This window comes from Chenopodium quinoa, unplaced genomic scaffold (assembly GCF_001683475.1).
Source record: "Chenopodium quinoa cultivar QQ74 unplaced genomic scaffold, ASM168347v1, whole genome shotgun sequence".
In the NCBI taxonomy this organism is placed as follows: Eukaryota; Viridiplantae; Streptophyta; class Magnoliopsida; order Caryophyllales; family Amaranthaceae; genus Chenopodium; species Chenopodium quinoa.
The window spans coordinates 853,656-925,744 of record NW_018745174.1 but is presented as its reverse complement, the minus strand read 5'-3'; the positions used below and the strand labels follow the sequence as shown (position 1 = coordinate 925,744).

Sequence of the window (72,089 nt, the reverse complement as noted above, 5' to 3'; positions counted from 1 at the left end):
AGTTTTAATTAGCTTTCAACAACAAACATTAATTCTTTAGCATTCTTTCTTTCTTGCTTTTTCATACAAAATTCCGCATTCACAAGATCTAGATACACCTAGCCATATTCGAAGTTGCCTTCGCCCTAGACGTGAAAAGTTTTAATTTCTGAGGGTTTGGTCCCAAATCTCTCTCTCGATTATTTAATTTAATTGCTTTGATTATTATTTTCCTTGAAGTTACTAACGTGTGTATTTTGTTATTAGAAAGAGGTACGAGGCATCCAAGTAAGTACTTTAATGGTTTAATTGATATTATGATGTAGAAATCATGCTTAGATTGTTATTTTGATTCCTAGTATCATGTCTAGGGTAACTTTAATATTAAGTATGATTAAAAGTACGATGCTTCCTATATTCTTCCTAATATTTATGATTGCTAGTATCATGTTAGGGTTAAAGATTTGATTTTTATTGCTTAGTGACATGCTAGGGTTTGTTATTAATCTTGTTAGTATCATGCCTAGGATCTTACTTTTATGCTTTAACATGAATATTATAATTATGATTATTATGATTATTATTAATTATGATTGCTATGATTATGATATTCGTTATTGTTCATCATTATTTTAATTATAATTGATTATAATTATTATTCATGATAATGATTATTTATTATGTTGCTTGATATTTATTTTTATTGCTTGATCACCTTTATTGCATGTTTAAAGGGAATTTGTACTTGTAATCACGCTTAATAAGATAATTAATAATCTTGTCAGGTTAATTATGATTATAATTCAAGTGATCGCCAATAATAGTTTATGTGTGCATTAATATTCAACCAACATAGATTAAACAGGTTTAGGGTTAATCCTATTGATTGTATGTTAGTCAGAAAGCGCACATGAATACGATCAGAATAAAGTAGAGGCCTATTATTAGGGCAGGTTCAATCTCTTTTAGGTTGGATTTGTACCTTCATCCCCGAACCCTTATTTGGTTCATGACCTTATGGAGTTGACGATCTCTTGGATCGTTAAGGGGTGTAACCTTCATCCTATGAACGGTTTACAAGTTCCTTAAAAACTTGTTGGCGACTCTTTTGCTCTATCTTCTTCCCTTTTGGACGCCACCGTACTTTAGTGTATGATTACAGTGGGGTTCAAGCTAGTGGGATTTAAAGGCTTGAAATTATTCCCTACAGTAATTAGCTAAAAGTTGGTTGATATAGGCTTATATATAGCGGATTATATTAACTGGTTTGACCAGCTAATAACATTAGATAATTTGATTAGCGGGTTATAATTTAAAAATAGCTAATTCTTTAAAAGTATTTGGTAAATACGGAGTAATTGTTTATTGTTAGTTGTTTCAGTATATTTAATACTCAAAAAACTAATTGTACCGTTCATTAAGCGAATCAATTTCAAAATGCTCTTATACTCCTTCTCCCTCGATTTAGTTAACAAACTTTCTTAAAAATTCGTATTTATTTCGTGGAAACAATTTCTTTTCATCCATAAATAGCATGGATCCACATTTTTTTTCCTTATTTATATGGCTTTCCTTTTCACCCAATTGGGCCCTAATCTTTTGCAATTGTTTTTGTTAGGGGTGAGCATGGGATCGGGTACCCGTACCGTTAGTACTAATTGTTCGGGTACCCAATAATCAAAATCACTAAAAGTGATACCTATAACCGGAACCGATAAGTTCGGATACCCGAATTTTAGGTACCCAGATTTTCGGATCGGTTATCAAGTACCCAGCAATAAGATATCCAATAATGATAATTAAACTTAATTATATAGTTATTATGATATAATTTACAACTAATTAAAAACAATACCATATGATCTTGACCAAATTATTAATAATATTACTAATCATTGATATTATAAAGTGATTATGAAGTAAAGTAAAAGTTTATATTTATATTAATATATTTAAGTAGGGAAAAAAGCAAAAAAAATGCTTATCGAATCGGATCGGGCAACTGTTAATTTTAAAACGATACCCATAATCATACCCGATAACAAATTATCAGAACGAGTACCCGAACCGTTATGGTTATCGGATCGGGCACCCTAATTTTCGGAACGGTTATGGATCGGTTTTTTGGATTTTCGGTTTTTTGGGTTTTCGGTTTTTCAGGTAGTTTGCTCAGCCCTAGTTTTTGTTAATTATTACTCCTTAGTTATTAATTATTATCTAATTACGATTAATTAATTATTATCTAATTACTATTATTTTTACTAATTATTACGTATTTATTAATTATTAATTTTATTATTTATTTATTATTATTATTAATATTATTATTATTATTACCAAGTACTTTTTTTTATCGGAATACGAATATTATCATTAATAAATAACCATACGACAACTACAATAATAATAAAAATTTGTAAACCACATCGAGATAAAATAAAATAACTTTTACAATCAAAATCATAACTAATTTGCATATTTGGCATATCTCACACTCCACCGCTTCAAACTTGACGGGAGCAGTGATTTTCGATGTTTTGATCGTGGAGTTGATGACGAACCCTAAACCCATATGAATCCAAATCACCTTCTCAATTATTATCAAAACCATAAAAATAAAATTCTTATCTATAATGGAGAGAACAAAACAAAGAAAAACAAATCAAATAATAATACAAAAAGGCTGAAAATAGTCTAATTTTCGAAGAAATTAGATTATTTTCAGCCTTAAATGACCAAGAAAATCAAAACCCTAAAGAGAGACAGAGGATAGAGAAGAGGGAGGCAGAGCAAATCTCAGCAGCAAAAAACAAGGCCTTACTAGTTACTGCTAACAATTAAAAATGGTACTCCATATTTTTCTTTAACCAATATACACAATGATAACATTGCATTTTCATTTTAAAAAAAAAAAATTAATACTGAAGACCAATTTTTTTTTTTTTTTTTTTTTTTTTTTTTTTTTGAAGAAAAGCTCCCAAGGAGCAACTAGCTTTCATTCATAGAAATATCATTGTGCACCAACGATACAATATTACTCGGAAATTCCGACTGCCAAACCCGACTTCCTACCTTCCATGGCAAGCTATGAGCAAGCTCATGAGCCACCTTATTTCCTTCCCTACGAATGAAACTAAAATGCACACAATCAAGTAAACTACTCACATGTGAATATCATCTAAAATAAGATGTAAATTACTCCCACCCCTCTCTTGTGACTTAATGGCATTAACCAAACCAAGGCAATCACTTTCGACCACCACTCTCCTAAACCCATGATTCACAGCAGCTTGAATCCCAAGAAATAAGCTTTTTGCTACAGCAAAATCTGGTGGCCATCGGTCATCCACCATCCAAGTAGCAGCCAACAACAAGGAACCAGTCTCATCACGCACAGCAGCCCCTGCACTTGACCCGAGCCCAGCCAAGGTCCCTCCATCAACATTGAGCTTAACAAAACCTTGTCTAGGCGGGCTCCATTTTTGCTTCACTTTCCCCCCAACCTTGACAAGCTCGCCTTTCTCCCCCTCCAACTCAGTCATTAGCTTAGATGCATAATCTAAATACTTCTGCGGGTTGCACACCTCGCCTTCAAAAATCCACTTATTGCGAGCCGACCAAATTAACCAACAGATTGTCATAAATAGCCCATGCTCTGATCTTAGTAAGCTTTCGAAACAAGCAGCAGCCAAGTCTCCAAAGGTTCGAAAGTACCCTCCCACATCCTTCAATAGACCACACGCATCCCACATTAATCTAGCTATCACACATTCCTTCAAACAGTGCAGCTCGGACTCAACCGCAGCTTCACACAGCGAGCAGATTGTACTCTTTCCTGGCAAGCGTTTTCCCAACCCCACCAATGTAGGTAAGGCACCTCTGCAAGCTCTCCAAAAAAAGATCTTTATTCTCGGTAAAGCAGTCGTATGCCATAGCTTGCTCCAGAAATTAGTAGAGAAAGATGAGGCAGCAGTATCATTCGCATCAAGCTCCCCAAAAATCGCCCTATATGCAGATCGAACTGAATAATCACCCCCTTTTTCAAGATCCCAACAAAGAGAATCTTCTGGCAGCCTGGAGCTAATAGGAATACTTAAAATGCGCTGACATTCAAACGGAAGAAAGAGCTCTTTTATCACCTCCACATTCCACATAGCAGTTGGAAGGTGAATAAGGTCGCATACCCTTAAGTCCGCCCCAGAAGCTCCCCTAGGAAAAATGATTTTCCTAGTTTGAGTACCCGGTGTTTCGGGTGAAAACAATGGGACTTTGCCGAAGGTCCGCTGAAACGGAGAAGACTGGATTCGGTCCAAGTTATGTTGGGCCGAAGGTTTCCTGCACAGTAAACACACGTAAACTAGCCTCGGGGGTGTTGCCGAGGAAGGCCCCTCCGATGCTAAAGTCAGTACAATGTGTAGAAAGAGAACACTATGCAAGAGAATTAGTTGCTTGAGGCTTTGCTTGAATATATGAGAATGTATGAGAATGTGTGAATCTATGATAATATGTAAATTTTTAATGAATGTATGAATATTGATGGCTTTTATACCTCTTCATACATGGAGAAGTTGGGCCTTAGCCCAATTGGCTTGCTTTGAGGGCTGACCTTTGACTTTAGCACAAGTGGAGAGTTGAACCTTGACCTTGGGCTTTTAATTGGATCATTTAATGCCTAGGCCCAATTGGACTAAATTGGACCCAAACAACTTGCCCCCCAGACCCGATTTGGAAGGATGACGGGTCGGGTTTGAATTAATTCAGAAAAGGAGGGAAGTAAATGATTTAATTAATCCAAAAATTTGAATTTAAACCGTAATTAATGAGATAACAACGGTTAAGGCGGATGATTGTGGAAGTTGGACGGATAATGGGCAGTTTAGTCACAAGATCATGTGTTTAACGGTTACTTAAGTGGGGTATTTAAGAGAAATTGAAACACGGACTCCTCGTATCCCATTCCTGGAGATATAAACAGAGGCGCGTCATCTCTCCTCACTTATTCACCAACACAAACCCCGAATTCTCGAGAGAAACCAAGAACCCGCATCAAAACTTCGCAAATTCCCCGAGCATTAAGCTTAGAAACTGAGACTTGCCACTACGAACTCGTAAATCGGCAACTTTCGCTTCAGATTAAGGTAAATTCCTTTGATTTCAGTTTATTTTTCTTCGAATTCGAACTCCTTCCCTTTTTTTTCGACTTTTTTCTTCGAAATATCAATGGCAAGAGGAGTTAGAGGTAGAGCCCGTGCTCCAAGAAGAGCAAGGCCGATTCTCGATCCTAGGAACAAGATTGGGACCTGGAATGGACAAAGGCCAGAGTCTGACCCTGCTGAAGGGATTAGGGCGACTCCCATTTCCTCGGCTCCTCCTCAGAGAACGGAGGGGCCGAGCGCTTCTGGACGGGACGATGAAGTTCCCGCTGTCCTTTGGGATATCCTCCCCGGGTTTTCAGAGTGGGAGAATGCCGAAGTAGCTTCGGCCATGATAAAGAACCGCCCTTACTCATGGTGGGTGGAGAATGCCGAACAATATCGGTTTGCCGAGCAAATTGAGTTGCATTACGGCATTTTTGAAGCTGATGGGTATTGGTGCCGAATGCCCGCGGCATCCGATAGAATCCATCGTCCACCCCCGGGGTATGTGGGGGTGTATACAAGACAGCTTCAGTACGGGCTGAGGTTCCCTTTGGACGTATTCGTCCGAGACTTGCTGATCCATTACAATATCTCCCTATGCCAGTTAACGCCCACCAGCATCCGAAGGGTGATGACATACTTATGGGTCTGCAAGTTCTTCAAGTATGTGCCGAACCTGCACTGCTTCAAAAAGCTTCATCGGCTAGTGCCAAATATTCAAAGTGGGCACGGAAGCCATGGTTCTGGGTGGTACCGGATTGAGTCCCGGCCCCAGTACCTAACCATGTGGCCGAACGACTCTTCAGACAAGGACTGGAGAGGTCAATGGATTTGGGTTAGGGCACCCACAGATCCGGGCCACCCTTGCGTCTTCAGCGCTCCCCGGTACCTTGCTGAGCCTGATCCTGAAATGGGAAGTCTAGGTCCCCCCGCAGATAACGGGGCGGATCCGAACCTTGATCAACAACATATCTTTGGCAAGCTGCCGAACCGGGGGGGCAGTGGCCGAATGCAGCATATCCCGGAGACTTGGCTCCCCGATACGCATTATGTTTTCCAAGAGAACATGCTAGCAGCTGTTGGCCTCAGCCGAAAGTTTAAGGATGGTAAGCTTCTTCAGCTGGGGCCGAGGCTTTTTAATTATCTCTTTTTCTTCTCTTACTTCGCTTTTTTATGCTGTGCCACCCTATCTGAACTGACCTTTCCCCTTTTCTTTTTCAGAGCGGGACGAGACCAACGTTGGCATTAACTACGCTCGTCTTGGTGTCAACCGAGAGCGAGTTGTAACTGAACGGGCCCCGTCTATCACTGAACCGAGGCATAGGGAAGTTCATCTAGACTCTTCCCACTTCCAAATTGAGGTTGTTGCTCTGTATCAGAGGCAAAAGCCTTGGTGGAAGAAGAGAGACCCCTGGTTTCAGCTGCTGGACGAAGAAGCTGAAGCTGCCCGTACAGCCGAAGAGGTTGCACGGGTTCTCGAAGCTTGCGAAGGAGGAGAAGGGTCCTCCAGAGCTGCTGAAGAAGAAGCTGTAGCTAGGGCAGCTGAAGAAGACGAGGCTTTGCTGAAGACCTCGGTGAGCTTTCAGACTTAACTGTCTTTCTTCTTTTCTTTTTTTTTTTTTTTTTTTTTTTTTTTTTTTTTTTTTTTACTCACATTCTTCCTCCCCCCTGTCTGTTACAGTCTGAAGAGAGTAACAGACACAGAGAAGGGAAAGCCCCTGTTCGTCCCGAAGACCAAATACAAGAAGAGTCTTCAGACTCAGATATGGACGAGCAGCCCCTTCAGAAAAGGCGCCGAAGGATGGCCATCATCGGGCCGCATGACTTTCAGCGGAGGCCGATGACCATCGGCGTTGCAATAAGGGAACCCGAGGAAGGCAATGGATCTCCGAGGGTTCCCCGGCCACCACCCCAATCACCTCCAAAGACCCCTCCGCCACCTCTTGAGATGGAGGTGGATCAGAGAACTCCCGAATCTAAGGGAGGGGTCCAAGAAGCAATTAAGGAGAGTGCTGCTGAGCACAAAAATAAGGATGTCGTGATGCCCAGCGCTGAGGGTTTCACGGCAGACATCGCAAGAGAGGTTGAGGCTTTCGTCCTCACCCCTGAAGAAGAGGAGGTCATAGTAACTGACTCCTCTGAGAAGGATGATGCTGAGCCATCCAAAGCTAAACAAGCTCCATCGTCATCCTTTCCCTCCTTCCAGACTCTGCAATCTGGAGAAATGGGTTTCTCGGCCCCCCGAATTCCAATCCCAGACCACATCTGGGACCTCATATGGGGTCAGAACCGAGAAGGAGCTGCAGCCTACTTCGGCGATTTTGCTGGCATGTCCGAAGTAAATAGGGCAAGAATCTGGTCGCTGAAGGCCACTGCTGGGATGGGCGAATCCAGCAGATCAGTTCCTGACCCAGCCAGGTCTAACCAACTGCTGATGATGCAGGTAATTTTCCTTGCCTTTATTTCCTCTAAAATTCAACTCTCATTTTATTTACCTTTATTTTTTTTTTAATTTGTGCTCCTGTTTTCAGTTCGTGCACAAGCAGACTCTCACTGTAGAGCTGATAGATACCCTACAAGATAGGGTAGATGCTGCTGAGCACGACAAGAAGGTAGCTGAGGAGGAATTAAAGCTTGCTAAGCTGAAGCAAGCAGCAGCTGAAGAGAAGCAGCAGAAGGGTGAGGAGTACGAGAAAAGAGCTGCTGAAGCCCTCAAAACCTTCTGCGACGCTATGGAGAAGGAAGTTTTTCCCCCACTGATGGAAGGGGAAAAATTCCTCCAGGAGCATATGGGAGTGGACGTCTCCAAATTCAAGGCTGCCGTTGAGAGCCGTATTCAGGAAGGAGCTGCTGCACAAGCTGAAGTGCAGCAACGACTAGAAGCTCTTGAAGCCGGCCGAATGGCTGCTGAAGAGCTGCTCCAGGCCAGAGATGTCCAACTCTCAGAGGCTGCTGCTGCTGCTGAAGCTCAGAGAGCTAAAGTCCTTGAGGCTGAGGATCAACTGATGGCCAAAAAGGTTAAAGTGGCCCAGGCTCAGACAAAGGCTTCCCAAGTTCAGCAGGAGCTGAATGAGCTGAAAGGTTCCTCCTCCAAGCTCGCAGATGAGCTGAAGAAATCCAAGGAAGACTTGGAGGAGACCCAGAAGAAGCTGGCTGATGCTGAGGCTCTACTCAAAGTCCGTGCCTATACCCAGGAAGAATATGAAATGGGTTTCAGAAACGGGTTCAGAGTATGCCGAAGAGTCTGCCTTCATGCTGAGCCGAAGCTGGACTGGTCCAAATGTGCTGAATGGGTCCAGAATCCCGAAGACCCTCATATGAAGTATGCAACTCCAGTCGAAGCTGAAATTCTTAAGGCTGAGGAAGCCGAAGAGGAAGCTGAGAGAATGGAGTTGGAGGCTGAACAGAGGGATAGGAAGGCTCGGCAGAGTGCAAAGCCTGCTTCTTCTGCTGCTGGGGCTGAGGCCACCATGGGGCTCAACGCTGATCAGTCTGATCCTCAGGCTGAAGCATAGGAACTCGGGCAGTCGTCTTCAGAATCTTGCGGTTCATCATGCGCTTAACTTTATACTTGCCGCTTTCTGAATTTTTTGCCTTGTTTTTTGTTCAGCTTGCCTTGTCGTACAACAGTTTATTTTTTTGCTTATGTACGTATTTCGGCAGCTGTTATTTTCCGCTTGTGGGCGGCTGCCGATACAGTTTAATTGAACTTGTACCTCGATTTCTGAGCATAAATTATTAATTTGATGCTCTTTTCTTCAGTTGCTTTGTTTTTGAATGCTTTACTGTTTCTTCAATTCTGCCGAACATACTTGCACTGATACACAGGGCCAACTGAAGGCAATGCTTCTGGGATACAAGTCTCACTGAAGATTGACTTCAGCTGAAAGACTAGAGTTATTTAAAAAATGGATATCCGAAACACAGGGCCAACTGAATGCAATGCTTCGGATAATAGCTTTCTGGGATACAAGGCTCAGTTAAGGCAATATCTCAGAATTGTCCATGGACTCATGTCTTTGGAGAACAAATCTTACTGGAGTTGGACTTCAGCTGAAAGACCAGTGTTCTTTAAAAGACGCATATCCGAAACACAGGGCCAACTGAAGGCAATGTTTCGGATAATGGCTTTCTGGGATACAAGGCTCAGTTAAGGCAATATCCTAGAATTGTCCATGGACTTATGTCTTTGGAGCACAAGTCTTACTGAAGTTTGACTTCAGCTGAAAGACCAATGTTCTTTAAAAAGACGAGTTTTGTCAGCAATCTGAAACCCAGTTACCCGAAGGCGAAGGTTTCAGACGAGGCTGACTAAACAATTTTCAACTGTTGCTGTTATCCTTGATTTTCTGTCTATCTTTGAAAAATGGATACCCGAAACACAGGGCCAACTTAAGGCAATGCTTCGGATAATGGCTCTCTGGGATACAAGGCTCAGTTAAGGCAATATCCCAGAATTGTCCATGGACTCATGTCTTTGGAGAACAAGTCTTACTGAAGTTTGACTTCAGCTGAAAGACCAGTGTTCTTTAAAAAGACGAGTTTTGTCAGCAATCTGAAACCCAGTTACCCGAAGGCGAAGGTTTCAGACGAGGCTGAATAAAAAACCCTTAAAGAGTAGATAGAACAAAGAAAATTTTGAAAGGATAAAAAGTTGTAAACATTTATATAAATGGCGGCTCCAAGGCCTTTCATTAATTCAAAATGTACTTACAAAGATTGTTCTACCCCGAAGGGTTTACACATGGTATTTTTTCAGTACATCAGCGTTCCAGTGATTTTTCAACTCAGTTCCATCCAACTGCCGAAGTCAGTATGTCCCTGGCTGAAGCTCATCATAGATTTCATAAGGTCCTTCCCATGCAGCTGAGAGTTTCCCATGGATTCTGCCTTTCTGAACTGCAGCAGCATTCCGAAGGACAAGGTCTCCAATTTTGAGAGGCCTTGCATGGACCCTTCGGTTATAAAATTTGCTGATTCTCTGCTTATAGGCGGCCATTCTGTCTCGGGCTGAGTCTCTTACTTCGTCGAGGAAATCGAGAGATTCCCTCATCAGTCGCTCATTCTCAGCCGAGAAGTGGTGCACTCGAAGGCTCTCAGAGCCAATTTCCACTGGAAGGACGGCTTCGGCACCATACACCAGTTCAAAAGGTGAGTGGCATGTTGCCTCTTTTTCAGTTGTCCGAAGGGACCAAAGGGTTCCAGGGAGCTCCTCTAGACATTTGGACTTTTGATCTTCCACCCTCTTCTTGAGGGCATTTAAGATCTGTTTATTTGCAGCTTCGGCTTGTCCGTTACTTTGCGGGTGGCATACCGCTGAATATGCCAGTTTGATGCCGAACTGATCTGTATACCGCTTCAGCGGTAAGTTATCAAATTGCCTCCCATGATCGAAGACAAATACTCTGGGGATGCCAAAGCGAGTGATGATATTCTGCCAGATAAATTTTCTAACAGTTTGCTCTGTAATGTTCGAGGCTGATTCGGCCTCGATCCATTTACTGAAGTAGTCGACACCAACTATCAGCCATTTTTTCTGGTACACAGCCTCTGGAAATGGTCCCAGTATATCCAGTCCCCATTGGGCAAACGGGAGCGGATTAAGGATCGGCTGAAGATCCCTTGCTGGCTGATGGATAACTGGAGCGTATTTTTGACATTTTTCGCATTTCCGAACCAGCTCCTTAGCATCTGCGATCATGGTGGGCCAGTAATATCCAGCCCTCAGTGCCTTGTGGGCTAAGGTTCTTCCCCCAACGTGGTTCCCACAGATGCCGAGGTGAATCTCCCGTAGGACATAATCTGCATCTGTTGGTCCCACGCATTTCAGCAATGGGGCTGAGAAGGACTTTTTCAGAAGTTCCCCCCTGAAGACGATGAACCTAGAGCTGGTTCTCTTCATCTTGGACGCCAAAGCTTTATCTTCGGGAGTTTCTCCCCGAAGCTTGAAAGCTAAGATAGGGTCCATCCAGCTAGGCTCTGGGTCAGCGCAGCACACTTCAGGTGCTTAGTCGACACTTCTCTCTCGACGCACTTCTACATATACAGATCTGTTCAGCTCGGTAAGAGATGAACTGGCAAGTTTGGAGAGTGCATCGGCTTGAGTATTCTGACCCCTTGGGATCAGCTGAACCTCAAAAGTTTTCAGCTCTGCAATGACTGATTTGATCTTGGCAAGATAAGCTATCATGGAGGGCTCTTTGGCCTCGTAGCTGCCACTGATCTGATATGCAACTAGCTGAGAGTCTGTTTTTAGGCAGACATGATCGGCTTCCAGGGAGATGCACAATTCTAGGCCGGCGATTGCTGCCTCATACTCGGCTTCATTGTTCGAGGCCTTAAAAGAAAACTTTAGTGCATACTCAAAGGATTTGCCTTCGGGAGAAGTTATCACTACTCCTGCCCCCGAACCGTTTTCGGTGGAAGATCCATCCGTAAACACGGTCCAGACTTTCTTTTCACTGTCTAGCGCTTCTTGGTATGAGCATTCGGCCAAGAAATCCGCTAGAGCTTGAGCCTTAGTGGCAGCCCTCGGACGGTAGCTGATGCTGAATTCGGTGAGCTCAAAAGCCCACTTGGCTAGCCTACCAGATTTTTCAACCTTGCCGAGAACTTTTTCCAACGGCTGATCAGTTAAGACCACTATCTGATGGCAATCAAAATAGGGCCTCAGCTTCCGAGCAGCTACTACTACCGCGAAAGCGACCTTCTCGAGTAGAGGATAGCGAGTCTCGGCATCCGTCAGTGTATGACTGACGAAGTAGATCGGTTGCTGACTTTTACTTTCTTCCTTCAGCAATACTGCGCTGATGGTGGCTGGGCTAACGGCCACATATAGGTACAAAGTTTCTCCTTCAGCTGGGCTAGCCAGCGTTGGGAGTTGAGCCAGATGCTCCCGAAGCTGTTTAAAGGCGTCTTTTTGCTCGTCCTCCCAAACGAGCTCTTTTGTTTTCGGGAGTTTCAGGGCTTTGAAGAAAGGTAACCCCTTATCCGAAGCTCTGGAAATGAACCTCGAGAGGGCTGCCATTCTTCCGGTGAGCCGCTGAACATCCCGCTTCGTTTTCGGCTCAGGAAGGTCGAGCGCCGCTTTGACTTTAGAGGGATTGGCATCAATCCCCCTTTTGCCGACTATGAACCCAAGGAATTTCCCTGACTTCACGCCGAAGACACACTTCTTCGGATTCAGCTTCATTTGATGCTTTCTCAAGGTGGCGAAAGTTTCAGCCAGGTCCTTTACATGGTCCTCTGGTTTTTTGCTTTTGACGATCGAATCGTCAACATAGACTTCCATGTTTCGGCCCTTTTGATCGGCGAAAACTTGATCCACCAGCCTTTGATAGGTTGCCCCCGCATTTTTCAATCCGAAGGGCATCATTTTGTAATTGTACACCCCAGCGTTCGTGACGAATGCTGTCTTTGCTCGATCGTCGGGGTGCATAAAGATCTGATGATACCCCGAGAATGCGTCCATGAAACTAAGCAAGGCATGGCCACTTGTCGAATCGACTAGCTGATCGATCCTCGGCAAGGGATAGAAATCCTTTGGACAAGCCTTATTTAGGTCCGTGAAGTCAACGCACATCCTCCAGGTACCATTGGGCTTCTGAACCATCACCACATTTGCCAGCCATTCTGGATATTGGCAAGGTTCGATGAATCCTGCCTCCAACAATTTTTTGACCTCGGCTGCGATGTCTCGGTTCTTATTGGCGGAGTAATTCCGCTTCTTTTGCTTAACTGGTCGACACGTTGGGTCAACATTAAGCTTATGGGAGATGAGGTCTGAGCTTATCCCGGGCATATCAGCTGCCGAGAAAGCAAACACATCTCTGTTGTCCCGAAGGAGCTGAATAAGTTCACAACGGGTGTTCGGATCAAGGTCCATCCCGATTGTTACACATTTCTCAACGTCTCCTTCGGTCAACTCAACTGTTTCAGTATGTTGGTCCATGTCCATTGCTGATGGACTGGACTCTTCATAATCTGGCCTGCTGCCAATGTCAGCAGGTGTCCCAGTCTTTTTGTTCTTCGGCTGGCTCTCTGAGTCTTGCGGCTCAGCTGAAGAGCTAGCCTTTTCCCTTTCGGGCCCATTACCTCTGGGTACAGATCCTTGGGCCGAAGCACTTAGGCCTTTCGGCTTTTTTGTGCTCGGCTCTCTTTCTTTTTCTTTCTCCTCCTCATCCTTGTCATCTGGGCGACTACTGGATGGTTTGAGGTAGTTGCACCTTCGGGCGTCCTTTTGGTTGCCCTGTATCCTTTCGGGGAAGCCGGCGTCTGAGACGTAAATCATCAGCTGATGATAAGTTGAGACGACCCCTTGGATCTCATGAATTATGGGTCTCCCCAAAATCACGTTGTATACTGAAGGAGCGTCGATGACCAAAAATTCAATCATGACGTTCCTGGCTGCCTCATCGCAACCGATGGTGACAGGAAGTGTCACCTTCCCATCTGGATAAGTTGAAGCCCCATTGAACCCGGATACCGGGTAGGGTACCGGCGTAAGGTGCTTGGGCTTCAGCTTGATTTGATTGTAGGCCTTTCGGAACAGAATGTTTGCTCCACTGCCACCGTCAACAAGGACCTTACTAACGTCGTGGTTGGCCACCGTGGCGATGATCACCAATGGATCCTCGTGAGGGAACGTAATCCCCCGGCAGTCGGCGGCTGAGAACGTCATGTTCGGCACCGGCGACTGGGGAGATTGAATGTCAGCGTTGTTCACCTGGTGAGTCAAAGCTCTAAGGTGTCGCTTGTGCTCCCTCCGAGAGTATATTCCTCCCGAGATAACATTGATCGGAGGGAATTTCCCCTCCGGCTTTTTACTGTTTTTCCGGGGGAAGTCGAGGTCTTTCCGAAAGTCCTTTGCTGACTTCTCGGATTCTTTTTTCTTGCGGTGATCCGCGATGTATTTTTTCAAGTATCCCTTCCGGACCATGTCCTCTATCTGGTCCTTCAGTTGGATACACTCCTCAGTGTTGTGTCCCGAAGACTCGTGGAACTCGCACCACTGATTTTTATTTTTTCGCTGATACCACTCTGGGAGTGGTCTCGGATTTCGGTAACTCTGCTCCTCCTTCGTCACGCTGTAAATTTTGGCGCGTGGAAGAGAGAGCGGAGTGTAGGACTCGTATCTGCCTGTGTATGAGGCAGATCTTTCCTTCTTTGGGTCGCTGGCCAAAGATTGCTCCGAGGCCTTTGACTTTCCCTTTGCCTTATGGCCTTGGCCTTCAGACAAGGGTATTTGCCTTTGTTTCCCTCCCCCAAATTGAGGTTGGGTTTTCGCTTTGTTCCATTCTTCGGCTCGGATGAACTTATCCGAGGCATTCAGAGCTTCCTCCAAGGTCTGCGGGGTATGCATGACCATGAAGTCTAGGAACTTTCCGGGCTGAAGGCCATTCTGCATTGCAAAAACGGCTAGCCCCTGGTCCAGCTGAGAGACGCTGGATGACTCGTTACTGAAACGGGTCAGATAGTCTCGGAGGCTTTCGGTTTCCCCCTGTTGTAGACTCATGAGCTCTGCAGTAGTCTTCTCTCGGCGGTTTGCCGTGGAAAACTTGCTCCTGAACTTGGAGGACAGATCATCCCACCCTGTTATGGAGCCTTGCCTTACTCCCTTGGAGATCCACGCTTGCGCGACCCCCTTGAGAGTGGTTGGGAAATATTTGCACCAAGTCGCTTCGGATCTGGGGCAAAGATGCATATGAGTCTCATACGAGGCCACGTGATCCTTCGGATCCGAGGTCCCGTCATATGTGATGTGCGACGGTATTTTAACCGTGGGTATGCGCTCTTCCAGTATCCATTGCTCGAATGGTGAACTGGCGGGTAACATAACGGCCTTGCCCTTGTTCCTGGCCGAAGGGACCGCGCTCCGCCCTCTTAGAGAGGTAGGAGTGGTTTTCGTCCCTGGCTGGGAAGTCTGGGCCTCGGCTGCAGGGAACGAGAGGCGACTGCGCACGCTCGGTTCCTTGCCGCCGAGTCGGTGAAGGACGCTTCGGCGAACAGTCTCAGGTTCTCGGTGAGTAGATTCTGGCCGAGAAGCTGAGCTGCTGCTCTTATGCGCTTCTGGTCTTGAGGATGAGGATCCTTTTAAAAATTGAGGGTTCTTTTTCCTCTCTTTTTCATTTTTCCAGGAATCCTCTTCCCACTCTTCCAGTTCCCGGAAGGAAGGAAGCTTCCCACCATCATGGTCTAACTTCCTCCGCTGATGCCGGGTATGCGGAGGAGTTCGATCACGAGGTGGTGGCATATTTTGTGCCCTCATCGCCTCCATGAGCACTGCCAGCGCTCTTGCCACCTCTTCCGAGCTGGGCCCCGTCAAAGGGGTCCTCGGCCGAGTATGGGAATGAGGGCGCGCAGCCGATGGTTGGCTTTGAGGCACTGAATGTGTCCTATGATCGGACTCACCCCTGCTAGACCGAGAGTGACTCGGCCTATAATGAGAGTCATGAATTACGGGAGAAAGGGAATCCTCCTTGTATGATCCTCCCCCCGGGCTGGCACCCTTGGGAGAGTCCCGGTCCGGCGAGGGTGATGGTGTAGGGGTTTTAGGCTTTTCGCCCGCTCCTTGACGGAGGCTTTTGCTCTTGCGGTTCTTAGCCATTGCTACTAAGATAATTGCAAGATGATCTTGGCTAGAAATTTGGCTTAAAGATTTTTGAAAGTCTTCCCCACAGACGGCGCCAAATTGTTTCGGGTGAAAACAATGGGACTTTGCCGAAGGTCCGCTGAAACGGAGAAGACTGGATTCGGTCCAAGTTATGTTGGGCCGAAGGTTTCCTGCACAGTAAACACACGTAAACTAGCCTCGGGGGTGTTGCCGAGGAAGGCCCCTCCGATGCTAAAGTCAGTACAATGTGTAGAAAGAGAACACTATGCAAGAGAATTAGTTGCTTGAGGCTTTGCTTGAATATATGAGAATGTATGAGAATGTGTGAATCTATGATAATATGTAAATTTTTAATGAATGTATGAATATTGATGGCTTTTATACCTCTTCATACATGGAGAAGTTGGGCCTTAGCCCAATTGGCTTGCTTTGAGGACTGACCTTTGACTTTAGCACAAGTGGAGAGTTGAACCTTGACCTTGGGCTTTTAATTGAATCATTTAATGCTTAGGCCCAATTGGACTAAATTGGACCCAAACACCCGGAATCCAAGTATCATCCCAAACCGAAATATTCAGACCATCCCCAACTCTCCACCGCATACCTCGTTGTACCACCCATTTCACGCCCCACAACCCACGCCATATATAACTTGGGCTACTCCCTAACTCCGAAGACAAGTAGTCACTCGAGGGGAAATATCGAGCTTTCAAGATTTGCGCCAACAGACTAATCGGGTCCTTGATCAACCTCCAGGCTTGTTTCCCTAGCAGAGCCGAGTTGAAAGATTTAAAATCACGAAATCCCAAACCCCCTTTTGCCTTCGGCTCACATAATTTCTTCCAAGCAACCCAGTGAATCTTTCTCTCACCCTTCTTCTGCCCCCACCAAAAATTTGCCACTAACGATCGCATTTCGTCACAAAAAGAAGACGGGAATCTAAACACACTCATCGCGTAGGTCGGAATAGATTGGGCCACAGCCTTAATCAGAACCTCCTGACCCGCCTTAGATAAGAAACCCCCCTTCCACCCTTGGAGTCGACTCCACAATTTATCTCTAATACCCTTGGTGAGCACCCTCTTCAATCTCCCTACAACCGTAGGTAAACCGAGGTACCTATCATGAACGTCCACAACCTCCACACCAAGGAGCCCTGCCAATTCCACCCTCCTATCATTTGTAACCCCCTTACTAAACGAGACTGTAGTCTTCCCAAAATTCACCATTTGTCCGGACACAACTTCATATGTATGCAAAATATCACGAATAGTATTGACTTCATCAACATTAGCCTTTAAAAAGATTACACTATCATCTGCAAAAAACAGATGGGAAATAGGAGGGGCCGAATGAGCCACTCTAGCACCATGTAACTGTCCATCATTCACCACCCTAACCAACAATCCAGACAGAGCCTCAGCACATAAAATAAAAAGATACAGGGAAAGAGGATCACCTTGCCGTAAGCCCCTAGCAGGAACAAACTCCCCCGAAGGTGCCCCATTTATCAAAACTGAGAAAGAAACCGACGACACAAAATGAATAACCCGATCAATCCACCGCTCTACAAACCCCATTTTCTTCATAACTGCTTCCAGAAATCCCCATTCCACCCTATCATAGGCTTTCGCCATATCCAATTTCAAAGCCATCAAACCACCCTCACCTCCTGCAGTCTTCATGCAGTGGCGGACCTGGGCTTGTGCCTGGTGGGTCAAGTGACTCACCAGGGCCCAAAATTTTTTTTAAGTTATTTAAAAAAAAAAAAAAAAACTTTCTTTAGCTTCCCGAGTTACTGTCTTCCTCTGTTCCTCAAAGTTCAACCCCTAGCCTTCTTCTCTAGTTCTCTTCGCCTCTTCGCTTCATCTCCAGTTCTCCACCCAGCCACCGTTCTCTTCGCCTGCTCCGTCTCCGTGGAGTCGTGGACGGTGGACAATAACAGGAAAAGGGTAGTGAAGGGCTGAGATTTTTATTGCTCGAAAGAAAAAGGAAAGAAAAACAGGAGGCCTGATATTAGAAAAAAGATTAAAACCAAAACCGACTCCAAATACTTGCAGGTTATAAAATTGCAGTTTAGATTACTGAATTGCAAACCTCTTTCCTCTCAAATTTTCCAGAAAACCCTAATCGAAGAGAAGCAATAGAAATTGAGAAAAAAACTTTAAAGAAAAATGGATGACTCTATCCCTGTTCGTCTTTTTTGTTCTATTCCTCCTCTAACTGAGTTTCGGGATGCAGATCCATGGGATAGCACTAACCTCGATAAGTTTACGGACGATCTTCTAGCGAAGTGGGACGATTAAGATTATAATTTTCCAGATTTTATCAAACTTAAGCTTTTCTTTGTCTCTGCTATTATTTAGTTTTCACAATTATGATTATTATTATTTTAAATCTATATTGTTTGAATTCTAAGTTTTTGTTTTAGGGGTAATAATGATAATAATGATAATGCTGAAGTGCTGACTTGCTGAGTGCCTGAGTGCCTGAGTGATTATTTTAAATCAAATGTTGAATGATTGTTTAATTACTTATTTGGAGAATGATTTGTTTTTTAATGTTAGCATGGAAGATATCATAAATCGATATCAAAACATGAAAACTCGTCGAGAACTATTGTAATAAGTTTGCATTACTATTTAATTATCTTTTGTAGTATTATATGAACATTTGGTTGTATTTTGTACTGTTTGAATATTTAGATGTATTTTTTAGTACTATTATTTGGTTGTTTGGTAAAAAAAAAATTTTACATATTTGATTATCGATTGTGACTCACCAGTCGGAAATTCCTGGGTCCGCCACTGTCTTCATGTGGTGAAAAATACTGAAGACCAAATTTAATAAATAGCACAACTGTTTTTTCAAAAAAAAAAAAAAAAAAAAAAAAAAAAAAAAAAAAAAAAATCTAACCCTCAACATCTTTAAACAAAACCTTTCTTAGAACTCCAAAAGTAGGTACTGACTTTTAAGACTCAATACAAAAATACTACTCAGTAGTCAGTACTACATATCTGCTGAACAAAACTACGATAAAAACATTAGCTGAAACATGGACACAGATTAGCATATATATGCATTCATTAGCGTACGCACTATGATTTGTCCAACCACCGTATCACTCCTGAAGCGAACAACCACATTGGACACAGGACACATCCCTAAATGCAATCATCTGAGAGCAATTAATCACCTTAACTTGATCTTTGTATCATAATCCTGCTAAAAAAAACAATGAAATTCAGTACAAAATTTGCACATTGTTGTTTCCAGGCCAGGAGCATGGACTTACCCCATGTAGATTTCACAAAAGAGAACCCAGTGAAACAATTTAACATGATGCATGTTAGATATAATGCCACACAAATATGCTTATATAAACAATATGCTCAGGTTTGTATAAAGCAACTGCAGATCATGGAGCAACAAATCAAATTATGTTTCAGTTTATGCAAAGTAGAAACCATAGCATATACGGAGTAGTAACATCTTTAAAGACAGCTCGTAGTATTCCTTTATATCTCCCCTTGAGAATAATCTGATCGAGAAAGCTCAAGCTACCTTAGCCCATAAAGAAGCAAGCAAATAAAGTAACTCAATCCCATAGCATATGGTAACATCCTTAAAGAGTCTTTTCCAAAGATAGCTAGCCAATTCACAATCAAGTTAAACATTTGAACAAGCAACTCAAAAGAGCTTCAATAGTCGAGAGCAGGACGACATCTGAACTAAATGGTTTTCTGAAGCCACCCAAAAGACAATGCCATTTCAACCTTACCTTTTGAAGAAACCAACCAGGCCAGAGAAGGAACAAAAGAAGAAAAGGAAATAACCAGGACTTATATACTCCGTAGTTAATACTAGTATTTAGGGTCCGAGACTTGTACATTTACATACTAATCGCTAATCAAATTAAAATTGAGCCCAACTAACTCAAATGTCATAAACAAAACCCAAAGTTGAGCCCAAACACCAAGCCCATCTTCTCAAGCTTTATTTACATAGTATTTTATTTTAAGGTAAGAACTAAGAAGAGGGTACCCTATTAACTTTTTATTGTAACTTTTACTTGTAGGCTCTAAGAAATGAATCTAGTCATTTCGACTTCCAAAGCGATTCCTTGATCTGATTCGGATTAGTCGGCAGGCTCCTTGGACTTTGGGAGTGTAGAGGAGGAGGGGAAAACTCCTAGTGCATAGGCCTTATTTGCTTTAAAAATTAAAACCCATCAGATGTCAAAGTTGTGAATATACTTGAAGTTGTAGATAAAAGTCATAAGGTAAATGGCAAATTAGATGTATTATGTGTAGTTGAAGGGAAAAAGATGTAGATAGAATTTGATCTTAGGTCTTGAGGACCACCCCTCAAAATTAGCTTACTCAATACATCTATATAATAATTTAAGAGTCACTTTTAAACCGGATTACTCAAAACTTAAATCCTCAAATTCTATCAAACCTAATTTTTTATGTTATAAAAACTTATTGTAATTGAATCTGGAAACCCTTATTAAAATTTATTTTCCTAAAGTGAATTTATTAGATCCGAAATATGTAAAAAATAAAATGAACAAAAAATCCTATAGAGCTTTTTTGGTGCAGCAGGCCACACCGTGTGGCCTGCTGCCAAATCAGTGAAAATAACGGATTATACAGGGTTACTTGTAATTTTTTTTTTTTCAGATGTTACTTGTATTTTTTTTCAGAGGTTACTTGTATGGATTACTTATTCAAGGGTTACTTGTATTTTTTTTTCAGGGGTTACTCGTATTTTTTTTCAAGGGTTACTTGTATGGATTACTTATTCAGGGGTTACTTGTATTTTTTTTTTCAAGAGTTACTTGTATTTTTTTTTTCAGGGGTTACTTGTATTTTTTTTCAAGATTTAATTGTATTTTTTTTTCAGGGGTTACTTGTATTTTTTTCAGGGGTTACTTGTATGAGTTAATTCAAGGGTTACTTGTATGAGTTATTTATTCAAAGGTTACTTGAATGAGTTACTTATTCAGGGGTTACTTATATGAGTTACTTCAAAGGTTACTTGTATGAATCACTTATTCAAGGGTTACTTGTTACTTATTCAATGGTTACTTGTAAAGCCCATACCAAACCAGTACACCCTACAAGTAACCCTTGAGCAAAACTAGTAACACTCTACAAGCAATCTCTAACCAAACCAGTAACACCCTACAAGTAACTCTTGAACAAAACTAGTAACACCCTACAAGTAACTCCTAACCAAACCAGTAACACCCTACAATTAACCCCGGACCAAAACTAGTAACACTCTACAAGCAATCCCTAACCAAACCAGTAACACCCTACAAGTAACTCTTGAACAAAATTAGTAACACCCTACAAGTAACCCCTAACCAAACCAGTAACACCCTATAAGTAACCCCGGACCAAAACCAGTAACACCCTACAAGTAACCTGACCAAACCAGTAACACCCTCACCAAACCAGTAACACCCTACAAGTAACCCCTGACCAAACCAGTAACATCCTACATGTAACCCCTGACCAAACCAGTAACACCATCACCAAACCAGTAACACCCTACAAGTAACCCCTGACCAAACCAGTAACACCCTACAAGTAACCCCTGACCAAACCAGTAACACCCTACAAGTAACCTGACCAAACCAGTAACACCCTACAAGTAACCCCTGACCAAACCAGCAACATCCTACATGTAACCCCTGACCAAACCAGTAACACCCTCACCAAACCAGTAACACCTGACCAAACCGGTAACATCCTACATGTAACCCCTGACCAAACCAGTAACACCCTCACCAAACCAGTAACACCTGACCAAACCGGTAACATCCTACATGTAACCCCTGACCAAACCAGTAACACCATTACCATACCAGTAACCCCTGACCAAACAAGTAACGCCCTACATGTAACCCCTGACTAAACCAGTAACACCTACAAGTACCCATAACCAAACTAGTAACACCCTACAATTTTTGACGTAGAATGTTTGATTTAAGATTCCACGAAGAAAACGAGCTCACATTTCTTTGGTTCTCATCAATTTCACTACTTCAAATGTTGTTGATGATTTTAAGGATAATTAATCACAATTTTTCACAGCAATTTAACGCCCAATTTCTACAATTTCCGGCTTTAATTGCGGCAATTTAACAAAGTGGAGAGGAAAAATGGGTGGAGTAGATATATGGTTGTTGGTGATGTGTGGTTTGACTTGAATGAGAAGCTAAAAAAAGAGGAGAGAGAAAATGGGTATAGTAGAGATATGGTTGTTGATGATGTATGGTTTGGAGAAGAAGATAAGAAAAGAAGAGAGAGAAGAGTTATGATATTTTTTTAAAAATAATAATAATAATAATTATTATTATTGTGGCTGGCCACACCGTGTGGCCAGCCACATACAAAAATTTGTCAAAATCCTAACTTATCCATCAACTATCAAGTACAAAGTGCTACGATTTTGATTTTTTTTTTTTTTTTCAAAGTCAGTACTTTGTATGTAAATAATGTTAGAATCAAGTTTGTTTTGTCTCAAATTACCATTATATATTTTGTGAGCAACTTGTCGCAATTATTTCGTTTCAGAATAATATTTTAAATTAAGTTATTACTTTGAAGGAATATTTCTAATTAAGGTTGGATTTTAGTATAATGGAGTTAGTTAAGAGTGTTTTATTTTATTAAAATAAATCGTAAATTGAATGCTAGTTATGCACTTATGCTACTAAGTACAATGAAGAATTAAAAATTGGCAACTTTGAAAAATGGGAAAAATTAATCAGAAAGAAAAGGACGTTTTTTAGGAGAAGGATCTCTCTCTTTCTCTTTCATCATTATTCATTTATTTTCTCTCTAATTCTTTAAGAAGGTCCAAAATTCGAGGTGGATCTTGTTGAATTTCACACGAAGTCTAAACTCCCACCCCGAAAATAAAAAAAAAAATAAATTACAAAACAAAAACAACAACAACAATAAAAAGATACTCACCAAGTCAAAGTGATCAAAATTTTGGATCTTTTGAAAAAAAAAATTGTGTGTTTTTTTATACTATTATTAATTCAGGGTCCTTTTTATTTAAATTTCTGTCAAAGTTAGCTTCTGGGTAATCTCCATATTCTTTTTTGAGGTCTCAAATATATAACTGCTGTTGACTTTTTTTTTTTTGTCAAATTTGATGGGTTCTGGGAATTCAATTTTTGCATAAAGGTTGCTTGTTGTATAATCAGGGTTTTATAGGGTTTTAGATACATACCCAGTTTATTGTTATCATTTGTAATATTGTAAGATTAATTTAATTTATTTTTTCTCTTGTTGTATCATTAAAAAATTTCTCTTCTACAATTTTTCTGGGGTTTCTGGAATATTTTTTTTGTGAAGCTTTTAGTTTGTTGTAATATATTTGGGTTTTCAATCTGGGTTTTGAAGGTTTTGAGTTGTTGTCAATATTTGGTTATTGAAAGATTTTTTTTTTTTGGGTTTTCGGAATCTAAAAGGGTGTTTCTTTTTATTTAAAGTGAATTAAAATTGAGTTGGGATTTTCAAGGATTTATAATTTTCCAGCTCTTGGTTGGGAGAAATTGAGGTGATTATGAAAGTTATATGGGTAGCAGAAAAGTGAATTTTGGAGCAAAAAATGGTGCAAGCTTAACATCAGGGATGCCTAGCTTTATTCCTACTATCCCTATCTCTAATTCCATGTAAGCTTTCTCCTTTTTCCTTTACCAATTTTGTCACTTTTCCAGCTTTTCTTAATTCTCCATAGCAATACTTGTAGTATGTACTATGTAGCAGACCTGTGTAAATTGTTCTGTTTGTTGTTGAAAAGTTATAATTGTGTACTATTGTAATGCATTCAACATGTTAGGCTCTTATGTTACTCAAAGTCGAGAACTCGTGTTAGATAGGGTATGTGTTCAAGTCTCCAACTCGGCTATTAAAGTGTTGAAGTGTCCATACACATGTTGGATTGTCGCGTGGTTGTTTAAGTAAAATATAGAGTTGGAGTAACATCATTTAGATTATAATTTTATGTGTTGAGTTTGTGTTGGTTCCCATAGAAACAAGTAATCTCAGTATAGTGTTGAGTTACATGTTTTGAGGAAAGTTCGTTGAATAATATTCTTAGCAATTATCATAGAGGGTGGTGGGTAGGGAATCTGCTGCTTTTGAAGAATGGTGGTACTATATGGTTTTGGATTAAGTATGATTGTAATGACTTGTTGCTCAGCTGAGTCTTTTTTTGTAAAAAATCTAAAGATAGCTGAGTACTGATTAAGAGATATGTGGCTGTTTCTTGAGTAGAGATTCTTATCAATCCAGATTTTGCTGTACCTCATAGCCCTGGGAACTTTATTTGAATAAGAGCCAAGAAGCATTCTCTGCCACTACTTAAGTTTCTGTTTCTCTGAGCTCTCAAATGAGCAAGAACATGGCTACTAGTTCTTGGGGGAAATAGCTTGGCCTATCCCTATCTGAAGTATCATGTTATTATGATTTATGAGTGGATGATGTGCAATATAGAAGTGAATATTTTCGTAGAGATGGTGGAATCATTGGCTTAAATTCCTTTTATAGCCATATTGGCCACAAGAAAAAAGGGTTCACTTCCAGCCATGTATAAGACTATGAATAAACATGGCTCAAATTTTTTGAGAATATCCACATGTTGCTGTATCAATTTCGGGACCATAGCTGGGTATGCATCCTAGATTTTCCTCTGACTTCCCTCCTAAGCATAATGAGTAGCGAAGATGCTGTTCTAGCAATTCTTGGTTTAGGCAGGACACATTCTGTTTACGCCTCTTAACATGATTACAACTTAGTAAGTTTCTTAAATTTGATGATATGTTTTTTGGGAGTTACATGGATGGTTGGGGGGGGGGGGTGGGGGGGGGGGAAGAGATACTCATGTCTCTAGTTTACAACGAGTACCCATGTAAGATAGATTACACTCCGACATGAGTATGAACCCTTGCCACTTTTAAGAAACATCAGAGGCATTCCCTAATTCAACTTTTTATAGCTGAGCTCAGTTTTATGAGAGGGAATGCCCCAATTGTTGGGGGCATGTTATACATTGTCAGATCCTGTTCTGTGGACAATAGACAACATATCAATATTATTGCTCGGAATGTGGAAGTTTCTGGTACTTGGAAACTATACAAGCATACGTCAGAAAATATAGCTTATCTTAACTCCTAAATATTATAAACCTGGTTTGGAAAAGAGTTGTTAAAGCTGGAGCTGAATGTGAGAGCTGACTTGAACATCTGGTTGTATTGGCTTGTTTGACTAGCTGATTCCTTGTTAAGTGTTTGGTAGAATTAGGCGATTGCCTTTTGGAAAAGCAGATATGTAAGATATTGCTATAGGTACATTAAGCTTCAAATGTGAGTTTGCAATACACTTCAAATGTGAGTTTATTAGACCCAATAAGTTCTTTAATATACTAATTAAATATATGTACTATTGAATTCTTTGGATTGCCGATATTAATTATTTTGTTTGAGTTGCATGTACGATGATCATATGTGGAAATGTTATCCCAATATCACTTTATATGACATTGTGAACATGGTCCGCAGGCTTAAATTGTCTAAAGTCACTCCTAATACCAATTTGTATAAGTGAGATCCGCAATGTGGATCATATTGTGGATCGATGAATCCCAGTTTGGATTAGATCACTCGCAAGCGAATAATAGCAAATTTGCTTTATGACCAGAATCTTTATATCCCGATATTTTTCTGAAGTTGCACTATCAATACATCCTATTTATATGTTAGAGGAAAATGTCTAATCCACATACACTTCAACCTAAGAACCCCTATTTTGTCCTATCCACATAAACTTCATCCGAAAAGCTCATTTGGGCTACTTATCCATGCCTCTTCCTGCTTTGAGGACATCAAAACTTTCTTATAAATCATGATAGATATTGTTTGATACATGCAAGCAGTCATCTTCTTGTGTTTTCAATAATTGGTGAATTTTGTGGTTGATGCCAAAATTCATTAGTTTTGTTCTTCCTGAATTTTTTCATACCTTTGTATGAGGCCTTCTAATGCTGATATTTGATTTTCTCAGTGTAACAGAGGATAACAACACAAGTTCATCTCGGATTTCTGAACTTGGTGCTTTTGAGCAATCACTTGATTTTCGTATTGAAGATGCTGTTGATCTCAGGAGTGAGTCTTACTAGATTATAACTGTTATTAACGTGTTATAATTCTTCTACTTTAAGTATTGTTCATTGTTTCATAGGTCTTTGACTGTAGTAAGCTTTATGGGATGCCAATGAGAACTATACACTCTACAAAATGTGAGACATAAAGTTTGAAGGTTTGGGGCCGCCTTTAAAAATATTGTTGAGGAGCTTAGTCCCAAGTATTTCTCGAGAGGACTGAGATCATTAACAGCTATATTGTCATCATATATTGCTGATTTCCTAGATTCTTTTGCAGCAAAAAAGACTGGCTGTTTGGGAATTATAATAATTCTTGAGATGACAATTATATTTGGAAAGCCTGATTACTCACAAACTAATTCTCAATTCTTGTATTATGAAGCTGCACTTTTTAGTAGCATACTAAGAATTTTCAAGATATATTTTAGGAATGTAGGATAAGCTTTAATCCTATAAAGAAATAGCAGAATTACTGTTTTCATTTAGATATACTGAATGCATAGAGAAGCACAATCTTAATAGGTCAAAAAGTTTGGTTTTCATGCCTGTATTGGAGGGTTATCTTTTAGAGCTGATTTAGATCTTGTGTATGAGACTATGGGTGTTTAACACATTAAAAAACAGGATGTTGACGAGAATTTACTTAAATTAAAAACTCAAATAAATGTATTGTTCTGCTGTCTGTGTCCTTTCTTTTCAATTTTTATCTGTTGTTCTAGAAGAAAATTCCTATTCTTACCTAGTGGGTTCAGGCTTGGTCTTGTGATTTTCTGTGGTTCACTTGAACATGCTGGAGAAAGTTTAGCTTGACTTGTTATTGATCTTGTGTTATAGATCCTCTATTCAGTTCGTTGAAGTCTTCTAGTCTGGCTGTAGGCCCTGATCCACCATTTGGATCTTTCAATAAGGTAATTCTACATCATTGACTATGAATGTTAAGCTTGTGAATATTTCCTGCCCATTATAAAGTCTGACATGTGCTTAAAAATACATCTCAGCTATTGTCGTTGGAAAGAGAATCACAACCTAACTTGGCTTCTGTAAGCGGGGGTTATCGTGAAAATTGGGCAGAGTCCATTATGGCTGATGCTAGTCCTAGATCTGATTCTTCATCAGATGATACTGAGGATAAGAATCTACAGGTAGTTTTTTCAAAGAATTATTTTCTGTGATCAACTAATGTGTGCACTTCTTTTAGGAAGGGTGCAGATTGTGTAATTTTGGTCTCTCATTAATAGTTTCTCCCCCCCCCCCCCCCCCCCCCCCCCCCCCCCCCCCCCCCTCTTTCTTGGACTGTGCTGTTTCTCTGATGCTTTCAATAGTTTAATAACCTAAACATGTTTGCACTTTGAACCAGGTCAAACAAACAATAAGACTGCTTCTGACTCCAGTGAGAGATCCAAAGAAAAAGCTCTTGATCAAAAGGTAATTCAGCATTACTTAGATCCTGTTGCACTCTTGCTGTGTAGCTTGGAATATTTTACAACCTGCTTGTCAAACACTTACTCTCTGTAATTTTTCAGTCACTGCGACGGCTAGCTCAAAATCGTGAAGCAGCTAGAAAAAGCCGCTTGCGGAAAAAGGTTAGTCATCGTCATTTATTATGCAATGTATCTTATGGTGATCCTTTGGGCAGTGCAATTTTATTCATAGTGATTACATACTATATAAAAATGCTAGAACTTGTGTTTGATTAACAGACTTTTCTATCTATACTTTTTTTTTTTTTTTTGATGCGAAAGAGGGGCAAGCCCCAAAGAGAAGAACAAACACACTAAAATAAACGTGGTACATATATATGCATGATCCAGAAGTGTTTGTTTTGCGGTGATAATGATCTTCCAATTTTTTCAGGCGTACGTACAACAGCTGGAAAATAGCCGACTGAAGTTGACCCAGCTTGAGCAAGAGCTCCAACGAGCCCGCCAGCAGGTGTTCTTCCTGCTGCTGCTGCTGTTATTCTGATCTATTCGTTAGATGCTATTATTAATGAAGAAATTAATGCTTGCTGCTCTTCATCTTTTTCATTGTAGGGAATTTTCATCTCAAGTGCTAGTGATCAATCACATACAATAGGTGGAAATGGTATTTTCCTTTGTTTCTCGGTTGTCTATCTGTGGTGCATGTTTACTCTTCCTTGTTTACTGTTACCAAGAATCCAAGATTAATATTACTCGTCAAGTAAACGTTGATCTTTCAATAGTCACTGGTTATAATTTCTTGTTTGGTGACCTTGTAGGTGCCTTGGCTTTCGATGCGGAGTACTCTCGATGGCTGGAAGAACAAAACAAAATGATAAATGAACTGAGGACTGCAGTCAATTCACATGCTAGTGATACTGAACTGCATACAGTTGTTGACAATGTAGCTACACACTTCAATGATATTTTCAGGCTTAAAGGTGTTGCTGCAAAGGCTGATGTCTTTCACATCTTGTCTGGAATGTGGAAAACTCCTGCAGAGCGTTGCTTTATGTGGATTGGTGGTTTTCGCCCATCAGAACTCTTGAAGGTGAGGCCCATCCTTTCCTTTGTATCTGTTGCATTTTTAAATTTGAGCAGAAACATGAAAACGTACTCAAACTCTACATTGAGCCTTAAAGCATTGACCAAATAAAAGCCCGCCTTTGGCTATTTGTGATCTTTTATCTAACTACTAAGTCTCTAGCTGGCCTCTGGTGACCTTCTAAGGACCCTTCACCAAATCATAATATACAGCTTACAGCATTGTCCTGTGCTTTTGTCTAGGAATTGCTGTGGTGTGGACCTGGAAAATCGAAAACACAAGTAATTTTCAAGAGATTTCTTGTGTTTGGGTTACCTTAAAGCTGTGATGAAAATCTGAAAAACCTAGTTGGCTACATCCTTCAGGCCTTTTTACGTGTTAGATCTACCTTTTGAAGACCTAGTAGCCGATATTGGGTCCAGATCAGGATAATTTTGATATAACTCTGTGTTGCCCTGCTTTTTTGGATTTGTTTTGTTAATATTTTTGGGCCATATAAAGTTTTCTGGTTATGCATGAAACCATTGGCAGTCAAATTAACAGTCCAAATAAGTAAATAACTGGTGTTTCCTATTGCATATTTTGCTTCAACATATGATTGTTGGTTTGTTGTTGTACCTTCTGCATATCCAATTTTATTTGCATTCAAATGCAGCTTCTGGTGAATCAATTGGAGCCCTTGACAGAGCAGCAGCTAGTGGGCATCTACAACTTGCAGCAGTCATCTCAACAAGCCGAAGAAGCCTTGTCGCAAGGAATGGAGGCGCTGCAGCAGTCTCTATCTGAGACATTAGCCAATGGTACACCAGGCTCTTCTGGTTCATCTGGCAATGTGGCAAACTATATGGGTCAGATGGCCATGGCCATGGGGAAATTAGGAACTCTTGAAGGATTCCTGCGCCAGGTATTTTCTTGACAAATTTGTTTGAGATGTTTCTTAGTTGATGTATGTGGCATATTAACTCACAAGTTTCTAATACTTCGGGATTTATAATATAATAGCAATGTCCCGCTTGCAGTTTGTTTGCTGGAGAATTGACAGTATCATGTTTTCAGACAGACCTAGTTTGTAACTACGGGCAGTTTGGTCCTATATAGATGTTATTGGGAAATTTTTTTTAAATGGAAAAGATCCTTGAGGGGATAATATAATCATATATGGGCTGTCTTGGAAATGCCAGATTTTTTTTTGAGGTGTGATTTTTTGGGGGTGACCTCATGAATAGGAGTTTCTACTGTTTTCATTTAATTTGAAGTGCTCAAATTCAATTCATGTCCTCCTGTTTGAAGGTTAAGACATTTTGGACTGAATGAGGTGCTTGCTAAATTTACATTCTGGGATTTCTCACTTGCTGGCTTAGCTGCATTTTAGCTGCATTTAATTGTAAAAATTTGTTTTTTCATATCACGACACTTCTTTGAAGTATACAACACTTGCTGATCTGTCTCAATTATTGTCTCATAATATATTGATCTGTTCATGGACAATGATTGCTTCATGCAGGCTGATAATCTCCGTCAACAAACGCTGCAACAGATGCACCACATATTAACAACTCGACAATCTGCACGTGCCCTTCTATCTATACATGACTATTTCTCAAGGCTTAGGGCTCTCAGTTCGTTGTGGCTTGCTAGACCGCGTGATTGAGCAGCTTTATGTATTGTATCAATTGAAGTAATCGGGTCTTCTGACTTACCTTGTTCCCTTGGCAGTTTTTAAGGCAGCAGCGTAATTTGATCCTGGCCCCTGACAATGAAAACATATTTTCATGTTTTCTTTCTGTGTTGTATTATTACTGTTGTTCTGGCTGATGTTATTTAAGGTATTGTTAGGTTGATGTTATAGTATTTAGGGAAGTTTCTTTTGTTGTATATAGACAGTGGTGCCATTGAAAGTAACCACATTACAGTGTAGAATTTCTCTTAGTATTACTAGCATTTAGGATGTCATTTTTTTTTCCTTCTATTACTATAAATCCCTTATGTAAGAAATTAACTTCTCAATAAAAAAAAAGGGCAAGTCTTCTTGGTGTTATGGTTAATAATTGTACTCAGCAAGTAAGCAGCTATCTGAACAATGTTACTGTGTTTATATTAAAAGCATCAAATAATAAGTATTCACTCACACTAAAGCACTCATTTTTATCTCAGTGATGCTATTAAACTCAATTTTCATGATAACTTGATTGCGTAGGGACTGTTGGCTGCCATAGGAAGAAAGATCATCAGGCTCATATGACTCGAGCACGTCTTGTGCATTCAATGTTAAATCTTACCAAATGCAGCTATGTCGGAAAGTCTACCCTTAAGTAATGTGTTTTTAATAAAAGCAACACGTTGAGGGCCGAAAGGGCACATTAGCCATGGCTTTGATTAACCATCATCTCCACCATCACCGTCTAAGTCTATAAATACCACTTCAAAATCAGGAGGAGCTTCCGTTGTCTTGAATCGGACGTATGAGTTAAGTAGTGGAAAATAAAGATGGGGTTCCAATGCTCCCAAGCGATTAGCATACAGAAGAACAGTCTTTCTAGAGACAGCATCAGCCACAGACATTTCATCAAATTTTATAAAAGGATCCTCTAAGTTTCTTGAGGAAAGGAGATGATCATACGCCATCAGTGACTCTCTAGTGTGAGTGCCCTTAGCTAGAGCCTATAAGGACTTGCATAGAAAGTCAGCCATGCAATGTGTCCGAAAACGGTACTACAATCGCATATGACGGAAGGCCTGACAATAAATGATTCAGTTATCGTTTTAGTTCTATTCAATTCAGTTAAGCAAATGTCATTCCAAAAGAACGACACTGATGACCATTAAGATTTTTTTTTTTTTCAAACATTGATAAGATACGTATAGTTGTGTACGGAATAACTAATTCAGAACGGAGGAAGTGTGAAGATTGGTGTTCTTTATATCTGACACGTGTCATTAATTTTCCTCCCACGTAATTTTTTCTTTTCCAAACGGAGATTTCCAATTTTACTCTGCGCCACCCTCTCCATCCTCCATTGAAGCAGCTTCTCAGCTTTCTCTCTCCTCCATTGAAGCAGCTTCTCAGGTAACATTTTGTTTCATCTTTTCAATCATTGAATATCAATTTCACAATCTAGGGTTTAGTTTTTCACTATCGTTTTTATTCAATTTAGGGTTCTTCTTCAACTATTGGTTATAGTTACGAATTTATAAAATGTTATTTATTGCTAGAATTTTTCCGTGTGCAATTTACATTTACATTGATATTCTTAATCAAGAAGAAATTTTTGTGATTTTTCAAGCTTAATTTGATGATTGAGTCGATTTTGGTTGCTAATGTATTGCACTGTTTAGTTTATAACCTTTAATGTTATGATTTAGGACGGAACTATGTAATTGGACCCTTTTCTGCGAGCTTGGTTAGCTACGAGTGTATTTATGTGCTCAGAGTATGTAATGATTTCAAATTCAATCGCAAATTGATGAATGATGAACCTTAGTGCAGGAAACCAAAGCCAAATGTGCAACATCTTGATCGTTGTGTTTTTATTACATACGAAGAACATAATTACAATTAGAATGATTGAGTTTATGTTGGTCTGTTATGGGAGCAAATAAGAAAGAGAAAGGATAATGTTAAAAGTTAGTCTGAGACCATTATTAGCGGTTTGGTTCTAGCAAGGAAAAGGATTACCTTGTATTTTATTGGGGATTGAGAATAATGGTTATGTTACCGTAGGGTTAGGAACTTAGGAAGGGTGATATATGGGCGGTAATGGTTACTATTAGGAAATAGAGTGTGGTGTCCTACCTCCCATACCAAACAATAGGTGATGCAAAACAGCTAACTGATTCCATTTCAATTCTTAAAAACCCTATACCAAACACGCTCATGGTTTTCTTTTAACCCTAAAACCGTCCTCGCAATTTTACCAATGCCTTAACTGTCTATCTCACCCTGGCAACATATTGTTATTAACATGTAGTTTTAGGTTATTATCAGAGTGATAATGCATAGAAGTCATCTTGTCTATCCTCCTTGGATGGAATGTGGTCGTTTTTGTGTATGTTTGGTTATTTTGCTTGGACATAGGATATTCTTGGTTTGTTTTGTGCATTTCTTTGGTTGACATAATATTTTGAGTAGAGCAATTATTATGTGATTCGTCATCAATGAAACTAATTTTAAAATTTATAGAATTAAAGGGGCTTGTTGTCAATTATGATACCAGATTTTGGTTATGTTCTGGTTCTAGATTTCATTGTCTGTCAAAGCTCTGGATTTTCTATTCATTACACTATTAGTGCCGAGCATTTCAAATTTGTTCTAATCCTTCTAGGTTTAAAGGTGCATATAACTTATAACTTATCTTTATATGATCTCGAGGCTTTTTTTGCCTTGTATTTTCACTTTTTTGTAGACTGTAACATTCTTTGGATTATGGTAGCCTATATAACTTACCAGTTACCACAGTGGCACAACACTTGTATATTGTTTTAAAATATGTGGTATATATTTTTCTATAGTGCTTTTGGGTTTCCACTGCCATCTCATTATTAGCAATTGTTACAGCTTTCATTATAAACTCCTGATGGTGATTATATCTATCCTGGCAGCATAGAAGTTTAAACTTGACCAATGCCTCACAGGACACGGCCTATGGCAGCGCTTCTTTTGTTTACTGGCCTGAATGTGGTTTTGGTGTCATCAATCTCACCTGTCTACGATTATGTGTGCTTTCATCCTTATTGGGAAAGAAGGGTATGATCTTGCATCATAAGATGTTTTTACCTCTTTTGTTGATATAAGTGCAGCATGTGAAACTTTTTTCTTCGTATAACAATCCTATCAACTGCTTTATTAGTTTATTTAAATGGACTCGTTTTTGCAGAACTCATAACAGTATGTGTAAATTTCTTCTTTTATCATATTGATTGCTCTATTGTTATGGGAAACTTTGTTTATGAAACACCTTTTTGTTGTTGTAATGGTGGCTCTATGCCTCTATGTACATGTCTGGCCTTTTCTTTCCTTGACCTGTGTTTTCCTTTAATGCTTTCTAGGCCTTTCTTTAAGTTTTCTAGACCTTGGAAGAAATTACTACATTACTTTCAATCCAATGGGAAAAAATGTGATTCCAAAACAAAGCTCTCTAGGGATCAGAGATTAATAAGAGATCCAAGCTGCCAACCTAAACCCAAATCTGCCTTGATTTGATACTTGTGTTGTTGTTAGACCTTTATTGATGTTGCTGTCTCTCATATATTTTAGCACCCAAATTCTTTGACACCCTAAAACTCAGTGATTCGGTCCTGTTTGTGCCCTTTCTTAACCCACTCGGGCGTTACAAAAACACCCATGCTCGTGTCGCTAATAGACAAGAGTTCCCTTCGGTAATCAGACACCCACCTGTGCTGCTATGTGCTCATAGGCGCTTTCTGCACTAGGCTAGTACCACTACTGCCATATAGGCAAGAGCGTCGCACGGCCCGCTGTCATATTACTCGGGTGTGGAAGCAAACATATTCCTGTCAACTTACCAGACAAGGCATTATTAATATCTTTATCAAATCCCAACCTGCAATTTCCTATACATTTCCCATCCCTCCCAAGATCTCATTCTTACACACCAAACGCCGCGCAAAGAGATTAGGAATAGAGTTGAAGTATCATCTTGGTGAAATTAGAAAGAAAATCTTATAATCTTATCACCTTTGCCTTTCGTTTTCTTCCTTTGTCATTTCTTTGCTTTGGGGCTGCTGGGCAGATAAGTGATAAATCAATGAAATTTAGAGAAACTATGGTAGTCTAAAACTTGAAGTGAAATGTTGAGTATCAGGACATTTTGGGTACTTTACAGACCTTACAAAGGAAGGCAAGTTCCTTAGTAAAGTTGATTTCTTTTGATATTTTTTATATTTTTATTTTTATATCAAATTTGCATCATAAACTTGGTGCAAAATAGTGTTTATATAAGTGTGCTTGAGGCCACCTTGTCTACTAGGCGTTGCTGCCCAAGTATTTATCTAGGCCTGGACATTGGACAAAGCACTTTCGATGAAGTAAACTTGCTGCTCTAATCTCTTCTCTGCAAAAAGTTTTTACACTGATCATCTTTCATCTTTAATGTTAAGAAACGCACCTCACTCGTGCGTTGTAAACCTAGGCTTCGGGCCCATTATTACTTTACTTAGCCTTGAGCTTTTAAAGTACTTGTGCAATTATAGAATGCAAAGTTCTCTTATTTATCTTCATCAATTCCTCTATTGTTATAGTAATCTTTATAAAGCTTCTCTCTTTCTGTAGGGATATTGAATCCCCTAAATCCTAAGAGCGACAGGTAATGTAAAGCAAGAATTAAAAATGAACATCAGTATTAGAATTTAAGATAACCTAATAAGGGGGTAAAAAGGACTTGTGAAATGTAAGGTGTGTTGGGGGTGATCATCATGACTTACCTCAAAGGAACCTTAAAGAAATCAACAATCTCTACCTGTTTAATTCTTGAATCTGCACATAAAAATAACATAATAATTAGCCTGTAGCATATCTAGCTTCTACTCTCATATTTCAACTTCTGGTGATGTATTGAGTTTCATATATTCGCGACATTGGTTTTAGATGGATAGTTTGGCTTAAGGAGATAATACCAAATTTTGAACAACTTAGAAAGTGAACTGCATAACAAAAGGAATGGGGCATCATATATATGGCCCTAAAGCATAGGATATGTCTCATATGAATCAAAGGCATGGGCTGCTTGTGTCGAAACAAAGTAACAGCTATAGAATGCAAGATCAAGCATGTGATACTTACTAGCTAGCAATGCAATAATGATTTTCCTGACTTAACTCAATATGTCAACACCTACTGGAACAACCTAAATCTCCTGAGCCCTGATAGCACACACAACAGTTGCAGCTTGCAGGGGTAAGGTTTCATGATATGGTCATATGGGAACATTAAATGTGAATTACCTTTTGGATTACATCTGCAGTTTGGGATAATTATATGTTGACCTGGTCTGTTAGTAAGGAGTTGTTTAATTGATTATCCTTCTCAAGATCCTAGTTCACTGCAGCAAGTTTGAGCAGGCTGCTAGCACTCATGGAGACATAACTCTGCCTAGCTTCCTTGAAGTTCTAGCCTCCTTTTGGGGATTTGACATGCATAGTTTACCCTATCAAAGTTGCGTATAATTCAGGAAGTTTCCTAAAGATAAAATTCTACCTAAGCTGAAACGTCTGGGTTACTTTCTAGAATTTTTTCTTTATCTAGGCATGTAATTTTCAGACAATATTGATTAAAAATAATTTAATTTTTACTTTTGCTTTCCTACTTAGTTTGAACTATTCTCTAAGTTTAGCCCTTTATATATTGAGGCCTATGCAACGTATAATTGGTGTTTGTTTTGAGTTTATGATTTTAGATTAATTCCCTTTGTGGGTTCTATTTAATCTCTACAATTCTCTTTTTAAGTTCAATTTTAGACCAACTTTGGTTCATGACTTTCAGCTATTTATAATTTTTACTTGGCTTTAAATCTTGTAAACTTGGATTAGTGTTTGTGCTTTGTGTGTGAGAGAATTAGTCTTATTTTGGACATTTTTTTTTCCCTTTTTTTTTTAAGCATTTTTTAAGGTGGATTTATCTCCTTGTCCTTTCAAAATATTTCATTTTTTAACTTTCTTTGTGTACAGATGCAGATCTTGCCCATCTCTTAGACCTTGACTCTGAATTGCATCACTATGAACATTTAACACCTCACAATCTAGTGAAGAATTATCTCTCATTGTTTAATTGTTGATGTTGAATATCTCTCATTTACTTTGTAATCCAAATGAAGGTAGGATGTGACTCAATCGCTACATAAGATAGTAATGAGTTGTCTTTCATGGCTTCCAGGGTGATAAATCCTTTCTAAAATAAATTGCCTCTTGTTCCGTTAAGAAAATTAATTCTCTTAATCTTTCTGTGTTTTGTCTATTTTTGGCACCCATAACAGAAAAGCTCTGTAATTGAAGAAATGACTAGAGAATCTGTTTTAAACAAATATCTGTAATTTAGTGTGAGTATCAAGGTCAGGACTAGGTTATTGCTTTTGGTGCTTTCCATTTTCCATTATGTTTTATTGCAATCAATTTTCACCATAGCAAGACAAGTTTCTCACTTGAGCAAAAAAGCTGGTGCTCCTTGCAATGTGATAGATTTTGCACTAGCATTTTTATAGACCATTTTAGGAGATGTGCCTATAAGTTTGAGGACTGTAGAAATGATCTTTTATGCCCTTTTCTAGAGTCACAAAGAAATTTAATATAAGTTATTGTTAACCTTGAATATACGGAGTAATGGAGTATTGCATAACATTGAACATGGTATCAACTTGTCTTTTCCTTGTACTTTGGTTGTTGATTTTGGATTGATTGCAGAGAGAAAGGCGTCGTATGGAACGTGAAGCTTCCATGGAAAGAGGCTCTATGTCGGCTTAATTTCAGCTTCAACGTTAAGCTATTTCTTATTGCAGAAGAATTGTCTTCAGAGGACCATGTGTCAGGGGGGATGTGCTGCATTTCTAGGTACAAATGAGATTACATCCGCGCAAACAAAGGAGCATGAAACAAAGTTTTCCTTTCTTCATAACTGTTTACGTTCACAAAAATTATTGCTTGTTGGCTTTCTGGTGAGTACCAAACTGCCCTTATAATCCCAGATTCCTAAATTTGAGTCCTTAATTTCCTATGGTCTGTCTTTCAACTGACGTTGGCTTTCTTATTACTCTTGTAAATACTTTTGATGATTGTATAGATTAATTTCTTTTGATCCTCATTCTTGAAGCAATCCACTTTTTTTAATTAATTAATTCACTTTTTTCGAGTAATATTTCAGATTATATTCTTGTGTCTTAGAAATAAATCTATCTGCTATAAAGTGTTCCAATTATTGGATGACATGTGATAATTGAAGTGGAAGCTAATGTATTGATACTGACATGTATGCAAAAAACTTTGAGTAGAAGCTCAGTCAGTATAAAAAAAAGTGCAGATTGTTTTTATGCAGGCAAATGTAAAATCTTTGTAATAGAACTGGAAAATTCCAAACTGAATGAGGTGAGAGACAATTTGGTTGTTTTTGGAACTTTTATTATTTTTATCCTGAAATTGATTAAAAACAAAGAAAACTTCAGGGCTTTTGTTTTCGAGTGAGTTAAGGAAATAGTTGACGGTGAAATGGATTTGTAGTATGCACAAAATGTATATAACGTAGTTTCAATAATTGAGCATGTGAATTTTGAAAATCCGAACAATAATCGCCTGGGTTGGGGACATGAGCATTTGTGAGCTGATAATTGAGCTAGGTTCACAATGATTGTGATTTGTAGAGATTTTAAGTCAATATGAGCTTCGTGGAAGCTTTGAGCTTAGCTATGTCTACTTGTCTAGCGCGAGCAAAATAACTCTTGTTTGGAATCAATCGTTATGTGCATTGTTTCAGTTTTTGTTATTAGTTGTACTCCCTCGGTTCCTAAACCTAAATACCGTTACTAATTTTATTTGGTCTAACACCTCTTCCACCTATATGCAAATTAGGAAGTACTTTGTACTACTCGTATATCTTAGGGGGGCTGAATGTCCCGTGACATAACGAGCTGTAAGCCTTAATTTTAATTATTCGCTTTTTTATTCGTTTAATTTAGAAAAACAGATAACATGTAGTACTTGGTATATTTCATTATTTTGAGAAACATACTTTTTGTTTATGATGGATGGAATTGGCATCTATGCTTCTATATTGCTGCTGCAATTTACATCACTTATCATCATTCCTTCTTTTTTCATACTACCCCGTTTCCAAAGAAAATTACACTTTTCTTTTTTTAGCCATTTCACAAAGAAAAAAAATTGTTATAATTGTCAGCCTACATTATTTCACTTTTTTCTACTCCACTCTTTTCCCACTTATCTTTTAATTGTTATATACTACTGTATTTTTTTTATTATTAATTATTATTACTTTACAGTATAACATTCTAAAACTTGCATTAATTTGATCTTTTGGAGTATAATAATCCACTACTTCCAATCATTTTCTTGGTTTTTGTGAATTACATAAGGAGGGAGATCACATAATCTGAGTAGTTTAGAGTTTTTAGAACAAAAAAGGGTAGTTTAGACTATATATTATTATGTTTTATGTTAAATGATGAACTTTTCGTCATAGGAAAACAATATTTTTGGGAGGGACTAAAAGAGACTTTTGTCATTTCCAAATAAAGTTCTACTCCATATGTGTTTGTTTATTGTTTTGAACCCCAATACTCCATAACAATACTCTAACCCAATTCATTTTACAAGTAACACTAATTTATTACGCCTTAAAAATTTTATTTATTTATATGAGTAATCCTTATTTAATAATCTCCGTAATCCTTAATACTCAATTACCAGTATATCTATACTCTCATTCCTTAATGGTTCCCTTTTTTTTTTTTTTTTTTTTACTTTCCTTAAAACCTCTAGTGCTTTTTATTTCCTCATTTTGATTCAACAAGTAAGAAAACATATACTTCGTACTTCATTCGTTTTACATTTTTTGCAACTTTAGGGTATTATTTGTGAAATATAAAATATTTTAAAATTACAAAAAAAAAATATATATATATAAAAATAAAATGGAGGTAGTATATAAAATAAGCAAAATATGTAGTTTTAGCAAACCCCAACCAGCTAGCTCTATATAGTATATACATTCAAGTGCACAATCAATTCTAAATACTCAAATAATAAAATAAGATACAGAGTAATCATACAAGTAAAAAAAAAAACCAAACTAAACTTGGGGCATGTTCTCATAGGTTGAGCTAAGGAAATTAGGAACTGAACTGAAAATAAACGTATGAGAACAGACTCTTGGTCTATTGGAAGGATTGCACTTTTTAAACCAGGCTACTATCTTCATTAGAAACACTTTGAGAGTGGGAATCTATTATCCTTCTCTTTCACTTTTAAAGTGTTTGACCTGTAAATGTTGAATTTTAAAAAAAATATATAAGGATTCAAATTTGGTTAGGGATTTGAAATTTATTAAAAATACTCATAGAATATTGAGTCATACAAATTACAGAGTTCTTTTGAGCTGCTTTGCTGAAATCTGTTGAAATATGTTAATACCTATTCTGCTCTCTACTAAAATATGTTATGTTCTGCTTGTCCAAAAGTTTAAAAGAACATAATTTAATTGTGCTTGGTTATGTTTTTTAAAAAAAAAAAAAAAAGGAATTATGCTTGGTTATGTAGAAAACTGTATGAAGAAAAAAAATGGGACCAAAGGGAGCCAAGAAGAGTGTGCGCACGCTTTGTCTCTCTCAATACGCAACCCCATGTGCTTAACCTTTGCCTTCCCTCTCACACTGACATGTGCACTTGTCCCGTGTTATTGTTATCGTTTCTCTCCACCTTTTCTTCTTTCTTTTCTTTTTTTAATTAATCAAACATATCTTTTTACAACTTTTTAGTTTTCTTACTTTCTCATCACAAATTTTGATTTGTTGTATTGTTTTATTTGTCTCCTTGATTTAGGTCATTGTTACTTGTTACTTACTTGAAGATTCCCGTTTTTTTTTGTATTTTTGATTGTGATTGTTTTATACAACTAGTCAATATTAAGTACTACCTTTGATTTTTTTTAGTTGTAATTTTGAAATATTTTATATCTCTTAAATAATACCCCAAAGTTGCAACTAAAAAAAATCGGAGGTAGTAGTTTTTTCCCTGTAATTTGGTGTATTATAGTTGGCTTTTTAGTCAAAAAATGTGTTTGATAATTGACTTTTTAGTCAGCGAAAAAGCTGGCTTTTAAGCCAAAATGAAAAAGCTGTTTTGAGTAGCTTTTTTGTTGGCTTGTTGGCCCACAAATTATCTAATTAACAACCAGCAACTAACAATTAATTTATCAAACACTTTTATAAACAGCTAGCTTAAGCAGCCAATTTCAAAAGCCATTATAAACAGCCAAACATTCCAACTGGTCAAACAAGCTAAGTGAACCAGCCAACCGCCAACAGCCATTTGCCAAACAAGGCCAGAATCTTCTAAATTTCTCTTAATCTATAGGAATAAATATAGTCATGTGGAATTTAGTTTGATTCGTCTTGGTGAGTAGATTATTAATGTCTAACTTTTATAATTTTTGTTAGTGTAAGATTAAAGATATTTGCGGTCAAAGTTGGGTAAAAATGTGCATCGATTTACGAAACAGGAACATCAATCTGGAAAGGAGAGAGTACACTATTCACATATTTAACTTTGAATAGCTTTGATGATGTATATATCGTTAAGGAAAAATATAGTTGTGTATGATATTAAGATACTATTAAATTTGTCTCAATGTGAATCAATTTTTTAAAATATATCATGTGATTGTAATATTGCGTTGGCAAATGTAAAAAAAGAAGTGTTGTAAGTAAAATGAAACGGAGGAAATACATGAGATTAAATACAATTGTATGTACTTGTTAAACTTGTCTAGGCCTTGTTTGGAAAAAGCTTTTAGTTGTTAGCATTTGACTAGATGCTAGCTATTAGTAGTTTGCATTAACAATTTTGACTTATTGGTTGTAGTAAGCTATTTGTGTAAAATTATTTGCTAAATAATTGTTGGCTATTAGTTGTTTTAGTGTATTAACAACCAATAAGCTAAAGTTCTTTCAAAAAGCTCCTCATATGAGCTTATTTCACTTTTGGTTCATGTAGCGAACTCCATTTATTTGATTAAAGCTTTGATTGATCTTTTAAAAAGCTACTAGCCAAACATTCCAAATAGCTTTTTGAAATAGTCAAACAACTCTTTTTACTCCAAGTAGCTCATAACGAAAAACCTCTTAAATGCATAGTACTTCGTATTTATAATTACTACGAAGTACTTTAATAGTTATAGGTGTTATTGATCAAAGTTGAAAGTTAGCAAATAGTTTCTTGCTAACATAAAGATAGTTTCTTCCGTAAAAAAATAAAAAATAAAAAAAAATAAAAAAAAATAAAAGATAGTTTCTTGCTATTGCTAACAATTTACATTCTCTCTTCTACCCTTTTTAGTTATGCATGAATGGTTAATAATAACTACTCGTAGTTCGTAATGTACAATGTATATGTAGGCGGCCAATCATTTGTATTGAAAATAAAGGGAATATAATGAGTATTTTACCGAATTTTAAATGATTAATATTTCGAGTGTTCAAATTACAAGTGTAGCTTATTTTAAAATTGAAAAAAATGAATTATTATTATAAGATTAAATTAGCTCTTTGATTGATTGCTAATAAGCCAAGTGATTAGTGAGGGTGATTAACGAATTTGATGTTTTGTCTTATCCAGAAATAAGCTAATACAAATTCATAATTACATTTGTTAGGTAACCTGTTTGAAGATTGACATTTTGGTTCATGATAGATATAGACTAAATGACTAATTACGTTAACAACCAATTATGAACCAATTTCGTAAAAGTTGCTTTTCAATTTCCGCAATTTACCAAAGTGAATTATGCGTGATGTAAGGTTTTATTTCCCTAACAAGTTACTCCGTACCATACTGCCACCCTATGTAATAATGTATTAATGTTAATAGCCTCAACTAATTTTCTAATTTCATTTATCTTGTCTTTCCAATCAAGCTATGACACTGGTCACGATTAAAATTACGAAAATCTGATTTTGTATCGTGTTACCTCATATAATTTGATTTTGTATCGTGTTACCTCATATCTTACGAGTACAATATTCTGTTGAATTTGTGTCAATTTTATATGATTAGAGTTGCCATTGAATTTGTATCAGCTTTCTATCATTTTAAAGATGTTTAGAATTGTGTATTTACTTAAGTAGAAGTCATAACGTCACTTAAGTGCATATCATAACTTGTTATGGGTTCGAAATGTATCACAATTATGTATTTACAATATTATCTAGTTTCAATCATTTTTTTTTTTTTTGCTTAAGACAACATTGTATAAGATATTTTGTGACGAACAAGTGGAAATCCCACATCAATATCACAATATATATGCTCATATTAATTACATGGTCACATATGCAAATGCCAAAAGTGGACAAGAATTGGGGTTGCTATCTTTGCTGTTTTTGCGGCCCTAAGAAGTGATCTAATCTATCAACAAACCCAAAAGTTAAAGTATAGTCTTTCTCTCTGTTTTTTTTCTCGCATAAATTTCTTTTTTCCTTTTTTTATTTAAGATTCCGTTTGATGAGTTTGACAAAATATGATAGATTGATCATGGACACTTTTAGGTTGAGTATGAGCTAAATCGAGCTGAGTAGATTTCACGTTTATTGATAATTATTGTAGACTCAATTCAATTTAGGTCATCTTCTATTTGATTTTAGCTCGAGTTTGAGTCATTTTCAGACCATCTAATTTCGAGTATCTTATAAGTTTGGATATGGTCCTTATAAGAGTAATTAAGGTGACCACCTAGGGAGATTAATGGCGGTTGAGATACCTTAACAGAATTGGTAGTAGACTAGTAGCCGTTGGATCATGGACACCAAAAAAGTGGCCCACAAAATATGCTAAGGCCTTAGGTAGACCTCCACCATCAAATTATGGCCCACAAACTAATTCATTAATATTTTTTTCAAAAAAAAAAAAAAAAAAAAAAAAAAACCTTTTTTTTATTTTTAGATTTTAATTTATAAGGATTTCATGAGAAGGTGATTGCACTTGGAAGACAAGGTAATGTGATAAACAGAGTGGATAAACCATGCATTAATAACAACTTAAAGATAAATTCTTAGCATTGATTATTCTTGGTTCAAGGAAAGTACAAATCTCAATTAAAGTTGTCAAATTTGTACTTAAATTAGTGGGACGTTTTGTAGCACTAACCACCTTATATCCACATGATATCTTAGCTTGTACCTTCCACCTTACCACAAAGCATTAATGTGTGTGTGTCTTTCAATTTTCTTTCTGACATGAAAATGGGATTTATTCCTTGAACTTTACATATCATGGGAGCTGTATTTGTGTAACCAAACAACTTGACAATACTAACAAAGCTAACATTGTGATAAGGGGCAAAGTTCTATGGATATTTTAGACTCTATATGATTAAAAAAAAGAAGAAGTGTGGATCGTCTTGATTGGTTTGTTTATCCTCTGTAAAGTCGAAGTCAATATTATTTTTAATTGTAGTTGTGTTGTACACTTGTAAACTTAAGAATATATAACGTTATCCCTAAAACTTAACATCATCAGAATTATGGTTGATCTATCTCATACCATTATGATTGATTTATTGTATATTAAACCAAGTACAACTCAAACTCATTATCTAGATCCAGCCTTTGAATTTAGCTAATAGTTTGAGTAGAGCTCAAGTCCAAGCTTAAGCATTGCATGTAAATGATGTACTACAAAATTAGTGATCATAAAACACTGGCTGATTTCTTTCATTCATCACATAAACTTCCACAATACAAGTTCATAAAAGGTGTACTTAAATTGCCGAAGAAAATTTGCATTTTCAAATGTGTTGCACAAGTCTCTACCTCCTTTACACTTTTGATTCAGATAATTTTCCCCTTTACTACTCCCATACATACAAAGAAATGAATAGATCATTAGAAAAACCGGTTTCATATCACTTGTATGCCGAAATGATACTATATCTTATACATTTGGGGTATTAACTACTCAGATCCTGTTCTCTTCGGCTTAATTTCAGTCCAGTTCAGTTCATAATTTCCTTTTCATATAAATAAATCACTTCAACTCAGTTCAGTAAATCAAATTAGACCTTTAATTGTTCAAGTAATCCACCATATAATCGTCATGTTAATACATAACACTTCATATAAATTAAAACAAGTCAATTTAAAATAAAACAAAAATACCATAATTATTTTGTCAAACATTTTTTAAAAGTTACAACCTCTCTTCCTCCAAGTACTCTAAGATCGAAGGTAAATGTCTTTTGTCTTACTAAGGGCTTGTTTTCATACATTTATTTTCAGTTCAGTTCAGTTCAGCTCCTAATTTCCTTCTCATATAAAATATTCATTTCAGTTCAGGCCTTAAATGAGTCAAAACTAATTTTGCCGAACATATCCTTAGCGAGCAACGGGTCGTTAAAAATGAACAGTGAATCTGATCCAAAGGACCCTGGCAAACACCTGGAATACAAGGGAAGGAAGAAAGCAGGGGCATGAGAACAGAACATCCATCACGTGTTCACAATCACATAAATCAGATCCTGCTATTCATTCTTTCAAACGTGGACCAACTTTATACAAATACCCTTCAAATTATTAACCAATCAATTAATTATTCCATTTAATTAATCAATAATTAATCCCCTTAATTTAATCATCCTTGTTAAATCCCCGCCTAAATCCTGTATATACCTTTCAAAATCAAAATCCACCAAATTAAAAAAAAAATTCAAAAAAATAAATAAAATTCCAGCCAAAAAGGCAAAAAGCACATTCCATAAAATCATAAATTAATTTTTTAAAAAATCATTCCCCATATTCACTCTTCCCTCCCCTTCATTTTCTCTCTTCACACTTACTTTCTCTCTCCTCTGTTTTTTTGAAATTCATTCAATCAATTTTTTTTTGAGCTACTTGTTATTATTATTACTAGTACTAAGTAGTAAATTTGAAGAAAGATTTGATTTTTTACTTTTTTTTTTTTAATCTTTGTTGGTTGAATTTGGGAGTGTAAATCGGAATCTGAGCAGATCTCGCCGGAAAAATCAATGGCGAACGGTGAAGCAACGGCGGCGCCGGCGAAGTTAACGACGTCGGCTTCGTTTAAGTACCGGAAAAAGAGCGGCGGACATTCGAGAGTAAATTCGGGTGTTGAAGATGTTGTTCATTTGTTGCACGGTTCTGATCCTGTTCGCGTTGAGCTCACTCGCCTTGAGAATGAAGTTCGAGGTTTTTTTCCTTTAATTTTTTTTTAATTATTGTTGGATGAATTAATTATTTTATTGTTGGCATTTTTGAAAATTTGAATTTTTTTTGGTATTCGTATAGAATATATATCGTGGTCCCGAAATATATAATTCAAAGATCACAAATACTTAGTTCAAAGATTACAAATATATTGTTTAAAGATCATGAATATAGTTGATTTGCTATTGTGTTAACATGGAAATTTGTAAAGTGATTTAAGGGTGTTTTTGATTGTTATGTGGTTTAATGTTTTGGAATTTAAACTTTTGATCGATATTTTGAGAGGCAATTTTTTATTTTGTTTTTAAAAAATCTATATTGATTGGCATTTTCAATTTGTTGCTGAAAATATAAGGAATGATTTTTTTTTTTTCTTTTGATTGATTTACGCGATTTGTCTTTAAAAAAAAAAAAAAATTTGAAATGGGTTTGTAAATTTAGGTAGAGGATGTTCCGTTTTGAGTTGTGACTGCTGAGTTCTGTCACTTTTTTTGATCAATTCTTAATTAAGTAAAAGATTGTTTTTTTTTTTTTTTTTTTTTTTTTTTTTTTTTTTTTTTTTTGCTTTATTAATCGATTTTGTATTTTAGGTAGTTGAATGACTTTTAGTGTTACAATTTTTTTAATTGAATAATTAAGTGTTAATTAATACGAAGTATGGAATTGTTTGTCTCCTTGCTATAATTAAATTAAGAGTGAATATGGATTATTAATTTTGGATCTTAGGTAGATTATGTTGTATTTTATGAGAAATTTAAGGTTAATTTCCTTAGATGGAAATGATTAATTTTATTGGGTTATTGTCATTGAATTGCAAAAATGTATATTTCTATTTTATAGCATCAAAAAGTAACGCAGTATCTATTGACTGAAGAGGTAAGTTAGATGATTACGCTACCTCAGGAATTATGTTTTCCCTATAACTTGATAATGTTATGGATAAAATTTGAAAACTTTGAATAGTAATGCATACTCTTTTCTAAAACAAGAACAATTTGTCAAATGTGATCTATTAGATGGCTGCAACATCTGTTTATATTTGCTTTTTTGTGATTGATGACGAAATCAATGGTTAATTCTGGATATGAACAAAAGGTTAAGATGGTTGGTAAAAAAAATGGTTGATATTTACAGAAAAACAGTATTAACTTTTGATGATAGTGAATTGATGTTTGTTCGCAATGTTAGGATATAATTATGAAAGTGAAGAGAATAATCTTACTGTATGGGAGGACTTATTTTTTCTATATTGAGCGAATACGGAGTAGAACATCATTATACAGACCCTTTTTCTGATTAGCTTTATGTGGCTATCTGTCATGATGACTTTGTGGAGCAATGTAGGCAGTTTAGGTGTTTTAGCTTGTCTGCATATTTACTCCGGGACAGGCAAAGCTTTGTATTGGGTTCAATGGCTGTCAACCCGTCTGGTTTAGACAGTGGTTTAACCTAAGCTGTTGAAAATAGTATTTGGATTTGTCCTTGCATATTAGGGTAAATTAGCATAGGGATAGGCCTCCTAGTTACACCTACATTGGGACTGATAATTCTAATTGTACTTGATTGTCCTTCAAATTGTAGGATACGGAGTAGCTTTTTTTACTTAAATAAGCTGGTGCATGATCAGATGGACACCTTGTAAATGTATCATTGCATCTAATTCATGTATACTTTTTTGTTCATGCTGCAGAGAAGGATAGAGAATTAGGAGAAGCTCATGCAGAAATCAAGGGATTAAAACATTCAGAACGCCTTAAAGAAAAGGCAGTCGAAGAGGTATTTTGACATTATTCTGCCTCACCTAAATTCTTGCTCTATGAAGTATTGCATATTTCCCACTCTTCCCATCTACCCAATACTTGAATGCAATAGGATTTGGAGTTTTGAGGCCAGTGTATTAAAAGGCACTCTGTGTGCTATGATTTGAGACGCATTAGGCATGGTGATCTCAGCGAGGTGTAATTGGTGCATTGTAGGCGATGGAAAAACATTAGTCATGTATACGTGTGTTTTATTAAATTGTTGCTGGTTTTAAGCTTTAATATCTAACTAGCTGTAACCACATGTAACTGCATCCACTTGGCGAAGATTTTAATTTTTTTTTTAAAATTCACTTAGATTCAAAGAGTCATTAAAAAAAAAACAAAAGGCTATCATGAAGGATTGCCTCAAATGCAACTACAAACTAAATTATGGATTAGTTAAATATGGATTAATTACATTTCTAAACTTTGGATGCTGATGAAACTTTGACTAATCATATAAACAGTTAAACACATGGGAGTAATTGATTCAATCAAGAGAAAATTTGAGGAAAATCTAGGGATGGGAGTCAGATTAATTGAAGTGCATTGTTATAAAAGTTTAAATGTCTGTAGCTAATTTTGTTTTTTGTCAAGAATTTATAATATTGTTTGGGTGAATGACCATAGTTTCCCATGGAACACATGTACCTTTGCTTAGGTTTACACCTTGGCCTCCCGTTTTATGCTTAGGCGGTTAGGCCCTGGGAACCTATAAGTGAATATTCTTCTTGGCTTCCATATTACTACTCCATACTTTCACCACAGATTGCATGCTACATTGCTAATATTACTGACAGGCAAATATGATGGCTTCTTCTTGCTTAATGCTTAATAATAGACAAAGTGTTGTACTTTCATGGATCAATTTAATCAAAATCCAATGGCCATGAAAGGATTAGAAATAGTAAGTGAACCATACTCAAGTGTTTTTGTTTGATAAATGAAACCAAGGACAGTACACAGTGAATTTAATAGTTTTCTAGATTTTTTTTTTCTTTTCTGAAGAATTTCATGTGACTTGAATTTGTTCTATAGACAAATCTTTTAAAGATACACTAATAAATTAAAATTATGAAAAAGTAGAATCTAGGTTGGGCTGTAAAACAATGCTTTCTCTGCAAAGACTTTTAATGTCTTTTCTTGTCTCAAATATTTATGCTCTTGTACTTAATAACATCATGTTTGCAAGTTCCATCATTTTTGGCATGGAGTCCTCCATTGATGGTCTACCATACCATTTGCGTTTATTGGTATATGAGAAGTCAGAGGACATTTTTTTTTTGCTTTTGGCTAATTTTGTGCTGAACACCGCCTTCTTTCACCTCTTAAGGGTATACTTTGCACGTAGTTCATTGAGATACATGTTCAGTTTTGTACAAATGAACAAGGCTGTTTGCTGATGCTGATCACACGTTATTTGGCTCTATTCCAGCTTAGTGAAGAGCTTCAAAAGGTGGATGGGAAGTTAAAAACTACTGAGGCTAATCTGGAAAGCAAGGTACCAAGCCTTAATACTTTTAGTCCAAATAAAACTCTATCTTCAAAAATTTTAAGCATAGAAGATGGCTTATGTATGCTATAGTGAAGTGTCAACTTAATATTGCAGAATCTTGAAATTAAAAAGATAAATGAAGAGAAGAAAGCAGCTCTTGCTGCACAATTTGCTGCCGAAGCCACTCTTAGACGCGTACATGCTGCTCAAAAGGATGATGACATGCCACCAATAGAGGCCATTATTGCTCCGCTAGAGGCGGAACTAAAGTTGTCAAAGCAGGAGGTACATCTTGTCCATCTTTTCTTCATTTAGTGCTGTATTTACCCATTGTTATTTTTCTACTCGAAACTCACTTTGTTAAGGTAATTTGCATGAAGGCTGCGTATCTCATCTTTGCCCAATCCCTTTATTTAGATGAAAAACCAGATCTTGTGGAGTTGGAGACACATTCTGATTCGCTGGTCTATTTCTTTTCTAGATTGCAAAATTGCAGGATGACAACAGGGCATTGGACCGTCTTACAAAATCCAAGGAAGCTGCATTATTGGAGGCAGAGAAAACTGTTCAGATGGCTATGGCAAAAGCATCCATGGTTGACGATTTGCAGAACAAAAACCAGGAGTTGATGAAGCAGATTGAAATCTGTCAGGTATACTGATTTGCTGTTTCTAATTTTTTTCTTGTCAGAGTACTCAAATATGCAATTTCAGCTGCTTATTAAATAATATGAATTCTATTAGGAGGAGAACAAAATTCTGGACAAAATGCATCGTCAAAAGGTAGCAGAAGTTGAAAAATTAACACAAACAGTTAGGGAGCTTGAGGAAGCAGTGTTGGCTGGTGGAGCAGCTGCCAATGCTGTGCGTGATTACCAACGTAAAGTGCAGGAGATGAATGTAATTTTATGTTCTTATAACAGATGTTGTTTCAACTTTCTAAGAAAAAACAGCTTGATCGGTATGGCTTGTGCTTTATGCTGATACTGAACTCTTTTTTTTTTTTTTTTTTTTTTTTTTTTTTTTTTTTTTTTTCTTTATAGGAGGAGAAGAAAACCCTAGACAGAGAGCTTGCTCGTGCAAAAGTAAACGCTAATAGGGTTGCTACTGTTGTGGCAAATGAATGGAAAGATGGCAATGACAAAGTAATGCCTGTAAAGCAATGGCTAGAAGAGAGAAAATATTATCAGGCATGTAATTTATTTATTTATTTTTTATTAATGTTATCTGGTTTTCAGTTGACTATCTTGATGACCTTGATAAAGATAAGGATGACAACGGCCTAAACTATGTATCAAGCTTTCACCTTGGTCATTCATCTGACTGTTTAGTGTTTTGGAAATGTTTACTGTTTGGCTGTTTGCTTCTCTTAAACTTTGACTTATAAGGATGACCTCGAGTGGGTGATACTGTGAAAGCCATCTAAGAAACAGGAACCTACAATAGTGCCTGTAGTAGATGGCATGCACCTTGGTTGCTCAATTCTTTTATTTAGTGGGTCTAGATTACTCTTTTTTATCTTCGATTGATCTGTGTTCTTTTTAATGAATGTTATTGTTGAAAACTATTGTGGATATATTTTAGGCAGGTTGTATGTGTTTAGGAAACAAGTTGTTTCCTAATATTGGTTAAGTCGGCTTCTTAATTTGTGTGTATTTAGGGTTTCTGGTAGAGCTTGTATTCTCAGATTTATATACACTGTACAGCTTCCGCAAAGTAATACTAAGTCAATTGACATATTTTTCACTATAGTTTGTCAAAAACATATATATTATTCAAATGATTTCAAAGCTATATCTCCATCATTGCAGGGAGAAATGCAACAACTTAAGGATAAGCTTGCTGTTGCCGAGCGTACAGCAAAAGCAGAAGCACAATTAAAAGTGAGACTTAAATTTTCTTCTTTTTGCTGTTCTAGATCATTCTCTATGGTTGTCTAATACTTGCATTACTTTCCATTAGGAGAAATACCAATTAAGATTTAAGGTTTTAGAAGAAAGATTGAGAGGATCTGCAAGTGCCAACTCTTCTCGTGTCACCCCAGAAAGAAGAAGCATAAGCAGTGGTCGAACACGACGTCAATCTCTCGGAGGAGTAGAGAATTTTTCAAGGGTGGCTTCTAATGGATATTTATCAAAAAGAACAACAAATTCACCATCCGGGACTCTACGATCTAATAGTGTAATTGCATTGCTAAAGAATGCCAAGAATCCGTCACAATCATTTGATGGCAGTGATAAATCTCAAGAAGGAGCTAAGCCATGTCCAATGATGCCAAGCACAACTTCTAATGGTATTGACAAGACTCACAATGGCTCCCAAAGAGAGGATGATCACAAGAATCTAGTTGAAAAAACAAAAACAGATTGTGATGACTATGTCTCTGGGGCATTGTATGATATGTTACAAAAGGAAGTTGTTACTCTCAGGAAATCTTGTAATGAGAAAGCTCAGAGCCTCAAGGATAAGGATGACGCTATTGAGGTTAGAAATTGCTGAAACTTCCAAACTCGCTAATTTTGTTTTATTCCATTGATGGTTACATTCTTTCCGTAATTGTATGAATTCCACAGATGTTATCAAAGAAGGTTGAGACTCTGAACAAGGCGATGGAAGTTGAAGCGAAGAAAATGAGAAGAGAAGTAGCAGCGATGGAAAAGGAAGTTGCTTCAATGCGTACTAACAAGGAGAACGATCAAAGGAACCGGAGAATGAGTATGGCTAGAGGGGTTGTCAATGGTTCTCAGCCACATTCTGCAAGGTAAAGTATTGGGGCATACTGAAGATTATTTTAAGTTAATTATTTTCTTTATATGGGAGATTGGTTTATAACCAGGTTGTCTTTTCTATCATTCAGGAACATTCGGCATATGTAGGAAATGATCCTTGCAAGGTAAAATTACACTCGTTAAGGATTCAGTCCTTGAACTCTAGGATGATAGGGCTTTATTTCACAGATTTCTCCCTCCACAACTCGCTTTCTTCTGACATTCCCGCTTCCTTTTCAAGAGGCTTCCCCGGTCTGCTATTCATTTGTAAAGAGCTGACTTCTAGATTGGTCCACGGAGAATTACATCAATCGTGTATATTTTTGTATTAACAACATGAGTGTGAATCTATGTGAAAGTAGTGGTGTGTATTAGGTTTTTGTGGTCATCTTTCAATTATATTTGATTTTGAAGGATTGCTGATATTCTGTAAAAGGGCATGGTTGCATACCCCAGTTGCTACTCTTGAAGTACGGGTGAAAGCTACTTTGACTTCATAACTAGTTATGGATTATAGATTTTTTCTGAAACGCCTCCAATTTCCATGTTTGTCATAATTGCTTGTATTCGGAAATGAAACTATCTTCAGTTCCATTAAAGAGTTGAACAAGGCTAACCAGAAACTTGAGTTGCAATGTAAGAAGAATTTGCCTACCGCGCAAAAACCCTGACTAGTTCGCAAGTTTGTGAGCTGCACCCTTTGGAGGCTGCAGAAGTGTAGGGTTAGTTACCGGGATCCATTTTTGCCCCACTGACATTCTTAATTTCGATAGACAATTGGTAGTCAGATAACATATTGTAGACTCAAACTCTCGTTGCCTATTATTATAGAGTCAGACTCTCGTTGCCTATTAAACTAGTTTTCGAAGTATATTTCAATTACATATGGTATATATAAGGAATTTCTTGTACATTCTCCATAATTTTTTGCAAGAGCTTACCATGACTATTGGAGTGGGGATTTTACTTGTAGTCAGTGGCGGATCCAAGATTTCCGAGATAGTGTGTCACCATCAATTATTGATCATTTGTGAAAGTACAATTTTTTTTTTCCATGTCTTGTTCATAATTAATTTCAATCCAAAAATTATATTTATATATATATATATATATATATATATATATATATATATATATATATTTCACCAAATTGATTTCAATTCAAAAATAGGACACAAAAATACATACCACAACCAAATATAGTACTTAAGAATTCAATTTTACAAGTCGAAAATACTACAAATAACATGTTATAAACAAATGGTACAATAAAATTATTATATTGAATTAACTTTATGATTTTTTAGTTAATTGATAAGCTTTATGGGGAAATATTAAAATCGGTTGTACAAATATAAGATATAAAAAGGGAAAAAAAATTATTAAAAAATTATACAAAAAAAAGTGAGATAACTTAAGAGACCAGTTATTAAATATAACTGGTCTCTTTAATGAAAAAAAAGTAGCGCAAAAAAATTGCGAAATGCAATAGCAGCATTAAAGAGATCGCCTACCTTAATAAGAGGTCTCTTTGATGTTGTTTGTTGTTACCAATAGCAGCATCAAAGAGACCGCCTATCTATAATAAGGGGTCTCTTTGATATTTTATTTTTTAAAAAAAATACTGTGTCACCGGACCCACTATGACTAAAGGTGGTCCGCCCCTGCTTGTAGTATAATAAGCAACCTGCTCATACAAGCTACACTGCTAGCAGAATTTGATAATATTATGCTTGTATAAAATTAAAAAAAGATACAATGTGTTGCATCCAACCATTTACTCAGTAATAACCTCGTGGAAATGATACAATGTGTTGCATCCAACCATTATAGAGTTTAATTATGGCTTCAAAAGTTCAAAACATAGAATTAAGTATAAGATTGGGGACTAACCTTTTCATTTTTTCACCTTTTGGGGTCTCCTTTTTTTTTTCACCGTTTGGGACCTCATGGGTAAAATCCGGCCAAAAAGTGAGTCACTTGGGTTAAATAAGTGAGTCCCTTGGGTTAAAAAAGTTAGTCCCTTAAAAAGTGACAAAAGACATAAAATTCCTTCAAATAAGTTAGCCTCCTATTTAATGCTTTTGAGAATGATTGATGAGGGCGTGTAAATGAACATATGTGCACGGGGAAGGCAAAACTTTTGCTGTAAGGTTTTGTAAATGAGTAGTCCAAATTAAAAACCGAATTAGAATTAAAAAATAAATAAATAAATAAAAAAACAATGTTTGGAATCTTGTAGGTATTTACTCATTTTAGCATCATTTTTCTCATTTGCTCCATTGCTAAACCTCTGCAAAATTCCTCTTATTCTGAATATTCTTCGTCTTTGGTGGCTCCCAAATATGATAATTCTCGAAGCATTTTGCAAGGATAGTGAAATAAACATCCTAAACTACTACTGTGCATGTTTTTTTTTTTTGGCGAAAATGTATGTTTTTTTATCTGGTTGAAATAGGGTTTAGTATTTTGATTTTTCCCCCCTGATTGCGTCAATTATGCAAATTTGTGTTGAATTTAGATGTTGGATGTGTTCGTAGTTGTGTACATTAATTTAGATTGGAGAAGAGATTTGAAGGGCTGAAGGCTAGCTGCAGGCTGCTGCTGCTGTTATGGATTTTAATTTTTTTTGAATTAAACGGCTACTTAATGTTGCAGCTTTAATTTTTAGGAAATAATTTTTTGATTAATATTTAGATAATATACTCATGTTTTGGATATGCATGCTTAAATTAATGGACGCATGTATTTCGTACAAATTCCAATGAGGGGACTAACTTTTTTTGGATAAAAATTGAAATAGGGGACTGCCTTTTGCTCATGTGAGTTTAAGTTGGGTTAAATGGCCGAAAACTTAACTAGAGGTCCCAAAAGGTTAAAAAAAAAGGTAACAAAAGATAAAAAAATGAAAATATTAGTCCCCAAATTTATACTTAACTCTCAAAACATATTACCTTGAAAATCATACTCCTCCACCTTATGTTATAGTGCTCATTTTCTTAAATCAAGAATTTAGGATAGTAGAATTCTAAATTAAAGTATTTTATATGAAAAAGTTAAAAAAAAATGAGTGACATCTAATGAAATTTTAGAAATAGGAGAATTTTATAAGGAAAACCTAAAAAAGTAAATTATGAATGAAATTTGGGGAAATGTAGGAGTATTTATTATATGAGAAAAGTAAAAAAAAAAAAAAAAAAAAAAGTTACACGTATCATGATTAAAATATGGAAAATGCTATACATAGCCCTAAGGGCTACATATAAGCAATTAATTTACTCTTGAAAATTGTTTAAATTTAGAAAACCATGACAAAAACACACTAATTACATCGATCTGCGCGTGTTTTTGTCATGAATTCCTAACTTTATACATTTTTCAAGAGTAAATCTAATGCTTATATATAGCCCTAAGGGCTATGTATAGCATTACCCTTAAAATATATAAAATATAAAATAAACACAATATTTTTGGGACACTAATTAAAAAGAAATGTTTGCACTATATTATGGAATGAGATACCAACTAAGTTTTGGTTGATATTTTAGGAGGTGGCATCCAAGACATGAGATCAAATCTCGTCTGCATCATTGTTCTTTGCAGCTCTCTTTACACAACAAACTTAACTGTGTAATACTATTGGTTTATAACATCGGTTAGCCATTACCTTTCCTCTGTCCCTAATCATCTATTGATGAGGAGATGGTAGGGTTGTCGATGCCGCCACCAATAAAGGACCTCTTTCTCTATGCTGCTGCTAGTGGGTGGGAAGTGGAGGATATGAGTGGTACAAGTTGTGGTGGTAGCAAGTTGGGGGGGGGGGGTTAAGAGGAGGGGGAGGCGAAGTTATTAAGGGCATTATGGTCACTTTATCTCAAAATGCAAGCAATTTTGAGTATTTAACTTATAATGTTTATCAACTTTTTTATTTAAATAACGCGTTATCACGTATCGCCTTATTAATACCAAATTTGAAAATGAATAAATTTACTTTATTAATCCCGACAAAATGTACAACCGGTCATACGGTGAAGATCAACTCCATCAACTCTTGCCTAGCCCTTCTAGACCTCTAGTGTCCCAACCATTTCTACTTTCAATATTTTTTAACCTTCACCTTCTCTCTTACTCTATTATCCTTGTTTTACGCCGCAGAAAACAACAGTGAGTGTAATAGGCATTAGGCAACCCCCAAACAAGAGAGGTTTCTGAATGAATTTGAACTGAATGGCGCTTCTTGTTTTCAGACCTCGCCATTTCTCTCTTCGCCTTCTCATGGCTACTGCTTCTTCTTCTTCTTCACGTTTCCTTTCTTCTTCCTCTTATCTTCACTCATGTCCTCCTCCTTCTCTCACCTCCTCTTTTCCCCATACTCTAAGGTCTCTTTCTCCCTCATTTTCTACTTCTTACTTTAACTTTTTTATCTGGGTATTGTATAATTGGGTTTTTTTTTTTTATCGACCCTTTTTTGAAAATTTCATCTTTGCTACAAAAAATTTCTGGGCATTTTGTTGGGTTTTTTCAATTTTTGCTATGAGCAATGTTTTGGTGTTGTTTGGAATTAGTCTTTTCTGGGTTTATATAAATTATGCTGTATTTTGCTTTGTTTAGTTTATTATTACTGTCTATATTTTGAGGTTTTATGCTTTGTTTAATTGATTTGATGATTTTTGGTGTTGTTAATTTTGTTGGGAATTTGTGGGTATAGGGTTAATTTCAGATTGAGGAGGGTTTCTAATGGTGCAGTGGTCAGAAATGTGGCATTTCCCAGAGCATATATATCTTCTAGTACTGCTACTGAGTCTCCTCAGGAAAATATGGCTTCTAAATCATATGGGTCTGACCAAATTCAGGTATACTACTAGCTTCATCGTGTTCGCGGCCAGTATTATTAATCTTAGCTTCATCATGATATTGTATGCCAATGAGTTTTTGCTTCTTCATTGTGTTGTTCTGTGTTTTGCTATCCATCTACTTGATGTTGATAATCAAGGAGTTAATATGGTATTGATTGTGATATGTGCTAATTGCATATATGTTTTTACCTGTAATTGGACTTTACAATCGGAGTAAATTATGAGATAATGAGATGTTTATTATCATGTGGTAGCGTTTGAGGTATTGTAGACTTGTAGAGTGCCGTTTTTCTACTTAAAATCATTACTAAGGGTGTTTTATATGATGCATTGACAATTTACCTTGCTTTAGGGGCCAACTTAGCCAAACACACCAAGAAAGGAGGATAATTTAATTGTATATGTTCAACATGTGGAATATCTCTGTGTTTCCCTGACCTTTTTTAAGCAACCTTAGTGTCGGGTGTTAATATGCAATGTGTGGGAAGCTTTAGATTCTTTCTAATAATTGACTGAATAGAGGACTAGAGTAGATCCTTGGTGAAGATGTTGTTCTTTCATCTGGTCTTGTTTTTCTTAATGATTGATTTGACTTCATTATAGATTAGATGAATGTGTGTCATCTTTCTCTGATTTACTGCGCAATTGTGTTCGCAGCTTGAGGTTTAATTTATACAGTATGATATATGTATGGCTTATATGTTGTGATAATTGCTTGGCACAGGTCTTACAGGGCTTGGATCCTGTTAGAAAAAGACCAGGGATGTATATTGGAAGTACAGGTTCTCGGGGTTTGCATCACTTGGTACCTACCTTTCTGAATTAGTGAATTATATTTTTTTTAGCTATTTGAGCCTTTGAGGTCCAAATGATGTCTTATTATAATATTATGGTTAGAAATTAGAGAATTATGAACTTGTGAATTTAAACTGACTCTAATATGGGATCTTTCAGGTTTATGAAATCCTTGATAATTCTGTTGACGAGGCACAAGCAGGATATGCCTCAAAGATTGATGTTATCCTGTATGCTGACAACTCTGTGAGCATTACTGACAACGGGCGTGGGGTATGGAACATCAAATTCCAATATTTGCACTTCTTTGATAGTTTGATTATGTTTGAGGGTAACTTAGTGGTATATTTCACACAAAGTTTTCTGTTAATTGTGGTAGAACATCCCAACCCCTTTACCCAAAGGCATTGCTGAATAAACATCAAACAGTGCCTTGATACAGCAGTTGACTGCTTTGGCTTCCCCTGATTTCTCATTATCATCCATTGGTGATAAGATTGGTTTCTGCCCACTTTCCATTTGCCTTAGATGCCGAACTTCGTTCATATAGTCCTCCTTTTCTTTTTTCTTTTCCCCCCCTCTTTGGTGGATAAAATTTCCTGTGAATAAAATAAGGACACCGAAATAATTCTATTCTTTCTAGTCCCTATTTAAGTTAATACCTAGTATCTTTTATTTTTGCAGGGAGACTAAGGATAATGAAAAGGTTGAGAGAAAAAATGAGTGAGTGTGGGCCCCAACGTAGAAAATGCTGACTTATATATGAGTTGGACTTACAAAATAATTTGAAGAAAATATAACAATATACATAGATAAGTTTGAACCAAACAATAGTAATAGGATATTAGGATAAGTCTTCCATTCCAACCTAAGACATGTTTGCAATTCATACTCTCTTATGAGGTGTATTGATGCTTACATTTACATTTCCAACAATGATTTTTATATCTTTTGTGTGCTTGAGTAGATGAGTATGTGGCTAAGCAAAAATGACTGCAGAAACATGTACAAATATACTTCCTATGACTTATATAAAATAAGGTAGTTGGCGTAATTTTGTGGCTATATTTTATCCACAAGCATCATGACTAAATAATTACGAAATACTTCCTCCGTTTACTTGACTAACATTCCTAAAATGGAAATGCCATATTACATGACCCATTCTATATTAGGTTTATTTTTGGTTGTCAGATTCACTAAACTACCCTTATAAAGTGCATGTGGGTTAACATTTCATGTTCTTTCAAAGGATAATAATGTAAACCATGTGCACCAATTGCCCCCCCCCCCCCCTTCTCAAATATTATGGCAAAGGCTATGGTTCCAGTAAAGTAAAACAGAGGAAGTATTACTTTAGATGATGATTAGCGTATGTGTCTATAATGGGTTTTTTCTTGAATCCTGCTTCTACCTTTAGCTGTTTCTTTGTGGAAATGAACTGATTTTTATCATGAAATTCATGACCTATAATTTCGTCGTATCTATTTATAGATAATGCATACCTTAAAGGTGGCCTGAGTACTTCAGTCCCTTCATACCTTTTTACCTCCCACTCTGTGTTTTTCTCTGTGAATGTATTGCATGTATTCACTAACTACTTATCTAGGTTCTGCTTCAGCATTATAGTAGCTCTGGTAAATGATACTACAATCATTAATATTTATTACCGGCTAAATCATTAAGCTTGCCGATGATTGATAGGGTTTTTCTATATAGTAACCTTGATATTTTCACTTTTCTACGTTGTGCCCCAACATATATCACTTTCCACACTATAACCCCAATATACATTTTGTTTCCATACGGTAACCTTGCCATTATCCCGCCGTTAAAAAATTCCGTTAGTGGAGCTCATTCTTCATTCATTAGCATTTTTTTATCGATTTGCTCATTGAAAAATATTCCGTTATTATTATTTTTTTATCGATTTAATACACCAAACGAGTCATTTACGTTATTTTTTTGTGAAATCTGAGTTCAATTTGGACCCTTAAAGACCAAAATAGCCCCCCAAACCTTTAAAGGAACATTTTCCAACTCGCAAATCGATAAAAAAAATTAATAAATAGATAGTGGGCCCCACCAACGGTTTAACGGCAGGATAATGGCAAGGTTAACAAGGTTATTATATAGAAAAACCCAATATATTTTTTTGGTGTTTAGAGAGCCACAAAAGTGGGTGATGAAATTTGATCCCAAGATCTCTTGGAACTGGGTGGGGAGCTCTAACCACTTGAGCTATCCCTCACTCTCATTGATAAATATATTTTAAGTGTTGTGATATTTATAATTATCTACCTAGAGGCATCAAGCTAGTGTCCACGATAATTCATGTGTAAACTGCATATTGTGGACATCTTCCTTGATATATTTAGTCATATAAGGAGTGACATATCACTTTATTGCAGATTTTGACTTTTTTTTTTTTTTTTTCTTTTCATATTGTTGTTTCTATTCTAATTATTTTTTGTCGTCTGTATGTTGCAGATCCCAACTGATGTTCATCCAGTAACGAAGAAATCTTCTTTGGAAACTGTCTTAACGGTAAAACCTTAGAAGAAAACCAGGATAGAAGTTGCAATGGGATTAAATTTCTTTCATTCCAATTTTTACGTTACAATTGCAATATCCCCCCCCCCCTCCCTACCCTCTTGGTCTGCTTTTGAAAATCCCTAATTAGGTTCTGATAAATTGACTTATGGTATCAGAACTTGTGAGTTTGTGTTATTACATACATGTTTGTGTGACAGCCACTTTGTAGCATTGTTCAGCTTTGTGTATTAGGTTTTTTGCCGTAGGAGCTTCACTAAATAAGATGCCTTTAACCCTCCATACGATTAGAATTATTTTGGCTTGTTATGTCTGTATTGCATATTCCCCATTTTTTTTTTCTTTAGCTGTGTTTAGTAGCTTTCGTGACTTTTGTGGTACTGAAAGGTGACCAGGAAGCTTAATGATCAATTTGGCATTCCTGATTAAGAAACACTGATGCTTGCCTAGTTCATGCAGAGTTATCACATCTTGAGTCTACTAATGAAGCTTGGTTTAATCTATCGTCTTTGTGCTCCTCTGTTTATTGCACTTGTGGTTGCTTTGTGAATGGTTGGTTTATGTGCAAAGTTACAGTGGTATTCTGCCCCTTGTTGATTTAGTGTGATTGGGTGAACCGGTGAGTAGGTGATGGGTTTAAGAACATATGGCTGCCAAAAATTTGGATGAGTGTTGCAAATGGGATAATTGAGTAGCAAGAGTAGTAATCTATACCCTCTATGATACGGTTATTATGCTTTGCTTTAACAGATAGTAATTGCAGAAAGTGAGCTGCTGTGTTTAATTGAAAAGAAGATATGGTTATTGTTCTTATTAATATGAAAGAATTTATCTGGTTGGCAGTGGTGGCCATATGAGTATAGAACATGGCAAGCTGTAATTGTCTGTTAGAATTCATTGCTCATGGTGAAAATATACTCTGTTTATTGAACTATTTTGCTGCATAACATGTGCTTCCTATAGTAAATTCTAACTGTATTGAATGATGGCTGCTAATTTATGCAGGTCTTACATGCAGGTGGGAAATTTGGTGGTTCGAGTAGTGGGTACAGTGTATCAGGAGGATTGCATGGTGTAGGTCTATCAGTTGTCAATGCATTATCAGCGGTAGGTACTTCGTTTATGATTCAGAAGTATTTACTTCTTTTTTTGTGTGTGATTCTTATGTTTTGTCTTGATGTGTAGTCTGTTGCAAGATTGAGAAAAAATTTCGAAGTTATTTCAATTATGCTAGTTGCAATATTGCTCCCCCTTGGAGAAGACTTTAATGGTTGACCTTTGACACTTCAAAAATTCTACTTTCAAACACACAACAGACATTTTCTGGGTACACAAATATGTTGGGTAATTCGGCCTTAGGCATCCCATGATTTAGGAGCAACAAAATTGCTCTAGGCCTATAGCCTTTTTTGCGCTCTGTCATCTGATATTGCAGTATGATTATTGACATTGGCTTAAGACCCTGGTTTTTTCATTCAGTTGCCACTGTATATGCTTTTGCATCACATTTATATTCATATTCTTGTCTTATGTTTCTTCTGGATGGAGGTCAAAAAATAAGAAAAGAATCTCTCTTAATACTATCAAATCGAAAGATGCAACTACCATGCAAAGGTGTTTCGGTCTCTGATGCTCTACTAGTATTATGTAGGCTCTGGAAATCACAGTTTGGCGAGATGGAATGGAGTACAAGCAGAAATATGCCCGTGGAAAGCCTGTGACAAATCTGTCATGTCATGTGCTTCCACCAGATTCTGAGGATCGCCAAGGAACATCTGTCAGGTTTTGGCCTGATAAAGAAGGTAACTGAGGAGCAGTGTATCTTTGCTATGTTTTCTCTGTATTGACTTTGTTACTTGGCAAATGCTGTTTCTTTGTATTACAATTTTCCTTTTAAATTTGGCTGCTAATTCTACTTTTATAATGACAATTTCATTGCAGTATTTACGACTGAAATTGAGTTCGACTATGACACAATAGCTGGGCGTATTAGGGAGCTTGCGTTTTTAAATCCCAAGGTAAAGTATTGACAATGTATTTGGATACTCTAAATTTTGAGTAAGATGTTTTTATATGCGGTGGTGGCTTGGTGTTGATAGATTATGAGGCTAATTCTTTTTGCTAATTGGTTGTATGAATTATATTGGTAATTGATCGTTGCGCCTTTGTTTTTCGTCTTTTGCTTTTTAATTTATTGGAATTGCAGGAGAGGATATATATAACTTCTATTCACTAGTTGGGGATATTGACTGAAAGCATCTCCTTTCTGCTTTTACTTCCTGTTTGCAGCTTACCATTGCTTTTAGCAAGGAGAGTGAAGATCCGGAGAAGAGTCGGTATAATGAATATTACTATGCTGGCGGGTTGGTTGAATATGTGAAATGGCTAAACGTTGATAAGGTATGTTTTCCATGATGACATTCCATTTCTGAATTTTGCTCCATATTTTCACATTATTTTGCTTGCTAATGCTGGAATGTGCATCCAGAGACCAATTCATGATGTCGTTGGGTTTCACAGAGAAATAGATGGTGTAACTATTGATGCAGCTTTACAGTGGTAGGCTTTTATATCTGCGTTTATATCTGGACTTTTCATAGCTTCTTATTGTTAAGCGTTGCATTTATTTATTTTTGTTCTTTTTATTGCATTGCCTCTGTCTATTCTTGTACATTTGTTTGTGTTGGTTTTGATATAATGTATAGGTTTTGCTTTATATTTGTATCCTTTGGCTGTTATCTGATTTTGAGAGTAGACATTAGATATGACAACCCCACAAATTCCCTGAGAAAATACTGTAGGAATTTTGATATGTTGAGTTGCATTTTAATCTTCTCAATAGCTATATATGTCGGGATTTTTCCTGTAATTATTTAATATTGGTTATTTAGATGTTGATTTCTCTGAGTTTACTTGCTAAGCTTAATGTGATGGATATTTTGTTTTCTAAAGTTTGGCTTCAAGTTTTCCTTTGTCAGGGTAGTCTCCCAACTATACTTGCATCTATGACTTTACTTCCCCTTAATCTTATCGTGTTAGGGTGGTCTGCCAACTATTTTTGTATCTATGACTTTGCTTAAGGGGAATTGATATTTAGTGATAAAAAATCGCAAATAAGTTGATAAGGTATGCTATGAACTTATTTTTTCTAATCTGATATGTTTGAACTTATTTTCTAATCTGATCTGAAATAATTAATGAGGCACTTGAATAAGGTGAACTAAACATTACGTTGGTTTTGTTTGTTTAGATTTTGCAACAACGTTTGCCCTTGTATTAGCTGTATATGAGACGAATTCCTTCTACCTGGTTGGATTAAACTGCTAAATTTTTGTAGGTGTTCGGATGCATATTCAGATACAATCTTGGGATATGCCAATAGCATACGCACTGTTGATGGCGGTACTCACATTGATGGCTTCAAGATGTCATTGACAAGAACTCTGAACAGTTTGGCAAAGAAATCAAAAGCTAACAAGGTGCATTGATTTTCTTCATTTTTGATCTTTCCTTGGATCCAATGTACTAGTATTCTATGATAATTGTTTTACGAAACAGGATGCACTTGCAAACTATGATGAATTCCCATCACATCTCTTCTTGTAACGCGTTTAAATTTGTATTGTTTTTGTTTGTATAATGTAAGAGCTTAATTTTACTTTCAGGACAAAGATCTTACTTTAAGTGGCGAACATGTAAGGGAAGGATTAACTTGTGTAATTTCTGTCAAAGTGCCAAATCCAGAGTTTGAAGGACAGACAAAGGTTTTTTTTAATTACTCCTTTTCTCCTCTTTTGTGGCTCAATAACCTTAAGATGTTTGCAGTTACATTCTTGAAAGTTGAAGACTGATGCTATGATGTCAATGGTTGATAGACAAGGTTAGGAAATCCAGAAGTTCGGAAGGTGGTGGATCAATGTGTGCAAGATTATCTCGTGGAGTATTTAGAGTTGCATCCTGATGTTTTAGATTCGATCGTTTCAAAGGCTTTGAATGCTCTCAAGGTAAGTTTGTGATAAATCTTGATTTATAAATTTATGTTCAGTAGACATTGTGTAGCTGACCTTATTACTAAACTGCAAGGCTCTTTTATTAATTTTTGTTTCAGGCTGCTCTGGCTGCCAAAAGGGCAAGGGAGCTAGTGAGGCAAAAGAGTGTCTTGAAGTCATCTTCGCTTCCTGGAAAACTTGCTGATTGCTCTGCCACAAACCCTGAGGAAGCAGGTAATTATAGTGACTTTTCTCATTTAGGTCCGAAGAGCTGAGTTGCAAGACTAAGGAAATGGATAGTGACTTTTCTCATTTAATTATTGTCGTCTGATATTCAAAATGCGTTCTTTGCTGCAAGTAATTATCCACTACATTTCCAATTTGGCAATATATATATTTTTTCTGAACTTTATTCTTCTATTTTGCAATAAGAAACTAGATCAGGCCTTTTGAGTTCTGACTGACCTGCATTGAAATTTGAACCTAAAGGCTTTGTATTGGGCATCAAAATCAGATATAAGCTCTCCAAACCTATTACTAGTTGATATTTACTGTAAACTCTAAAAACTAGATGAGACTAGTCAAATTACATCATGTTTTATGGGGCTAGCACCAATTCATCAGTGGTTTCCGCATTTCCACTATCTATTGCATATGCACATGCATATTGCAATGAACATTATATGTGGCGGATTCATCAAAGAGATTAACTTTATATGCTAAATTGCCTAAATGTAAAACTCAAGTGCTCAACTTTAAGCCTGATCAGTGGGTCCTTTCCATCTTATCTCTTTGATGTTTGATCTTTTAAATATTTATCTTTTTACAATCGCCACCTGGTCGTTCTTTTTTGGTGAATGTTGATTTGTCCTAGGGTCAGTATTCATCTTTAGTGAGAAATTTTATGCTATTTTAAATTTGGCTTTTGTGTGCCAATAAATATCTTTTTTCCTGTTGATTAATATTTAACAATTATATCTTCGTTACCGTTTACTATCTGTCTCTTATTGTAAGTAACAATGTGATTTTAGAGTGAGACTACTTATCTAATGTTGGATGACATATCCCAAGAATCTTTATGTTTGGTAGTAAGACTAGATTCTGGGGTACCTTTTTATCGAAGGAAGTCAAACTGCCAGTAGAATACTTGGAATAGAACATTTGCTGAAGAAAACTATATGAGAAAGTTGCACTAGAAAGTCTAGAATTTTGATGTGTAGGTTTATAATGCTAGGTCCCCTCCCCAAATGTTCAAATTTTTATGAGATTTGTTTTCTTAAAATCTTAGTGATATGTTTCTTCCTGATGAACAGAAGGTAGATATTTCGGTAAGTGGTGGGTATTCCTGAAATTTAGTACATGCAATATCTGTAGCTGTATTAGAGAGTAATGCCAACGATCAACCTTAAAGTATCTGGGTGAAATTTCCCCTATCCCCCCCCCCTCTCATGCAAAAAGGTAAATAGGAATAACACATAGGGTGAATTCTTTGCTACTTCTAAATCTTTTTGTTCCCTAAAAGTTGAGGGATTTCATAGCTATTCCTGGTGCTAAATCTGCTAGTATCATTGTGTAATGTGTTAAAGAATTGGAAGATTTTTAAAGAAATCAAACCTCAAAAACAGTGTGGAGTCTTGGAGGCCCATATTGTTTTTAATTTTCTGTCCAATTGCTTTACTAAATTATCTTGGTATTGAATTATGCCTGCAGAAATATTTATTGTTGAAGGAGATTCAGCTGGTGGAAGTGCAAAACAAGGCCGAGATAGACGCTTTCAAGTGAGTTATTACACCTTGTACTTGAAGCAACTGTTAAATCTGTGTGCTAAAGGAGTAAAGGTGGTTCGTGTGCCATTGCATTGAATTGTTTATGTAAAATGTGCTTTTTTTTTAACCTTATTTCTCAAACTAGTTTTTCTGTTGATTTGTGAGAAAAGAATATCATTATTTGATCTGGAGTAAGAATATCAATGATAGGAGTTCAACTTTCTTCCATAAAACAGCTTTTTCCTTGTAAGGGGAGGAAGGTAGACAGTCAATAGATAAAGGATGTCACAAACCATAGTTAAGAATTGTTGGTGCTTTTTATGTGCTGTCTTGAAAACATGTTTTATGCAAGGGAGCTTATATTTTCCTTTTTCTCTTTGATATATATTTTTTTCAATGGACTGAAATAAATTGTTATGCCCTCTGTTTTTTCTTAAATGCAACACTTTGACCATGCGGATTTTCATGCGGTTGAGTTGAAGTTATTATGTGTAAGTGGGGTTTTGCAGAATTAAAAATGATAAAAATAAACGTGATAAGGGTATGTAGTTTATGTAAAAGTAAGTGACGTGATTGAAGAGAAATATTAAGAAAGTGTGAGTGGGATAGAAGTGGGTTTCATTAAAAAAAAAAAACAGAGGGAGTATATTTTAGTTTTTCTGTGATGGTTATCAGATTTAGGTTAGTATCTTCCATTTATTCTAGGATGATTGACAAATTTGAGAAAATTTGTAGAATACTCCCTCTGTATCTAAAGAATTGCCCCTTTTTTAATTTTGGTCTGTCCCTAAAAAGTGCCTCAATTTCTTTTTGATTGACATGGTTCCAACAAATCCTCTCTAGTATATTTCTTACCTCACATCCTAAACAACAAAACTACCTAACCATTTATACAACTTTTAATCAAGTGAAAAGAGATGGATGGGGTAACCTTTAAAGGGTAGAGGGAGAACAAAGTGATGCTGTAATACATCCTTTATGCATAACACAGAAGTGAATTTTTTTTTATTGAATTCTTCAACTTTCCTTTTGACTGACGCTATCAGTAATATGCTTGCTATGATATTTCTTGAACTCCTTCATTTACCACCTTTTATTTCCCCTTTGGCAATGTGGCAAAATAAATAAATCTGCGTTTCCATCCTCTTGACTTCATCACTTACTTGGTGAGCTTAGATGTAAATCACTATTTAACTTGCATGTATTACTTGTTGTCTTTGAACATCACTAGTGCTTCAGTACGATCAAGATTTATGCTATTGACGGCTTTATTCACAGTTTTAGCATTAAAAGTGTAAGATAGGACTTACCTTGTTGTCTTGAGGTGAAAGAGGCTACAGTTTTGTGTATGCACATGATCTTTGGTTGAAAAGTTTAATCTATTACATAATGCTTTCCCTGAAAATATTTCCTTGCAGGCTATCCTGCCCTTGCGAGGTAAAATTTTAAATGTTGAGAGGAGGGATGATGCAGCTATGTACAAGAATGAAGAGATTCAAAACCTAATTCTTGCTTTGGGACTTGGAGTGAAGGTACCAGTGGATCTTATTTTAATATAAAATCTGTTATGATTTTTTACTTATCTTTATTGACTAGTTATCTTTTACCAGGGTGAAGATTTCAAGATGGAAGATCTTCGCTATCATAAGATTATTATTTTAACTGATGCTGATGTTGATGGTGCTCATATTAGAACTTTATTGCTAACATTTTTCTATAGATATCAGGTATATGCTGGACTTTGGTGGAAAAAACTGTAAGTTATGCATCTAAAGCTGTGTATACCAGTAAGTCTAATGTGTATGAGGCTTCTTTCTTGCAGAAAGCTTTATTTGATGCAGGTTGCATTTATGTGGGAGTTCCTCCCCTATACAAGGTATCGTTATTCTTCTGGCACTCTGGTCAATCTGGAGGAGTTGAGGAATTTAAGCTCATACACACCTCCTTGCTTATGGGTTCCTATTATTTATTTTATACCTTTGCCTTCAGGTTGAAAGAGGGAAACAATTTTATTATTGTTACATTGAAGCTGAACTTAAAAAACTCCAGAGTACCTTCCCTTCAAATGCATCATACAACATTCAGAGATTTAAAGGTATAATAAGAATTCGCTTTCATTCATGATATGCTATCATTTATTAAAATGCATATGGGTTTTCATGTCTTCTTACTGAACCAGTGATTTATTCATCTTGGTTTTAGGATCGCTCTTTCCGAAATTCTTTAATTGCTTTCCCTAGTTTAATGGCATCATAAATATGTAAATACGAGCTCAGACAAGTAATTCTGTATTTGCATCTTTAGCATGTAAATTATTTGGGTTCTGAACATATCTTGAAGAAACAAAAAATTTTGGCCCGTTGCTATATGAAAAGATTGGTTACAGTTATGCTAATGTCTAATGATGACTTAATTACTAAAGCACTATCAAACATGTTCCTGCTGGTAACCCTGAATTCTGATTCGTATGTCAGAAGGAACAGGGCTTCTCCTTCATCTATGTGATCATACATATGATTTGTTTGCAGATCTTATTCGATGTAGTATGTTCTGAATAGAACAGTTTTTTTTTTTTTTTTTTTTTTTTTTTTTTTTGCTCTATTGTCTGATTTAAGTATATCGTAGGGTTGGGTGAGATGATGCCTGCTCAACTTTGGGAAACAACAATGGATCCAGAAAGTCGATTGCTGAAACAGTTGACGGTAGAAGATGCGGCTCAAGCAAATCTTGTTTTCGCCTCACTCATGGGAGCCCGGGTAAGTCATTGCAGTGTGCTTGTTCTTTTCATTATTTTCCATTACCTATGGGGGATTTCGAGCCAGTGTTATTTCTTTCCGCTATGGGATTTAATATGGATATAATTTCTTCCTATGTTATAAAGTACCATTCAATAATTCACAATGGCAAGTTGATATGAATGTCTTGGATGGTAGTAATTCTTGGATGCATGAACTGGACTAAGATTTCTCTGTTTTTTGCTCTTTCTTGTATGTCAAAATAAATGAGTTAGCATGACGCTTTTGCTGCAATTTTCCAGGTTGATGGACGCAAGGAGCTTATACGAAATGCAGCTAACATTATCGACCTTGAGCAGTTAGATATATAAGAAATATTCTGTGGATATGCACTGATTACAGCTTTTTACCCGAGACATTGCCATATAGCCTGAAGTGTCGCGTAGGGTGTCCTCTTCGAGCTTATGAGTATTCAAAGATCAATCCCGAAACTAATGCTCTTCTGCAGAATAGTGGAAGCATTTTCCACATTTCTTGTCTTTTCAGGAAGGTTTCAAGTGCTAGAAGTTATTCATGTCTCAGGATTTTGCTAGTTTTTGTAGGTGTCATATTATGTTCAAGCATATGATTATAGTCCCTCCCAATTAGCGTAGAAATGAATGGTTTTGGCTAATTTTCTATTAGATTTGTCGCATTCATTTCATATGTATAGTTTTGTAGCAATCACATTTATACAGTTTGTAATCTAGATATTTAATGGAGCTCTTTTAATTCCAGCGCAGATCTGTGTGTACCAAATTATGAGTTTAATTTTTGATAGAATTTTAAAATACATTTAAATAATTGATATTTCTATATCTGTATTTTGTAGACAGGTTAATGAGAATTAATCACCAAATATTTAAGAACAAAATGTTATGGGACAATTTCTGTACTGAGGTAATCATCACCTTAATATCTTGTTCAGCATTTAATCATGGTAATTCGTGCTTGATTCTATATTGATTTATAATTTGTCTTTTACCTCATATATTGATTTACGTATATATATATATATTTTTTTAAAAGTCTATTATATTTAGAGAAAATCCAAGTTTAATTCCCTCCGTCCCCGAAAGAACGACCTATTTGGCTTAATTTTAGTCCCAAAAAGAATGACCCATTAGGATTAAAATACCCACCAATTTACAACAATATTTGTGCAAAATTAGCTTTTCTATATACAATTTTGTTTTTCCATATATTTTTAATACTACTAGTTGAGCCATCACGCGCGATGCGCGCGATAGCCCAATAAACACGGAATGTGTGAGTTAAATTTTTCCGTTAAATTTATGGACATTTCTTATTGTATTTAGGTAATGTATGTAATGGATAGTGCAACAATATATATTCTGTGTTAAGAATGAGTTAAGAATATATATTTTGTGTTAAGAATGAGTCAAGATGTAGGTATTAATTTAGAGGGCGTATAATTTTTATTTAAGATTACGAGCTATTGATTTATTAGTAATTTTTATAAAGTGCTGATATAACTTGTAATATTTTTATAAGTATGTCTTTTTTTTTTTTATTAGCGAACAGTTGTATTATGCGGAAATTGTTTGTCTAAAAATAGGAAAATTGGCCAAGAAATACTATGTGTCGTGATAAATCGTAATGTAAAGTAAAGATAGTACAAATGGTTAACACACGTGTGCATGGACATTGTGCATATAATGAAATCTATGAAAAGGAACTTTCTATTTTTGCCTGTTTTTAAAATGTAAGTACAACCATAGAATATGTAAAGGTTTTGAACGGCTGTACTGATGAAGTCATACAGTCATAGTTCTTTATTATTTCAAGAAACCTTCATCATTGCTTTGATCGGTCAATTCATGTACTTATATTGCGTGGTGTATAGCCTTCTCTATTCCTGTGCTCTGTCCTTTTCCAATTTTTTTTTTTCTGTAAAATTTTAATTGCAATTTCTGCCAATGGGTAGCACTGGCAGTACTGCGACTTCCGGGAAGGTTTTCTCACCACCAATCTGGAGGTCGAATGATCGGAAGTCACAAAAAGAAAACGTAGCCAGCTTTCGTTTGTATACCATTGAAATGAAGATGAAGATGGATAGGCATCTAGAATTCCTTGAACAAGGAAATTCAAAGGTGGAAAACAAGAAAGAAAAAGGGGATCCAAGTAATAAGAGAAGACGGGGTGTTGAGAAGGATGGCTGCGGAGAATGGCCTGTTATCATTGTTGATTCAGATAATGATGAAGGGGAACCCAAAGACAAGGAAGGTGCTGGTGTAAAAGAGAAAATAGAGGAAGGTGAAGAAGACGATGATAGTGAGGAAGATGAAGCTGAGAGCAAGGAAGATGAAAAGACTGATGAAAATCCTGAAAGTGATGTCAATTATGACTCATAAACTGAGTCTGAGAAAGAAGCTGTTGTTGATTCAGGCGAAGAAGTAGAATCAAGCCATGATGTCTATGATGGTGCTGATGATGATGGCACTGGTTCATATTCTTCTTTTGGAAATCAGCAACAGGGAAATCTAGAAACAAGTGAAGATTCTTCGATGTTTCGTATGAAAATTTCTGACTAATCGTATACTATCTGTTGGCTAAGTTTTTTTTGGGCGTTTTAGTTGTAGTATTGGTAGGGTATAGACTTAAAGTTTCCTAAGTTTGGTTGTTAGTTTCTGGCAGTAAATTATCTTGGTGTATCCTGGCGTTTTTAGGTGTTGTAGTGTCTTTTTGGAATGTTAGATGCAGGGAACTAATTAGCTGATGGGAAGCTTATGGTCAATGTAATTAGTAAGGGAACATAATAGGTTGTAATTATCGCAAAATAAGATTTTGCTCTTAGTGGAGATCGAACGTTCCTTCTATAGACAGAAAAATTTCTACAAGCATATCCTGGCGGATTCTGGTGATAATAACATTAATCACCGCGGTCCTCCGACTGGTTCTAGCGATTCAGAGACATCATCAGACGCAGAATCAGAGATGATGGTTCCAAAGAAGCTTAGTGATTATTCACAACCAAAGCTTACGGATTTTCCACATCTCACCCCTACTCCGGCTCTTGATGGGGTTCAATTTGAAATTAAACCTCAATTTATAACGGTGATAGAGAGGAAGCAATTTAGTGGAGCCAAGGGTGAAAACCCGAATCTTCACATTGCCGACTATTGTCAATATTGTAACACCATCAGGCAAGCCGGGGTCACTCAAGACCAAATCAGGGAGATTCTCTTTCCCTTCTCTTTAATTGGAAAAGCTAAATTGTGGTTTAATGGCTTGAATAGAACTACACTTGGTATAACTGACTGGAAAACTGTTGTTTTGAATTTCTATAACAAGTATTACCTTGCAGAGAGAACAGCCGTACTACGGAGTGCGATCCAGAACTTTGCCCAAGAAGCCGATGAATCTTTATATGAGGCTTGGGAGAGGTTCAAGGATTTACAAAGAGATTGCCCTCACCATAATTTAGCGCAATGGCAGTTAATCCAAGCCTTTTATAATGGCCTTGGAAATTCTTCTCGAATAATTTTAGATTCTGCAGCTAGTGGGAGATTTATGAATCTTGATGTTGAAGATGCAGGTCAGATTATTGAAGACATGGCGATACACAATTCCCAATATGGGAATTCTAGAGGATTTGCGAACAAGGGGAAACATAGTGTTGACTCTGTATCCTTTTTGCAAGCTCAACTGACCTCTATTTGCCAAAAATTAGATAATCTGAGCACTGCTAATGTAGCTAATGTTTCTGCGATGAATAATAATTCTAATGAGGCCTTCTGTGAAAATTGTGGTATTGTAGGTCATTGGGAGCAAGATTGCAGGAGTTCCGTGGAGCAAGTTAATGCCTTCCAATCTTATAGGCAGAATAACCCATACTCCAACACCTACAATCCTGGGTATCAGAATCATCCATACCTTTCCTACCAGAGA

General features: G+C 36.8%; 3 protein-coding genes and 1 long non-coding RNA gene across 4 annotated transcripts; all 4 read left to right on the top strand.

Moving 5' to 3' along the window:
* Positions 1-22,426: 22,426 nt before the first annotated feature.
* On the top strand, positions 22,427-30,463 carry LOC110710535 (transcription factor TGA2.3-like). The gene is made up of 11 exons (XM_021888858.1): positions 22,427-23,431; positions 25,821-25,921; positions 26,755-26,828; positions 26,919-27,057; positions 27,257-27,345; positions 27,444-27,503; positions 27,775-27,852; positions 27,954-28,005; positions 28,160-28,431; positions 29,081-29,329; positions 29,930-30,463. Exons 1-11 carry the CDS (start codon positions 23,334-23,336, stop codon positions 30,074-30,076), a joined length of 1,359 nt encoding a protein of 452 aa, XP_021744550.1. The 5' UTR covers positions 22,427-23,333; the 3' UTR covers positions 30,077-30,463.
* A 692-nt stretch (positions 30,464-31,155) lies between these two features.
* Positions 31,156-37,234, top strand: LOC110710590. Its single transcript, XR_002509177.1, has 3 exons — positions 31,156-31,492; positions 33,025-33,169; positions 36,838-37,234. It is a non-coding gene; the product is annotated as an uncharacterized LOC110710590 (long non-coding RNA).
* A 7,355-nt stretch (positions 37,235-44,589) lies between these two features.
* On the top strand, positions 44,590-51,974 carry LOC110710589 (microtubule-associated protein 70-2-like). The gene is made up of 11 exons (XM_021888919.1): positions 44,590-45,362; positions 47,071-47,156; positions 48,618-48,683; positions 48,792-48,962; positions 49,159-49,329; positions 49,421-49,576; positions 49,720-49,866; positions 50,488-50,559; positions 50,639-51,160; positions 51,250-51,437; positions 51,534-51,974. The coding sequence occupies exons 1-11, from the start codon at positions 45,182-45,184 to the stop codon at positions 51,550-51,552; spliced, it is 1,779 nt and encodes a 592-aa protein (XP_021744611.1). The 5' UTR covers positions 44,590-45,181; the 3' UTR covers positions 51,553-51,974.
* A 3,582-nt stretch (positions 51,975-55,556) lies between these two features.
* Positions 55,557-68,981, top strand: LOC110710502 (DNA gyrase subunit B, chloroplastic/mitochondrial-like). The gene is made up of 21 exons (XM_021888818.1): positions 55,557-55,823; positions 56,153-56,297; positions 57,025-57,105; positions 57,255-57,368; positions 59,586-59,642; positions 60,654-60,755; positions 61,300-61,450; positions 61,590-61,666; positions 61,938-62,048; positions 62,137-62,207; positions 62,986-63,127; positions 63,314-63,412; positions 63,524-63,652; positions 63,757-63,871; positions 65,348-65,415; positions 66,822-66,935; positions 67,014-67,130; positions 67,226-67,279; positions 67,393-67,498; positions 68,029-68,159; positions 68,441-68,981. Exons 1-21 carry the CDS (start codon positions 55,672-55,674, stop codon positions 68,507-68,509), a joined length of 2,205 nt encoding a protein of 734 aa, XP_021744510.1. The 5' UTR covers positions 55,557-55,671; the 3' UTR covers positions 68,510-68,981.
* The last annotated feature ends 3,108 nt before the right edge of the window (positions 68,982-72,089 follow it).

Coding starts and splice junctions, on each gene's coding strand:
- LOC110710502 (XM_021888818.1), top strand. CDS start 55,672: ATGGCGCTTCTTGTTTTCAGACCTCGCCATTTCTCTCTTCGCCTTCTC. Junction 61,451..61,589: donor GTTTTGGCCTGATAAAGAAG/GTAACTGAGGAG, acceptor ATTTCATTGCAG/TATTTACGACTGAAATTGAG. Junction 67,280..67,392: donor GAGTTCCTCCCCTATACAAG/GTATCGTTATTC, acceptor CTTTGCCTTCAG/GTTGAAAGAGGGAAACAATT.
- LOC110710535 (XM_021888858.1), top strand. CDS start 23,334: ATGGGTAGCAGAAAAGTGAATTTTGGAGCAAAAAATGGTGCAAGCTTA. Junction 23,432..25,820: donor ATCCCTATCTCTAATTCCAT/GTAAGCTTTCTC, acceptor TGATTTTCTCAG/TGTAACAGAGGATAACAACA. Junction 26,829..26,918: donor CATTTGGATCTTTCAATAAG/GTAATTCTACAT, acceptor AATACATCTCAG/CTATTGTCGTTGGAAAGAGA.
- LOC110710589 (XM_021888919.1), top strand. CDS start 45,182: ATGGCGAACGGTGAAGCAACGGCGGCGCCGGCGAAGTTAACGACGTCG. Junction 45,363..47,070: donor CCTTGAGAATGAAGTTCGAG/GTTTTTTTCCTT, acceptor TTCATGCTGCAG/AGAAGGATAGAGAATTAGGA. Junction 48,684..48,791: donor AGGCTAATCTGGAAAGCAAG/GTACCAAGCCTT, acceptor TTAATATTGCAG/AATCTTGAAATTAAAAAGAT.